The sequence below is a fragment of the Tupaia chinensis genome, unplaced genomic scaffold, assembly GCF_000334495.1.
Source record: "Tupaia chinensis unplaced genomic scaffold, TupChi_1.0 Scaffold000066_1, whole genome shotgun sequence".
Classification (NCBI taxonomy): domain Eukaryota; kingdom Metazoa; phylum Chordata; class Mammalia; order Scandentia; family Tupaiidae; genus Tupaia; species Tupaia belangeri.
Genome location: NW_006159525.1, coordinates 2,846,273 through 2,916,068, shown reverse-complemented (window position 1 = coordinate 2,916,068; position 69,796 = coordinate 2,846,273). Strand labels below are relative to the sequence as shown.

The 69,796-nt window shown below is 48.3% G+C and overlaps 3 protein-coding genes and 1 pseudogene across 8 annotated transcripts; 3 read left to right on the top strand and 1 right to left on the bottom strand.

Moving 5' to 3' along the window:
* Positions 1-9,295: 9,295 nt before the first annotated feature.
* Positions 9,296-13,567, top strand: LOC102469793 (prefoldin subunit 5 pseudogene; annotated as a pseudogene).
* Positions 13,568-16,170: 2,603 nt separating this feature from the next.
* MIMS2 (mitochondrial inner membrane scaffold 2) lies at positions 16,171-33,184 on the top strand. Its single transcript, XM_006141892.3, has 4 exons — positions 16,171-16,344; positions 27,286-27,461; positions 27,602-27,782; positions 31,586-33,184. The coding sequence occupies exons 1-4, from the start codon at positions 16,171-16,173 to the stop codon at positions 31,637-31,639; spliced, it is 585 nt and encodes a 194-aa protein (XP_006141954.2). The 3' UTR covers positions 31,640-33,184.
* AURKA (aurora kinase A) lies at positions 30,507-48,510 on the bottom strand. 4 transcript variants are annotated; one of them, XM_027766340.1, is made up of 11 exons: positions 48,479-48,510; positions 46,377-46,423; positions 44,670-44,949; positions 43,949-44,003; positions 42,938-43,129; positions 41,296-41,434; positions 36,954-37,102; positions 33,722-33,896; positions 33,504-33,586; positions 33,206-33,361; positions 30,507-31,192 (listed from the first exon to the last, which is right to left on the bottom strand). In XM_027766340.1, the coding sequence occupies exons 2-10, from the start codon at positions 46,416-46,418 to the stop codon at positions 33,262-33,264; spliced, it is 1,215 nt and encodes a 404-aa protein (XP_027622141.1). In that variant the 5' UTR covers positions 46,419-46,423; positions 48,479-48,510; the 3' UTR covers positions 30,507-31,192; positions 33,206-33,261. The 4 variants fall into 4 exon arrangements, with proteins under 4 accessions (XP_027622141.1, XP_027622142.1, XP_027622138.1 ...); XM_027766341.1 differs by lacking the exon at positions 48,479-48,510 and adding an exon at positions 48,109-48,215 and having other exon boundaries at positions 33,206-33,290; positions 33,433-33,586; XM_027766337.1 differs by lacking the exon at positions 48,479-48,510 and adding an exon at positions 48,109-48,215.
* Positions 48,302-60,337, top strand: CSTF1 (cleavage stimulation factor subunit 1). Of its 3 annotated transcripts, none has more exons than XM_006141891.3 (6): positions 48,302-48,493; positions 50,548-50,742; positions 52,569-52,846; positions 53,227-53,424; positions 54,802-55,192; positions 59,540-60,337. In XM_006141891.3, the coding sequence occupies exons 2-6, from the start codon at positions 50,574-50,576 to the stop codon at positions 59,797-59,799; spliced, it is 1,296 nt and encodes a 431-aa protein (XP_006141953.1). In that variant the 5' UTR covers positions 48,302-48,493; positions 50,548-50,573; the 3' UTR covers positions 59,800-60,337. The 3 variants fall into 3 exon arrangements, with proteins under 3 accessions (XP_006141953.1, XP_006141952.1, XP_027622136.1); XM_006141890.3 differs by lacking the exon at positions 48,302-48,493 and adding an exon at positions 48,596-48,667; XM_027766335.1 differs by lacking the exon at positions 48,302-48,493 and adding an exon at positions 48,634-48,703.
* The last annotated feature ends 9,459 nt before the right edge of the window (positions 60,338-69,796 follow it).

Below are 69,796 nucleotides of genomic sequence, written 5' to 3'. Positions count from 1 at the left end.
CCAAGGGACCAGCAAATGGCATAATGGTTACATTGCTGGACTCCCATGTAGTCAACAACAGTTCAAGTCCCAGGCCCGGAGGCTTCAAACTCATGCCAGGCATGCATGCCCAAAATCCCAAGAGGAGAATGGAAGAGAAGGGACTGCAGTATGGCCACCCCTCCTGGGGGGTGATTTCTCACTTTTCTGTCTTTCTGTGTCTCTCTGCCGAGTGCACATATCCTATAGCAAAAATCTCTCTTAAAAAAAAAAAAAAAATCAAAGCCAGGTATCCATATAGTCTAGGCCACAGGTTAATATTTCACTGAGACGTTTTTTAATTGGCAGGGGCCACGTGTTCTTACCAGAGAGAAAGAGGGCAAGAGAAAACACCCCAAGTGGGGTGTGCTCACAACACGACACTTTCTCTTCTCTTCCTCTACCGCACCAGGGTTAGGTATGCATGCACATGGCATTCTTTTCAAGCTACCAAGACTGGGATTCAAACCAAAATCAAAACATGGGAGCTAACTCCCTCCATGCAGTGCCTAACCACTAGGCTTTCAGCCAGCCCTTCCACTGAGACATTTAAGCCTAGACATTAACAGAGAGGAGCCTTTCTAGAATCTTCTTGGACCACACTGCCTCCCCTACTCTACCGCACTGCAGACAGTCACCTAAGGGACCGGGTCAAACTCAACAGTCCAAGGTCCCATCCCCAGAGAATCTGAACCAACAGCTTGAGTCTGGACCTGGGAAAATGCTTTTAAAGATGCCCTTCTCCCTCCCCTGCCCATATAATCCTGATAGAGGTGGGCCTGGGTCCTTATCCAGAAAAAAAAGCTATTCTAAAGGCTGGAGTCGCCTCTCATCCGTCCATTAGTTCAACTGGGAAATGACAAGGGCACTGGAAGCATTTAAGAGCACGAACGAGCAACTTGTGGCACTGAAAGCACTGAGGGGCACAACCGAGCCGACCGGCCTCCTCTGTGTCTGGATGTGGGGACTGCACGCTGAGCTCTATTGTGTGATTTGGTCCAACCACAATCCTTCCCGGCCTCTCATAAAGACCCCCCAGGGAAGAACTCAGAGAAAAATCCACCTGAACGCAGCAATGGCCACGCCTACCTCCCTTCAGCTTTTTATTTTCCATTCTAATTTTACAAATCCGTAGGAATTACATGTTTCATTACGCTGCAGTTTTAGGACCAAGACTGTTCTTAATGGCTTTTTCAAGACTCACAGACAATGTGGGGAGAACAGCTTGGCAATCTTGAAGAGCTCGTTCCTTCTGCTACCTTGCCTAGTGCTTCTGGGGGATACTGATTCAAATTGCTTATTTCCTAGCACTCGTCAATACTAGGTTTTTGTTTGTTTGTTTGTTTTGTGTGTGTGTACCATTATTTTGGGTTTTTTGTTTGGTTGGTTGGTTGGTTGGTTTTTTTGAGAGGTTTTTGCTATAGGGCACATGCACTCACCAGACAGACAGAGAGACAGAAAGCAAGAAATCACCCCCCTAGGGGAGATGGCCACGCCACAATCCCTTCTCCTCCATTCTCCTCTCAGGATCTTGGGCACGCACACACATGCACCTGACATTAGTTTAAGCCACCGGATCTGGGACTCGAACTGCGGTCAACTACATGGAAGTCCAGAGACATAGCCATTACGCCTGCTGTTGGTCCCAATATCCATTCTTTATGCACCAGCTCAAGTTAATACCACTCATCAATATGCAGAGATGCTACCGTGCTGCTGTCCCCCAGGCTGGCTGCAGCGGGTCAGGAGGGGGACTTTGCAGTGACTGAAGCATAAAGATTCTGTTTAAAACAGGAACTGAGATCAACCTGAACAAAGAAACCCACAGGTACAAACATGAAAGTCCACAGAAGAAAGCTCTTAGAAAGTAGTCAGAATAAGTCATTTTCTACACTGACATTCAGTGAGTATTTCAAAATGTACTGAGATTTCCATGTGCTGAGATCACTGTAAGCGGCAAACCAAGATTCATTTCTATTCCATAGACTTTATGCAAATTGGTGATCCTTGGGCCCCGTGTAGAGCTGAGCATCGAAACAAGGTAAACGGAGGCAAAATATGTAAAGGAAAAAGGAATTAATTTGGACCAGAGTTAATGGCTGCATCTGGCATTGCAGCCCAGATGAGTATAATTCAGGTAGCCCCAAACAAGCTCACCAAGGTCTTACAAACTCTGGATAGGTTTTAAAGGCAAAAACCACAATGGGGGTAGAGAGGCGGGGGTGGAGATCGTACCAGCCATTTGGGAGCGATTTTCCTTGGCAACGAGAATCAATAACAAGAGTGGTGTCAGTCCAAGGTTGGACACAGTCTCGGCCTCATCGATGCGGACGTCCTTGTAGAAGCAGTCCTTGTGTGTGGTTGAGGGGTCACTGTGCAGTGGCCTTTGGTTCTGGCAGAGTTCCTTAGGTTATCACTATGCTAGCATGAGAAAGCTATACGGCTTTTACATATGGCTTTCCCACTTGGTTTCATAAGGGCTGACATATCTTTCACAGAAAGGGTTGAAAATCTCTCACAGTGGGACCAGCAGTTGGCATAATGGCTAGACTCCCAGGTAGTCAGCTGCAGTTTGAGTCCCAGACCCTGTGGCTTAAACTCATGCAAGGCGTATGTGCGTGCGTGCCCAAGGTCCTGAGAGGAGAATGGAAGAGAAGGGATTGTGGCGTGGCCATCTCCCTGGGGGAGATTTCTCACTTTCTGTCTCTCTGTCTCTCTCTTTCTGGCGAGTGCATGTGGCCTATAGCAAAATTTAAAAAAATCTCTCACGGCACTCAGAAATGTTTGGTTTAATCTGTGGATTTTCCTTTCTAATTCATTATTAACATTTAAAAGTCAGAATATTTTGCATTCTTTAAATCCAGATATCCAGCTTGGATCAGTGAGCATTTTCTGCAAAATGAACATTTTCTCATGGTCCCTGGGGCTCTGTGATCTGGGCTGGGCTCATGGTCCCTGGGGCTCCGTGATCTGGGCTGGGCTCAGCCAGATGGTTTGCTGATGGGGGCTGGCTCAGCTGATCTCAGCTGGGCTTGTCCACGTACTTCCTGCCAGATCACAAGGGGGCTGACTTGTCTAGGATGTCCTCAGATGGGATGACTCTCTCTGCTCCACATAGCCTCATCCTCCAGGAGGCCGGCCTAGACTAGTCCACGAGGTGGTCACCATGCTAAGAACAAAAGCAGAAGTTGCAGAGCCTCTTGACGCCTGGACTCAGAACTCACACCATCACTTCCCCTGCATCCTGGCCAAAGTGAGCTATAGGCTGGCAGAGATATCAGGGGCAGAGAAACAGGCTCCACTCCAGGTGGGGGAGGGCTCATCCATGACCACACTTGCAACCTACCACACAGCTTATCTCCAGAAAGCAAAAGCTGTGGCCACTTTGGACACAAGTAGCCACGTGGCATTGATATGCTAGAGCTCAAAACAGCTGCCCCAAGCAGGTGTGAACCTTCCACACAAGGTGTACCCTTCACACTTCACTCATTTACACAAGCACGCAGCCGTGGCCACGGGAAATGTGCCATTCCTGACCCCAGAATGACCTCCCAGCCCAATATATCCCTGAGTCATGCCTAACCAAAAGCCAACTGCTGTACAGTGCCCGGAATCACCGTCACCTCTCGGGAAAGCTCTCCTGTTCCCTTGCCCTGTTTCCGGTGGAAGGATGTGCAGGCAAAGGGAAGGATGGAGAGGAATCATTTAATAATCTGAAAATTTAGGAAAGGAGCGACTGGAGAACCAGACAGCCTTGGGTTCCATCTCGGTTCCACTTGATTCCACTCCTGGTCTCCCTGTGCCTCAGGTCCCTCATCTGTGACGCAGTACCTGCTCTGTTTGCATACTCCCCTGAAGGTGTTATGCTAATTAACGTATACATGCTGCCTAAGTGTGGACCCAGTTTGATGTAACAAAAAAATTTTAGGAAAAAGAAAACACCCGGAAGAGTGGTATTCGTTATTTCCCCGTTTGTCTCTATAGCACCTGAACCTGATCAGTTTAGGGAAGGCTTCCTGCAAAAACTAATTCATGGTGCATGCAAAAGTGGTTAGTGGATGGGTCCAGAGACTCCACTGCCCCGTGCAGTCCGCATTTGCACGGTGACTCTCCCGGAAACCTCAGCCTCCGGCAGCAACTCTCCTTTGGCGATCCATACATTGGGAGGGCCTGCAGCGCCATCTGCTGGGCAAAGACTCCCAGCCCAAGGTCATCCGGTGCCTGGGCCTGTTCCTCACTGGGATCACAGCCACAGGCATCATGGAGCTGGAAACCCAGGAGCCCGGGTTCCCTAACGCCCATTTCTGGGGCTAAGCCCTGAGCCCAAAGCAGCCTTGGACCCAGGTCACTGTAATGCACCAGCACGCAACTCTTGGCCTCAAAGCGCACCCAGGATGCGGATGGAAATTACTTCATTTAGCAGGCATTGCCAGGAAAAAAACTGTTTTGGAGCCTGCTACGGTCAGGAAGCCTCCCACATCTGATAGGGCCCAGGGGCTCCCCATCCTTCCTAAGTTTCAATTCCCTCATCTGCAAAGTGAAAACAATGATAATGACAACCCCATGGCTGCAAATGTGACTATTCACAGGGAGAATGAGCCTGGCAGGACAGCCCGGTAACGGGCAGCTATTAATACTAGGCCTGGACCTCCTCTGCATGATAGCAGCAGAATGGCAATCAGAATAGCTGGTAGTTCCCATCCGCTCAGCAGCTCCGCAGCGCTGTTACACGGAGCAGCTACGCCGAGCTGGGCCACACTCTGTGCTCAGCGTCTGCGGCTCCAAGAGCCGTCGGTGTGTGAAACATTTCTAAATCTCCGTATTCCCAGAAAGTGACTAACACTGCTGTCCCAACTCACTGTCAGGGAAGTAAACAGATCTAGTACCTTGTCCAAGGGCAACTAGCAGCAAGCAGGTAGCAGGACCAGAATTCGAATGCCAGCGGCCCACATCTGGAAGTAACCCAATTTTCCGCCTGGACGGAGAATGGCAGGCTGAATCTCTCCCCACTTTCCACCTTTGTTTTCTTGGTAATCTATTAAAAAGAAGAAATTAAACAGATCAAATAGCTTTGGTTAGCAGGTGGCCCTGGGCCTTTGTCCCCGTCCTATAGAGAGAAAGCAAAGGAGCTGAGTAAGCCTAACAGTTTGGAATCACCTGCTTCCCACGCCCTGCAGCCAGTCCATGGCCGGAGGAGCTGGGAGCCAGTGTTCAGCTCCTGGGTGAGGCCCAATCACTGGGGGCAGGCAGGAGACTGGCGCAGACGGGCACTCCCTGTCATCTGAGAACCGTCACATTAAAATGTCCCTGAAAATTGGTCCACAAAGTTGAGTTCTCCTTGACAGCAGAGAACTGTGCCCACTGCCCACCAGTGTCACCAGAGCCGGGACAGCATCAGGCAGATGAGACACTCTCAGTAGACACTCAGCGACTGAACTAATGAGAAAATGACTATAAACCCTTACTCTCCCATGAGAATCAGACTCATGTATGATCCACGTTATCAGTGTATTTAATGACAGCTAACAGCACTACAGCCTGCTCTGAGCCCCCGTTAGTCTCAGGGCTTTACATCTGTTAAGACACCCCATTCTCACAACAGCGTCGCGGACCTGGCGTTCCCATCCCCTTCCTACACGTGAGGAAACTGAGGCGCAGGTTAAATAACCCGCCCAGGGTCACACGAGTGTGTGGAGCAGCTCAAGTCCGAGCCTCAGCTTCTCTCCGCGTTCACACCTCCCGCCTCCACAGGAGTGCCGACCTGGCCATCAAATAAGAAAAGGGGTGGGCCAAGCCCAGCTTCCAAGTGGCAGGGATACAGCGCAGAGGGTCAGGGAGATCAGGCTGCTGTGTGTTCCCCACGTGGACAGGTGTTCTGATAGGATGGTGGGCAGACAGGCGAATGAAGAGCACACCTCCTAATCCCATTTGTGGGGTGGGGAGATCAAACTCCATAGAAACACCCTGGGGACGCGCACAGAGAGCGCTGACTCCACTGCTGCCTGCTGTGGCCCTGGCTCCCTGGCTCCCTGCCTCCCTGCCTCCCTGCTCTGCTCTCAGCAGGTGGAACTCTTCAGGGAGAGTTCCACCCACCAGAATGCCCTGCCTGACGTCACGCCTGTCGCTCTCCTGCCCCTCAGTCTATTCCTCATGACATTCGCTGCCATCTGACAATCACAGTATATATGAGTGTGTCTAATGCCTGTCTGTAAGGGCATGCACTAACTACAAAAGAAAAAAAAAAGAATTGTCCCTGGTGCAGAAAGGAAAAGACCCCCTCCTGTTCTTAGAGCATCTCCCTCGTCACTGTAAATTCTGCCTCTGACCTTCGGGATGTACGTAAATCTCTCTAAAGGCTAAACTTCTGCCAGTTTTTCTTGCCAGGATTATCTTTCTTAAGAGTCTAAGAGCCTTCTTTTTGAAATGACACCACCAAGGAAGAGGGTCCCCTATGTCTAGTCCAGTGAGAATTAAGTTTAGATGACTAGGGGTTGGACAGGGGCACAGCAGCGACGCAGCACTCTGCAATGCCGGCCCCTGAGCGCTCGCCCCAAGGTCTCTGTGCACACTGCCTGTGCCCAGCTGGCAAAAAGAGGTTTTTTCCTTATGTCACGTGCACTCACCGGAGAGAGAGAGATGCAGTGAGAGGGAAAGTGAGAAATCACCCCCCAGGGGCCATGCAGCAATCCCTGCCCTTCGATTCTCCTCCTAGGATCTTGAGCACACATGCATGATTTTCAAGCCACTGGGTCCAGGACTCGAACCCTGGGCAGTCACGTGGGAGTCCAGCGATGTAACCACCACACCGTCTGCTGGTCCCAAAATAAACTTTTTAAAAAATTTTTAGTAACTAGCTCCAAGTTACAATGAAAGGCTCTCGTCATTCAAACACAAATGGCCGCCCCAACTACCGGGTGTGTTCAAGACAAACTGTGTGTGACAAATTGTGCCTTCAGGTCCTCCTACTTGAGTCTCTCATCGCTGAGCCTGTGGCTGTGCGGAAGGATGAGCGGTCTGTCTGTCTTCGCAGCCTCCTGACATTTTGCCAGGGCTGTGCATCGCACCAGGACTTAATGTTCATTCGGCAGTAAAACTGTTTTCTTTCCCTTCTACTTTTGTGGAAGTGTCCTCTGGCTTGGCAGGGGGCTCTGTTTTAAGTATATTGTCCAGCCACTCTTCTCCTGTGGGGCAGAAGCTAAGAAGGGACCGTTCCCCTTTCTCATTCATGGAAGCGCCCGGCCTGATGCCTGGCACTGAGCAGGTCCCCAAATTACGCTGCTGAGTAAACTAACCAATTTACTGCCCTTGTGATTTGACTTTCATGTTGTACAATGAGCAAGTCTTACTTATTATAATTTAAAAATCAACTGAGCTTTTTAAAGTGCCATGACTGCTAATAGAACGGGCACTGGTTTGCTTTACAAAAATTGATTTTATTTCCTATGAATCCCTGAGCTGCTCAGAAACGAGCCCATCTACCTTAAACCGTTATTAGTAACTACTTCAGACACTGTCATTAGTGGCCATTCAGACATCATACAAAATATACATGGCCTGAGACCTCAGGGTGCAGTTGACCCAGGCCTGTCTGTCTCCACGGCCCACGTTCTCAGCCACAGTATCCAAAGTGATAGAGGAGAGCAGGGACCCAAGTCAGCTCAAGTTCTAGTAGAGACAGAGCTCCCTGCACTGGGAGAAAAGGGTCACTCTGAAACAGTGGTGGCAGCCACCACTGGTGACATTCTCCACACCAGCTGACAGGTGGGGTCAGTCCTGGGAATGAAGGAACTCCAGGGGTCCTCGTGTGTGTGTCATCCGGGCACTAAGCCCTGCCTGCTCTTCTCTGACCCCTGTGCCTACGGGGAGCGCCGTGCACTAACGCTCCAGAGCCTGGAGACAGCCTGTGAGCCCGCCCTACGTCTCCTCATCTGAGCGAGGCTCAGAGCAGTGCATAACTTACCCGAGGCTGCACAAGTAGCAGGTGGACGAGAAACTAGAGTGAGACTGACCCGAGAGCTGCTAGCGCAGCACACGTCCCACCTACAGTGAGTGCTCTATCAGTTACCAACTACCCCGAAACCTTGCAGCTTAAAAACATTTACCCCCTCTGTTTCTGTGATCAGGAATCCGGGCGTGGCTTAGCTGGGAGCCATGGCTCAGGCACTCTCTCGGGCTTCAGTTGTGGTGTGGCCAGGACTGCGGTCATCCCAAGGCTCGAGTCGAGGGTCGGGTGCTCTGCTTCCCAGTCCACTCGTGGCTGTTGTGGCCTTGGGTGCTCCTAGACTGTGGACCAGAGGCTCCCCTCTGCCCCTTGCCACCTGCGCCTCTCCATGGGGTGACTGACTACCCTCAGAGCGAGCGGGCAAGGGACCCCGAGAGGGCACCCCGACCACAGCCAAGCCTTTCTGCTTGTGTTCTAGCCACAGAAGGGGCATCTCACCACTTGGGCAGTATCTTGTTAGAAGCAAGGCTCTGGGTCCAGCCCACACTCAAGAGCAGGGGATTACACAGAGGTGTGAACAGTGGGGTGTGGTCCCGTGACATCTTAGAGGTTCCTGCTATGAGGACCACACTGGGGACTGGATCCGGCATCAGCTTTGCATGGGATGAGGACTGCCAGTCCCCGCAGAATACCTCTGAGAGAGAAATCAGCTCCAAGTCCACCCAAAGCCAGCCTCCCCTCCTTCCGGGTCCCGATTCTCAAACGCTTTTCCCCCTGCGGTTTCTGTGACCTCCGCTAAGACAGCGCAGCAGCACACGCCGCCTTCGCTCACTTCGTCTGCGACACGGAGCCGACCTCTGGCGGCGCGGCGCTCTCCCACTGCCGTGCGAGTGTGGCTCTCACTGGGTCGCTGTCACCTCATGACTAGACCAGCGGAGGACTTAAAGAGGGAGCCTAGAAATCACATTTCACTGTTAATTTCAAATAGGCGCGAGCTGAAGCGCGAGGCTGTCACGATGCTTGTTTTCCTATGCTTCTTTTGCCGCTCGCCTCTCAGGGGCTCTCTTTCTACATGCACTTCCTACTCCGAATTTGTTTTGGTAGTGCTATTTTTTCCTCACTTCATCTCCTTTAAAAAAAAAAAAAAAAGTTGATTTCATGAGAGGGACACTGAGAGAGAGAGAAAGAGAAAGAGAAGCGCCCCCGACTGGTCCTCACACCACCATCCTCCCCGCCCCGCATGGAATCGGAGTAAAGCCACTTCCCAGGGAGCCCCAGCTGCGACCTCGGGCAAACTGCTCTCCTCTCAGAGCCCTGACTCCTCCACACGTGAGGATGACGCCCACTGCCCCCGGAGTCCTCGGCGGACTAATATGGAACAGCTTAGAACCTTGCCTACGAAGGTGTGCAATGATTATATGGAACTCATAAATTATACTAAATACTTTTTAAAAGAAAAAACAGTGACCAACAGTTGGCGTATGGCTATGTCGCTGGACTCCCATGTAGTCGACTGTCGTTTGAGTCCCAGACCCGGTGGCTTAAACTCACGCCGGGCACGTGTGCATACGTGCCCAAGATCCCGAGAGGAGAATGGAGGAGAAGGGATTGAGGTGTGGCCATTCCCCAGGGGGGTGATTTCTCGCTTTCTGTCTCTCTGTCTCTCTCTGTCTTTCTGTCAAACGCACATGCCCTATAGCAAAAACCTCTCAAAAACAAACAAACAAAAAAACAAAGAAAAGAAAAGAAAAAGCAACCTTGCCTGCCATAGAGTAGCTACTCGTAAGGGATTGTTACTATCCTCATCATAATGACTTGTTGAATCTGGAAAAGTGTGACCCAGGAGAACTTCCTGGAGAACGGATTATCAGGAACAGAAGAAAATTAGTTCCCTAACCCCGTAACAAGCAGTGCCAGATCCCGCCACCCAGTCCCAACCAACAGGCTCCGCCTGGTGCTTTCATCTTCACTAGCGCCCAGCAAAGGGGCCATGGCCCATGTTGGCTTCACGTCACTCTCTCGTGAGTCACACTCAAAGTCATGCCCCAGGTTGGTGTGCTGGAATGTGTGGTCATTTCACAGCAGAAGCTAGGGCTCTCAGGAGTTGTGCCTGTGGGATGGGTTGGAAGGCCCCAGGCTTCCAGACCCCATGGATCCAGATGAAAGCGCGTAATAGGAAGATTACGTTGCTTAATCTGAAGCAGAGACCCTCAGCAGCCCCAACTGCAACCCCAGCCCCAAAGCCCCCTCTAAGAGTTGTCACGGGCCTCTCCTATAGTCAGGACTCGCTCTCCCAGCCAGGCACCTTGTGTGCACTGCCAAGAGCCCCAGGAATTCTCAAACACCCTCCTCCTAGCATTGCTCTGTCCTGATGCCAAACCCATCCTCGCCGATCTGTGATAAGCCCTGACAATGTGCTTTTTTTCTTTTTAGAATTATATTATTTAACATTACTTATTTATTTTAATTTGACCAGAGAGGGACAGAATAAGAGAGAGAGAAAGTGAGAAAGCAGGTCCCCAAGTCTGGGACTCAAACAGCAGTCGGTCACATGAGGGTCCAGCACTTAACCACTCTGCCACCTCCCAGCCCGTGACATGCTATTAATAGCTCCTGACTTCGTAGCTGAACTTACAGCAGTCATGTCAGTCATTGTTTAACAACCCTACAAGCTAAGAGAGAGGTGCTCACCCCACTCAACAGACAAGAAAACTGAGAACATACCTGTTTTCCAAAGTCACTGTCCAAAGCTGCTTCCTTCTTTCCATAGGACGACTCCCACCCCCACATCCCTCTGTAATGAATTCTGACACAGGGACCTGTTTCTAGTGCCATGATGTGCTGGAGAGTAAGCCCCACTGAGCCACACCCGTGACAGTGACCCATATAGTCCCTCCCCAGAATACAGGCAGAACCTGCGACTTGCTTCCAGACGACTGGGTGTGGCAAAGATTACAGGATGGCATGCCCATGGTGACACTGTCTTGTTTAAGACTCCATCTTAGGGGAACCGGCAGTTAGCGTAATGGCTATGTCGCTGGACTCCCATGTAGTCGACCGCGGTTCGTGTCCCGGACCCGGTGGCTTAAAACTCACGCCGGGCGCGTGTGCGTGCGTGCCCAAGATCCCGAGAGGAGAATGGAGGAGAAGGGATTGCGGCATGACCATCCCCCCTGGGGGGTGATTTCTCACTTTCTGTCTCTATGTCTCTCTCTGTCTGTCTGGTGAGCACACACACCCTGCAGTGAAAATCTCTCAAAAAAAAAAAAAAAGACTCCATCTTAGCAGACAGGGAGGAAAGGAAAGAGAAGGAGAAAGGGAAGGTGAGGGAAAAGAGGGAGGGTGAAGAAAGGGAGAGGGAGAAAGAGAGAGAAGATATTAATGCAAAGACTCCTGCTGGCCTTCAAGAGCCGACAGCCACGCTGAGCAAAGCCCATGGGGGCCCATGACAGAGAACTGTCAGACCCTCCAGGGCCTCCAAGGACTCCAGCTGACAGCCAGTGAGAAGCTCAGGCCTTCGCTTTTATAAGTACGGGAAGATAAACCTTGCCAACAGCTTGCAGGAGCTTGGAGCTTCATCCTTCCCAGTTGAATCTCTGATGAGACCACAGCCCAGCCAGCCCAGGAAGATCCTAAACAGAAGTCCTGGGTAAGCCATGCTGAGACTCCTACCGAAACTATGGGATAATAAATGTGTATGTTTAAAGCTCAAAATCTTTCAAGGCAGTTGGGAAAACTAACACAACTCTTGGGGCCAGCAGGTGGCGTGGTGGTTAAGGATGCTGGACTCCCACATGGCTGACCACAGTTCGAGTCCTGGACCTGGTGGCTTCCTTTCTGGGTCCCCTCCCCATCCCTCTCTGGTCAAATTAAAAATGAATAAATAAACAAAGTTAAATAAAACAATTACTTAAAAAAAGAAAGAAAACTAATACAGCTCTCAATATTATTCGCATGGCTGTCTCTGATGTCAGACGCTCAAACTGAAGCAGCAGAAGCAGCAGCAGCAGCCCATCTCACACCCCCTCCCTGCTAAAGCCACCACCTGGGAGTGAGGGCAGAGAGCTGCTCTCACGCTTGGCAGGTTCTATGGGGTGCAACTTTGCCATTTCTTCGAATGCACAAATACCCGTATACCCTCACTAAGCAGTTCCACTTCGGGGAATCGACCAGACAGGTATGCCTCGGCAGAGGACATGACAAAACTAACAGGCGATTCATTGCAGCTCGGTTTGTGAGTGTAAAGACTGAAAATAGACTGACGACAGCAGGGGACTGGCTGCATACATTACAGTATTCTAGAAAACACTGAAGTGCTAAACAACTTTTTTAAAGGATAAGGAAGGTGTTCATGTACAGATATAGAAAAAGCTAAAATACATTCGAAGCAAAAAATGCAAGGCACAAAACACTGTCAATACTATGCTCCATTTGGATAATAGGAATGGAAACCTTTGTAGGAACCCACCTGCACCCATGTAAAACTGGGGAATTGGGAATGGAATGAGAAGGAATTTAATTTTTTGGCCATAGGGTACATGCGCTCACCAAAGAGTAGAGAGACAGTGAGAAGTCACCCCCACTACCAGAGGTGATGGCCATGCCACAATCCCTTCTCATCCATTCTCCTCTTGGGATTTTGGGAATGTGTACACACACATCCGGAGAGAGTTTCAAGCTGCCTGGTCCAGGACTTGAACCACTGTAGACCATGTGGGAGTCCAGTGCCTTGACTACTATGCTGCCTGCTGGCCCAGGAAAGAAACTTTTCACTGTATACTCCACAGTTAGTTTGGAAGTCCAAGACCTCTACAGAGACAGGCAAAGACTCACCCCAGGTATCCAGGGAAGTGTGTCCCCAGCCTTGCCCACTCTGCTCTGAACTCCGGCTCCAGTGGGGGAGCTAGAGGGTGAACCAATGTGCACACGTTTCCAGCCCTGCCCACCCACTCCAGGCTTGGACCCCAGCCCTTTCTGTACCTTTGAACATCTGAACCAATTCCTCCCCAGAACGGCGCAGTCTATTAACATCTCGGAGCTGAACCTCCCACAACTAGAAACTCTCAAGAACCAGCTGGACCAGGGAGTGGAGTTCTCATCCATGTCCACGGCCCAGCTCAAGGTGGGACAGACTAAGGACACAGAAGCCAAGGACTATCTGAACGTACCGAGCAAGAGCAAGAAGGGGCAAGAATTCCTCGTCCCATTGACGAGTTCTGTGTACGTCACCAGGAACTCACAGGGCGAGGAACACATGCTCATCACCGCAGGAATCGGGCACTATGTAAAGAAGATGGCTGAAGATGGCAAGGCCTTCTTCAGGAGGAAGACAGACTCACGGAGCAAATGGAGGAAATCCAGCCAGCTCTGGACGAGGAGAGCGCTGAGAATAGGCACCATGGAAATGACGAGCGGGAAGACAGAGTCTGGCAGCCCTGGGCCGCTCCGGCGACCGCCAAGGCTGAGTCTGCTGAGAAGTGGGGGAGAGGGACCCCGCTCAGGAGCCTGGAACTGCACAGGTGTGACTTCCTGGTGTCAGAGGAAAGAAGGGGCTTCTGTTTAACGCTAATAAATACGCCTGCTGGGGGAATAAAAGCTGAGCCATGAGAATACATTATGTATTCATCAAAATGAAGAAAATCAAAATGAATAGACCGCCTACATGAGCTACCACTCCAGAGAGACAAAGAGAACTGAGACAATAGGAAAACGGGAGGGACATGTCTCGGGTTCAGACAGGCAGCAGCTTGAATACAATTTGTAAAAAGGAAGAAAGATTTCTCATCACTTTTAGAAGAAAAAGAAGAAAAAAAACACTGAAAGTCGATCATTACAGTATTATAGCTACTGTCAAATTTACAGGGAAAAATGAAAATGTGTTTTTCTTCTGTTGTAATACGCACACAGTAGGAATTGCAAACTCGGTTGCCTGTGAAGCCAGGACAGGAAACCTAAACAAAGAAGGCTGGTGACGAGAAAACGTGGGACCTGTGAGGACCTCGGGTCAGGTCAGCCCAGCCCTTGGGTGACACAGAGGTTCCGGTAAGTCTCCTCTGTGACACCAGCACTCACATGAATGCCCTGTCTCTGTACCAGGCACTGGGAGAGGCTCTTTCCAAAGACAGTGTCGGAGTTTGCCCCAACAATCCATTTTACAGATTAAAAGACTGCAGCTCAGAAAGGTTGAGTCACAAGCCCCAGATCAAGCAGCTGGACTGCACCCCATCCTGCAGACCACAATAAACACGTTCAAATGCTCACACGTGCAAGATGATTTATTTCCATGCCTGGTTGAGCTGAAAAACATGTTGAGGGCTTTTTTTTTTTTTTTTTCAGATTTTTTTTGCCATAGGTGCATGCGCTGACCAGAGAGAGACAGAGAAAGAGGGAAAGTGAGAAATCACTCCCCCGCGGGGGGATGCCACACTGCAATCCCTTCTCTGTTTTCTCTCAGAATTTTGGCATACACACTCATGCTCCCAGCATGTTTGTCAAGCCCCCAGGTCCAGAACTTGAACCATGGAGTCGGCCATGTGAGATCCAGTGCCTTAATCACTATGCCATCTGCTGGCCCTTGAGGTCTTTTAAAAACAGTTTCTTTGGGGTATAATTTATACAGCATAACTTTCACCCATTTTAAGTGTACATTCTGGTTATTTTTTTTTAAAGAAATTTTTGCTATAAGGCATGTGTCCTTGCCAGAGAGACAGAGACAGAAAGTGAGAAATCACCCCCCGGGGGGGACAGCCATACCACAATCCCTTCTCCATCCTCCTCCCAGGATTTTGGACACACACACACCCAGCGTGCGTTTTAAGCCTCCAGGTCCAGGACTCGAACAGCAGTCGACTACACCGGAGTCCAGCAATGTAATCATTATGCCACCTGCTGGTTAATGGCATAGCAGAGCTACATCCTCACCATCTGTGTTTAGGGTCCTTCCCTCACGCCTTTCGCTGTCCATCCCAGCTGCCACGCTCCGCCCCAGATAACCCCTCATCTGTTCTGGGTCTCCAGTTTTGTCTGTGCTGGACATTTTGTGTGAATGAAATCCTACCATATGCGGCTTTTGTGCCTGGATGTTTTCACTAAGCACAAGGCTCTGAGAGTCACCCGTGTTACTTGTGCATGGGAACTTTCTTCCTCCTGTGGCCTTGGTGGTCCCTGACTGGAGGGCTGTGCATTCAGTCAGGGGTGACTGGGTAGGGCCAGCCTCTCCCGGCACGGACATTGGCTTGCTCCCAATGTGTGTGTGTGTTTTTCACTAAGATGAACGGACTTGCTGAGAATATCGGTGTCTTCACATTTAGCCCTGAGATGAGAATGAGTCTGTTTTCTCCGGAGCAGCTCGAGTGGTGGAGCTGCTAAGCTACACGTTAGTGCGCGCTTCACCGTTTTTCCTTTTTGCTATGCGGCACATGCGCTAGCCAGACAGTGAGAAAGAGCCCCCTGCTGGCGCCATGTTTAACTTTTTAAGAAATTGCCGAAGTATTCCAGAGTGTGCACCGCTTCACAGTCACAGAAATGATGTACAAGGGACATTTATAGGACTTTTAACCAAACATGCGTTAGTATGTCCCTTCCCTTACTTTCCTTTACGTATCTATCTATACATTTCTCGGGTTTCACCCATTTCTCTAGGAGGAAAGCTCACGGGCTGAGGCGCTAGACCACAGAATAAAACACCTCGTCACCTACACCAAGTGGTTAGTTTGGAAGGCCAAGACCCCTACAAAGACCGGCGAAGACTCACCTGGAAGGGGAGAAAAAGCGGGTCGCGCCAGGAGGGGCGGGGCCGCAGGCACACGCCTCTGGCCCCGCCCACCCGCGCCGGGCCCGGACCCCAGCCCCGCCCACCCCACCCGGGCCCCCGCTTCGGTGGGCGGGATTACCAGGCGGAGCCGAGGGGAAGGGGCGTGGATTTGGGCCCGCCCCCTCGGCGGTTGGCTTGGACTCGGGCCCCGCCCACTCGCTGATTCAAGGGCGGGGCTGGTGGGCGGGGCCTAGGGACGCGCGCACACGCGGCCCGGCCCCGCCTACTCCGAGGTTAGCTCGGCCTCTGGCACCGCCCCCCGCGCGCGGGCGGCGGCTAAAGGGGCGGAACCGGCGGGCGGAGCCGGAGGGACGCGCGCGGTTCCAGCTCCGCCCACGCTGCTCTGGCCTCTGCTCCTCCAGTCTCCTGTGCGGACCCGAGCGCCTCGTCACGCACCATGGCGGGGCAGCTGGGGCGGCTCGGGCCTGGGGGGCGGACCGGGCCTCGCGCCACCTGGCTCCTGGGCGCCGCTGCCCCCTGCGCCCCACCGCCCCTGGCCCTGGCCCTGCTCCGGCCCAGGCCAGACCCCCGGCTGCTGCGCACCGCCCACGGCAACTGCCGTGGCCGCCAGGTAAGCTCCTCGTTCCCACCCTGATTCCGGGGAGAGCACCCCATACACGGTCCCGGAGAGCCGTACCAGGGCGGGCCTTCGCCGCAAGGACAGCTTTGCACTTGCAGCTGCTCGAGACCGAGGACCTCCGGGATCCCGAGGCTCCAAATTCCTACAAGCCCAGGAAGCGATCCTCCAGTTGACAACTGGAGAAACTGAGGCTCAGGGAGGTACGGTGCTCTGACCAAGGTCACACGGTTTATGGTGGAGCCCAAGTTGTCCAGAGCGTCGCCAGGACCATGGTGTAGGCGAGAGAAATGGAGTTGGGGCCCGGACTTGGGAACTTGATCTTCAGTTTCATTCCCTTTTGTTGTCACCTGCTGGGATGAGGAGAAACCCTCCCGGGTACCGCTGAATCTGACACCTCCCAAGGCACACTGCTGCTCACTGGAAGAGCAAGCTTCTTTGGCAAGCTCTACTGCGGATTGTTTATGATGTTTCATTCTGGTTGTCTTCCATGGGTGCAAGTGAAAACGCGTTTCCTTTCAGAACAGTTAACATAACTATCAAGGGGGGGTGTTGTTTTCTTTTTTTTTTTTAAGTTTTTGCTAGAGGGTGCCTGTGGTTGCTAGAGAGAGAGAGAAGGAAAGGGAGGAATTGCCCTCCAGGGGGGATGGCCGCTCTGCAGTCCCTTTTCCTCCCTCTCTTGAGATTTTGGGCACTCACGTTCACATGCTTGTCGTGTTTTTCAAGCAGCTGGGTCAGGACCTCAAACCACCAAGTGGCCATGTGGGGTCCGGCTGCCTTAAACTCCACACCATTGTCTGGTCCCGGTTTTTTGTTTTTATTTTTGTTTTAAGTGGGTCTCTTTAAAGAAAAGCAGTAGCAAGTAGCGGAGTCTGCAGATGTGGGTGTGACAAGCTGGGACCCGAAAACAGCATAGCCATGTGAGCACCCCCAACCATGGAGTCCCCTTGCCTGGGTGTAGATCCACCCCTCCGTTCACCAGCCTGTGGCCTCAGATGCAGCACCAAGGCCTCTGAACCTGTTTGCTGAGCTTTCAGAGGGCTAAAAATAGCACTTCCGGTTAGAGTTTGGGGGATAGCTCCAGGAGCTGACGTGGGTGCCCAGGGTGCCATGTCTCCAGTCAGTGCTTCCGAGTCTGTGGTTCGGCAAGTGGCAGAACAGGAGCTGACCCGTGCCCTTACCATGCCTCCCACACAGATGAACACGTTCCCTCCTTGCACTCTCTCCCATGGGCAAGTGGCATGTACAAGAGGGGGTGGGGTCTTAAAAAATGCATGTTATGGAAAACTATGCATGGATTTCAAACCTTTTGTAGCACCAAAACAAACTCATACTTGAATTGCATCTTTGTGTGAGCTTTTCAAAGTCCCTTGTAGGTCCTGTTGGCAAATTCCAAACATAGTTTGGGGTCCTCATGAGTCTAGAACTCTGCATACGCCAGGCTGCCTCCTAGTGATTCTTCATGGCTCAACTCAGCTGCCCCTTCCCCCAGGAGGCCTTCCCTGACCACTATGATGCCTTAGATCCTTCCACTGTGCCCCCTACCCTAGCCCCATGGCTGTGGATCTTCCCTGCACTTACTGAAATTCTCTACTGACGTGCCTGTCCTGTCAGCCTTGACCCTAGCCCAGGCCCTGGACTGGCAGGAGTGTGTGTCAAGTATGACGCGTGGTCTCAGCCTTCCTGGGTTCCTGTCTGTGCTCACCAGCTGTGACCTTGATCAAATCCTCTCACTGTGCTGTGTGGTTGGTTTCCTCATCTGTGAGATGAAATGTTAATCATCCAAACTGTGTGGATTATGAGTGCAAAGGGACGTAGTGTTCTTACCTGGTTTCTGGAACCCCCTAAACTAGGGTTAGCAACTGTTAGACGCACAGTAAAATTAGACAGTCACGGGGGCCCGGGCCTATGAGCTGACCTCGTTTCTTTTGCGCTCTGATAAACAGGCGGAATCCAGGTAGGCTCAGAATCTCCCAGGAGGTTAGTACAGAAGATACTCACCCCCCTGAGAAGACTCTTCCCGGGCAGGGCCTGGGAGCAAGTGGAGGGAGACCCACCTGTGGCCAGAGCCCAGCACCTTGCCTGCCTGCAGGAGCACGGTGCCCAGCCAGGGTCTCCAGATGTGCAAGGCAGTGCATTAAGTTCCTGAGACACACCCACCTCTGTCTTCAGGGCCCTCACCGCAGTGGGGAGGGGGAGGTGAAACACTCACTGTGACTCAGGTCATGTAGCCAGCCTGCCTACACCACTCGCCACTACCAGGAGGGACGGGTCTCTCAAACAGTGTCCTCTCTCCACCACTTTGGGTGCAAATGCTGCCTTTGCAGGAAGACCTCGGATGACCTGTTTAAGTCTGTAGTCTCCCTAGCACCCTCTTCTATTTGGTGTTTCTCCATGACACTGCTCACCTCTGCTAGCCCTGACTGGCTCTTACTTTTCTGCTTATTGTCCCTGTCCTCCCATATGACCATAGGCCCCTCGGGTAGCAGGGTGGTTACTTTTGTCCAGTCTCCATCCCCTATGTGGAACAGAGCCTGGTAAAGTTGTTAAGAGCGTGGGACTAAGGGGACCAGCAGTTAGCATAATGGCTGTGTCGCTGGACTCCCATGTAGTCGACCGCGGTTTGAGTCCTGGACCCGGTGGCTTAAACTCATGCCGGACGCGTGTGCGTGCATGCCCAAGATCCCGAGAGGAGAATGGAGGAGAAGGGATTGCGGCGTGGCCATCCCCCCAGGGCATTATTTCTTGCTTTCTGTCTCTCTGTCTCTGTCTTTCTGGAGAGCACACACGCCTTGTAGCAAAAACCTCTCCAAAAAAAAATCAAACAAAAAGAGCATGGGGCTGGCAGGTGGCGTGGTTGGCGCTAGACTCTCACATGGCTCATCTCAGCCTGAGTCCTGGACCTGGTGGCCTGCTTTCTCAATTTCCCTTTCTCTCTATATCTCGCTGATCAAATTAAAAAATAATAATAACAGGGAACTAGTAGTTAGCATAATGGCTATATCACTGGATTCCCACGTAGTCGACCGCCGTTCGCATCCCGGACCCGGTGGCTTAAAACTCATGCCGGGCACATGTGCGTGCGTGCCGAAGATCCTAAGCAAGTGGAGGAGAAGGGATTGCGGCGTGGCCATTCCCCCTGGGGGGTGATTTCTCACTTTCTGTCTCTATGTCTCTCTCTGTCTGGCAAGCGCACGCGCCCTATAGCGAAAACCTCTCCAAAAAATAATAATAATAACAAATAAAATAAATAATCTTTAAATATATAGACATATGAAGAGCAAAGGCCTTGAATCAGGTCAACAGCTTTGGTCCCAGCTCTGACGGCTAGTCCCTGTGTGATCCTCAGAGAGGAAATCAACCTTTCTGGGCTTTGAGGATCCCCTTCTGTTAAGTGAGGGCAGTGGAGCCCACCTTGCAGCGCTGTGAAGATGTTATGCATTATGTTTTCCAGAACTTAGAAGGTGCATGGTACAAAGTAACAGCACATTGTTTCATATTGGTGTTTACCAAGTGGGTGAAAACAGGTGCGCTCCAGACAATGTGACGATGCAGGGTTCAGGTCCCTGGCTCCTTCCGACCTTCCTGCACTGCTCTCTTTGGACTTTAATAAGTACTGGGAAGGGCACAGGAGCATCACACACTCACACAGACGTGTGAGAGCACAGCACCTGCGAGTGTACACTGCCGTCACGTGCATCCGGCGGTACCTCACACATCATCGGTGTGGAAGGCAGATTTCTGTTTCTCAGAGAAATCAGCATTTCCCATTGCTTGCCAGTCACGCCCTCACAAATTCCTTTGTTTTAGCTTCTTTATTCTCCTCCAGTGTTAGGAGGAGACCTGCCTGGCTCTTCGTGCCTAAAAATGTTCCTTCCCACCAGGATGAAGGAGGAAACTGCCCACGCACCTTGGTGTCCTCTGGAATGCCGGGCAGTAACTGAGCTGCCCGCTCCAGGACGCGACCCGTCATGTCTGAGTGTTCTGTCCCCGCCATGGTCACACAGTAGCTCAAGTCTAGCTGCCTTTCATTTTTCTTTTCAAGCCTAAAGACCTTTTGCCAAAAGAAGGGACATAAAGGAAAGGGCCCAGCGGAGTCAGGGGGCGTGGAGTGTGGTCGGCCAAGTGTGAAGGTGGGAGGTCGCAGAAGCTGTCTGCGTCATCAGCCTCAGGACAGCGTCTGGCAGGGTCTGTGGACTGTCATCGTATCAGCACTTGCCAGCCTGCGAGGGTTCATTTCTGTTTCATGCATTCAAAGCAGCACACAGAAGTCACAGCTAAACCTTGTTCGTCCCCAACCATGTGGCCTTAACCCTTCGTTCCCTGGGACTCAAGCAGCCTTCAGTGAAACTGAGATTTACTTTCAGCGCTTCTGGGTGGGATTGGGTTTTTGTTCATCCCAGTACCAACGACAGTTTGGGAACAAAGGAGATGCTGTTTTATTTGAGGAAAAGTGGTCAAGAAGACATCCTAACGAACAGACCTGAGTTTTGTACAGACTTGCCCAGAGGAGAGGCGAGCGTGTGGCTGCTGGTGGTAACTGAACCTCATGGGGGATTCTGGGTGAGTTTTAATCCAAGGCTGAATTCTGACCCTTCCTCCCCAGACCTGGAACCTGGGCCTGCGCAAGGGTGAGCCCCTCGGGGACAAGCGCAGGGGCTGCCTCCGTGGCCTCCTTATCACCCACTGCGGCTTATCTCCCCAGCACAGGCTGCCGGTCGGTCCTGCTCTGATGCTCATCAGCACGACCCGCTGAGAGGGCGTCAGGGACAGCAGCTGCAGGACAACGGTCTCAAGAGGGAGTGAAGTGTGTGCTCACAACTTACCCAGCAAAGCACATTTTAAAATTTGTACTTGGGGGACCAGCAGTTAGCGTAATGGCTATGTCGCTGAACTCCCACGTAGCCGACCACAGTTCAAGTCCTGGACCCAGTGGCTTAAACTCACACCAGGCACGTGTGCATGTGTGCCCAAGATCCCAAGAGCAGAATGGAGGAGAAGGGATTGTGGCGTGGCCATCTCCCCTGGGGGGTGATTTCTCGCTTTCTATCTCTGTCTCTCTAAAGAGCGCATGCACCCTATAGTAAACACCTCTCCAAAAAAAAAAAAAAAAGAAAGAATTTGTACTTGGAATCTGAGTAGAATCAAATTCTGCTTTATAAAAAGGGATGAGGGGAGGGATACATACCACCCACATCACGAGTGGTCCTGAGAACTTGGTGCTGAGTGGAAGAAGGCAGATGCAGATGTGGGTACCTCCGGTGACATGAACTGTTCGGAGGGGCACATCTAGGGACGAGGAGGATTGGCGTTCCTCCCCCCAGCGAGGGCGGACACGGGGCGTAGGGAGTAGCCACCACTGGGGGGGAGAATGCACCGAAGGTGGATGGTGATGAGGGTCGGCCAGCTGTGAGCTGTGCAAACCACTGAGCCACGTACAACAGTGAGCCCTACAGCTGGTAAGCGGCGTGTCAATACATTGCAGTCGCCAAGATGGGTGGCCCCTTTCTGGAAGGGGGAAGAAACACGAAGAGCAGTTAGTCTGAACCAGGGCCTGCTCCAGAGGACACAGCGAGGGAGAGGTGGACCCGTCCCTGTCCCCGTCCCCGTCCCCATGGAGTCTATGTTCTCAGTGACTGCATAAGGGTGGCGGTGAAGGGGAACATCTGTGTGTTTTTTCCAGACACTTAAAAACACGTAGAGAAGGGACGGGCTATGAAATCAAACACCGGGTCACGGGGTCCAGAGACTATGTTCTGATGGTCAGTAAGGCTTAAGAGTTCATGAAAGGTTTGAGACCCCAACGCCCTCAGGATCGAGTGTTATTTCTTTTCTTTTCTTTTGCAGAGGGTTTTTTTGTTTTGTTTGTTTGTTTTTGCTACAGGGCATGTGCACTTGCCAGAAAGACAGAGACAGAGAGACAGAAAGCAAGAAATCACCCCCCAGGGGGGATGGCCACGCCACAGCCCCTTCTCCCCCATTCTCATTTCGGGATCTTGGGCACACCCGCCTGGCGTGCGTTAAGCCACCACGTCCGGGACTCGAACCACCGTCAACTACAAGCGAGTCCAGTGACATACCCATTACACCAACTGCTGGTCCCAGGGATTGAGTGTTATTTCATAAGACCCCTCATGAGCCCGTGACACGGAGTTCTCTGTCGCTCCCATTTTGACAGTGGGAGGCAGGTGCAGAGCTGACTGGCTGCCGGGACTGGGGACTGGGCTGGTCACTGCCAGACCACACGGCCTCGGTAATCTCCACAGGTGCCTTCTTGTCCTGCAGTGACGATTCCTAAAGGAAGACACTTTTCCAGAACTTCCAGACTCTGGAGGGGGAGGAGGGAAATCTGTCACCAGCCTCCAGCAATAGCTCGCCTGTCCTGGGAGCCCTGAGCTGGCCCTGTCCCCACCAGAAGGCCCTGCCAAGAGCTCTGGTCCTTTCTGATCAGCAAGCCCCGCCCACCTTTCAGCTGCTGAGGCAGTCCGGCAGATGGGAGTGCGCCGGACAGATGGTGGGGCCCACAGACCCTTCCAGGGAGGCCGATGGCCTTGACAGCCCCTGCCACCACCCACCTTTGACACCTGGCCCGACCATTCAGTGATGCCACAGTCGCCTTTCATCCAGACCCTTCCTCCCCAGACCTGGAACCTGGGCCTGCGCAAGGGTGAGCCCCTCGGGGACAAGCGCAGGGGCTGCCTCCGTGGCCTCCTTATCACCCACTGCGGCTTATCTCCCCAGCACAGGCTGCCGGTCGGTCCTGCTCTGATGCTCATCAGCACGACCCGCTGAGAGGGCGTCAGGGACAGCAGCTGCAGGACAACGGTCTCAAGAGGGAGTGAAGTGTGTGCTCACAACTTACCCAGCAAAGCACATTTTAAAATTTGTACTTGGGGGACCAGCAGTTAGCGTAATGGCTATGTCGCTGAACTCCCACGTAGCCGACCACAGTTCAAGTCCTGGACCCAGTGGCTTAAACTCACACCAGGCACGTGTGCATGTGTGCCCAAGATCCCAAGAGCAGAATGGAGGAGAAGGGATTGTGGCGTGGCCATCTCCCCTGGGGGGTGATTTCTCGCTTTCTATCTCTGTCTCTCTAAAGAGCGCATGCACCCTATAGTAAACACCTCTCCAAAAAAAAAAAAAAAGAAAGAATTTGTACTTGGAATCTGAGTAGAATCAAATTCTGCTTTATAAAAAGGGATGAGGGGAGGGATACATACCACCCACATCACGAGTGGTCCTGAGAACTTGGTGCTGAGTGGAAGAAGGCAGATGCAGATGTGGGTACCTCCGGTGACATGAACTGTTCGGAGGGGCACATCTAGGGACGAGGAGGATTGGCGTTCCTCCCCCCAGCGAGGGCGGACACGGGGCGTAGGGAGTAGCCACCACTGGGGGGGAGAATGCACCGAAGGTGGATGGTGATGAGGGTCGGCCAGCTGTGAGCTGTGCAAACCACTGAGCCACGTACAACAGTGAGCCCTACAGCTGGTAAGCGGCGTGTCAATACATTGCAGTCGCCAAGATGGGTGGCCCCTTTCTGGAAGGGGGAAGAAACACGAAGAGCAGTTAGTCTGAACCAGGGCCTGCTCCAGAGGACACAGCGAGGGAGAGGTGGACCCGTCCCTGTCCCCGTCCCCGTCCCCATGGAGTCTATGTTCTCAGTGACTGCATAAGGGTGGCGGTGAAGGGGAACATCTGTGTGTTTTTTCCAGACACTTAAAAACACGTAGAGAAGGGACGGGCTATGAAATCAAACACCGGGTCACGGGGTCCAGAGACTATGTTCTGATGGTCAGTAAGGCTTAAGAGTTCATGAAAGGTTTGAGACCCCAACGCCCTCAGGATCGAGTGTTATTTCTTTTCTTTTCTTTTGCAGAGGGTTTTTTTGTTTTGTTTGTTTGTTTTTGCTACAGGGCATGTGCACTTGCCAGAAAGACAGAGACAGAGAGACAGAAAGCAAGAAATCACCCCCCAGGGGGGATGGCCACGCCACAGCCCCTTCTCCCCCATTCTCATTTCGGGATCTTGGGCACACCCGCCTGGCGTGCGTTAAGCCACCACGTCCGGGACTCGAACCACCGTCAACTACAAGCGAGTCCAGTGACATACCCATTACACCAACTGCTGGTCCCAGGGATTGAGTGTTATTTCATAAGACCCCTCATGAGCCCGTGACACGGAGTTCTCTGTCGCTCCCATTTTGACAGTGGGAGGCAGGTGCAGAGCTGACTGGCTGCCGGGACTGGGGACTGGGCTGGTCACTGCCAGACCACACGGCCTCGGTAATCTCCACAGGTGCCTTCTTGTCCTGCAGTGACGATTCCTAAAGGAAGACACTTTTCCAGAACTTCCAGACTCTGGAGGGGGAGGAGGGAAATCTGTCACCAGCCTCCAGCAATAGCTCGCCTGTCCTGGGAGCCCTGAGCTGGCCCTGTCCCCACCAGAAGGCCCTGCCAAGAGCTCTGGTCCTTTCTGATCAGCAAGCCCCGCCCACCTTTCAGCTGCTGAGGCAGTCCGGCAGATGGGAGTGCGCCGGACAGATGGTGGGGCCCACAGACCCTTCCAGGGAGGCCGATGGCCTTGACAGCCCCTGCCACCACCCACCTTTGACACCTGGCCCGACCATTCAGTGATGCCACAGTCGCCTTTCAGCCAGCCCAGCTGTCTCAGCCGAGGGCCCTTCTCTTTACAGCCTCTCTCTAGCAAAAGGCCTTTAGCAAACAAAGAGAAATGAAAAGGCAGCCATACTCAGCCACTGTGAGACGGGTGGGCACCAAACACTCGGGCACCACAGCCATGTCCTGGTTTAACAAGGGCAGCCCAGAAGGCCTCTTTGAGATGATGTTTGAGAAATGCCTGCAGGTGGCAGTGGAGGGTGGGCAGCTGCAGCTGGGGGGCAGAGGAGGGCCTCCCGGAGGAGGTGACTTTTGTGTTTCCATCTGAGATTTGGGAAATGGGGGGGATCCACACACAAACTGCAGGCAGGAGAGGGGCAGCCTGGAGACTATGCCCAGAGGCTGGACAGGTGAGCAGGGCCTGCCGGGAACCCTGGCTGCTGGCCGTAGAATCACCCGGGGAACTGCTGGCAATCCCCAGTGTGGAGGCCTTACCCCAGACCTAGAAGGTCAGAGGCTTGGCACCCCGGCAGAAGTACCAATGGAACAGCTCTCTGGGCCCGCCTCAGTGGCGTTGCAGTGGTGCTGAGGCCATCCGGAAGTCCTCGGTTTTCAGCACGCATCTCCCTGTGCGTGTGTGTGCCCACGGTGCTGGCTGGCCCAGGCTAGCTGGATCACAGGGTTTCGGTACCCTGTCGGGCGCCTTTCTCCCTCGTGGAAGAAACACGTAACTTTTTATAAGAAAAGCTCTCTAGACACTTGCCACTCGATGTGATGCACACCCCACAGCAATTGGGACCTGTGTGCAGTGTGCAATGCAGCATCTCGGCATCGCCCCGGACACGCTCAGCCAGAACCCCTGCTCCGTGCAGGCTCCACAGCAAGCGGGGCAGCCAGGGGCGGGGGGTGCCTCGTGGTGCCGTGGGGCTGCCGGGTGGGGCTGCCGCTCTGTGCGGGACTGCCTGGCCCCTGTATTATTTGGTTCCCATTCTGGGGAGTCCCGACTCTGTCCTGGGGATCCTGGGCTATCCTGGTCCTTCCTTCTGCTTTGAAACACACCCACAGGAGGCACAGACCGGACCACCGGGAAGAAGTGAAGCCATCCAGCCGCAGAGCTGTAACCAGCCTGCCTGGGGCCAGGTGCGCACCACCTGCCGGGAACTCTGAGGACTGGGCTAAAGAAACCTTTCTATTAGTATGGAAGGAGATGGAGACGGGGTTTTTGGTTTGGTTTTTTCCTGATCTGTGTGTTGGTTTCTGTTCCTGGCTGTGTAGGTACTCAGTAGACGTTAACAGATGCCCGTGCAGAGAATTTTCTGTACCAGCCCTGGTCAGTGTACTTTCTAGGCAGTGGTCCTCCCTCCCTCTGTTTCCGACCTCCCGTGTGATCTTGATTCCAGAAGGAGCTCTGACAGTGTTTGCCCCAGGCCGCTGTGCACACGCTGGCCTTTCCTGTGGCACACGGCACAGCTGTTACACGCTCAGGTCGTGGGCTCAGGTGGCCGAGGTTCCAAGCTCCGTGACTCTGGGTCAGTACTTGGAGCACGCCAAGCCATGCTGTTCCTGGGTGAAGTGCAGGAACAAAAGTATGTGCTCCAGAAGGTCGTGAAGAGGATGCGTGGAGACAGCAGGTAGAGAGGGAGCCGCAGGGCTGCGGGCTCAGAGACGGCACAGACGGGGTGTCACTGCACCCCTGAGCCAAGCACCCCAGTGTTCCCGTCACTGCTGCCGCTGAGCAGATGAGCGTGAACCTGGCGGCTGAAACAATGTCCGTTTGTTATCTTCCAGTTCTGGAGGTCAGGAGGCCGAAGTGGGTCCTACCGGACAAGAGTCCAGGTGTCCGCAGGACTGCTTCATTCTGGAGTCTCTAGGGCAGGGCCCCTTTCCTGTGCTTTCCAGTTTCTCGAGGCCACCTCATTCCTTGGCTCAGGGTTCCCTCCATGAGGAGCGGATCGGCTTCAGACCCCTGGCTCAGCTGGCACCGTGCCTCTTCTTTCCACTTAGACCCGTATGCATATTGGTCCCACCCAGCTAATCCAGGATAATTTCCCCACCTCAAGATTCCTAACTTCATCACCTGCGAGGTCCCTTGTACCTACAAGCAGCATGCTCACAGGTTCGGGGCTCTGGGCCCATCCTCCTGCCCACCACGCCTAGTTTCTGCCTTTTGTCGCACTCGGGGAGTAACTGGGCTGCATCCTCAGCTCACCAAGTAAGAAAGAAGATGGGGGTCAGACCCTGTGCAAGTGAAGGCAGCCACGCCCACCAGCCTCCCGCTCCAGCCCTCCTACTCCCCTCCCTGCTTTGCACACAGGACCCCGGCAAAACCGTGGGGACGGCGGGCAGCGGCGTCTGCAGCACAGAGGAGCAGAAGCCAAGCAAGTCCCAGCAGCTGAGAAAGGTGTTTCAAGAATACGGTGCTGTTGGGGTGTCACTGCACATTGGAATCTCATTAATCTCCTTGGGCATATTTTACATGGTTGTTTCAAGGTAAGATTTTGAATAGTAATATGTACCTGTTGTGTACTGTTCTGTGAGATGCCAGGTGACAGGAGCTTTTCTTCTTTCTGTGAAATGTCATCCCGTGCTGTAGTAATTGTGTTCTTTGTCTCCCCCACCCCTCCCCTCAGCGGTGTGGACATGTCCGCCATCCTGCTCAAACTCGGATTTAAAGAGTCGCTGGTACAGTCAAAGATGGCCGCAGGCACGAGCACCTTCGTGGTGGCCTATGCAATCCACAAGCTGTTCGCCCCCGTGAGGATCAGCATTACCTTAGTCTCCGTGCCACTGATTGTCCGGTATTTTCGGAAGGTGGGATTTTTTAAACCTCCAGCTGCAAAACCTTGATGAACTCTCCAGGTGTGGGCACCAAAAACCTGTTCCTTCTAAATTACACGATGTGGACTGGTTTTAGGGTTTAGGTTTGGGGGGAGGGCAGGGAGTATATTGCTTTGTTCTCATGGATAAATTTTATCTTTGCCAGCAAAAATCAGATTTTTGAATAACTAGTTTTTTGGGGGTATTTTTGCTATATAAATTTTGTTAATGCTATTCACTAGGGCTTATCTATATAACCTAAAATGTCAGCAAGACATCACAGTGAATGAGCATCTCGAAACAAAACAGCCTTCAGAACACTCCTCCTGGAAGATCACCAGGGAGGGGCCCTCAGCAAAAGCCCAAAAGGGTCCAGTGCTTGAGTTCTTACGAATCAGTGATTGATTTTAAGTTAATCGCTGGTTTTTAAATCTAGTTTTAAAAATTCTCTTTCCGCTGCTATTTGTTGTCAGCTACCTGCAGTTTAATATGCAATATTGGCAAAATAGCTGCCAGTACCGCAATTAATAAGGCAAGACGTAACCATATGTAATCATAATCGAAATGAGCAGCCACCACTTGACACTACTGCACCTGTTTAGGGGGGAGGGCGTATTCTGGGTGTGTTTCACTGCTCCCCAAACACCCTTGAGTCAGAACACTATGGGCTCAGGGGGTTTTACTGAAATTTCATTAGAGCAGGCCAGGGTAGCTTGCTTTTAGGTAAAAGGTGGAAACTCTGTCCAGTAGTATCGGCTCCTGAAACACCCACTCCACAGAGGGATCTGGGCACCACGCAATGAGAAGACCACCTTAGTTTTTCCTAGACAATCTCTGCTCAGTTCTCTCAAACTTCAGACATTCCAGAACTGCTAAAATGTTCACACTATACCACCATGTTTTGGTTCAAATTATGTTTAAAAGTATCTTTTAACCACTTCCTAAAAAGGAAATTAGTTGTCCTTACGGTAAAGGGCAGGCGCTGTGAAGTGATACGTGCGGGGGAGCGAGGGGGGACAGGCATGGCTAAGAGCCTGCCAGGCCAGCTCACCCAGCAAAGGGCATGTGTTGGAAGATGAGTTAAATAGACATTTAAGCGCACACACCCACAGAGATTCCTCAAGCGAGTCAGGAGCAGATGACTGGAGAAGGAATTCCATCCTGAGTTATTTGGCATTGTGGAAGACCCCTCAGGGCCGTGGCCGATACATGGTGACCTTACTCTGGGGATCCAGTTCAGCAGTCTGCACTGCCTCTCGGTGAAGGGAGTTGCATTTATCTGACTCCTGATTCCTGTCTTTAAAAGTGACTTCTGTGACAATCAGAAAATTAAAGGAACTAGTAACTGACCACATTGGTTTTACTGAGATCTGGCTGCTGACCATTCACCAGTTGGCCCATAGTTACCCACAGTCAGTCCATTAACGCACTCGACACTTGAAAGAATCTTAATGGAACAAGTTCTCTACTTGCAAAATCCTCAGTGAACCGTTGTTTCTTCTTAAAGCGAGTGGCCCATTGCCAGGCAGGCTCTACTGATTTAAAGAACCGCCTCTCCTGGATCTAATGCCAGGGCGTCTCCTCAGCCCAGGGAGGTGCCTGATACATGCTCAGTGACTCCTTGTGTGGGATGGACAGGGCATTTCCTTCTCTTGTATCTCCACAGTGGCCGTTGGCTTCGAGCCCCTAATCACCTTCTCTACCAACCTCCCATTCAGATCCCTGGTGAAGGCCCACGCAAAAAGTGCCGAGCCCGGGTCCTCCTGTGGGCTTCCGTCTCAGACCTCGTGTTAGGAATAATGGGAGTGGACCAGGACAAGCAATAAACTACCCCTACCAAATAGCCACATGGCTATTTTCTAAGCCCCAACCCCACTCCACTCCCGTGAGCAAACCTAAGAATAACTGGAGAGAATAAGGTGCAAGGATCAGGGAATTGTGTCGGTTCACCAGCAAGATGTACAGAATGCTTGTGTTTACATTTTTATGGAACTAGGGGAATAAAAGTAATCTATTTTTAAAGTGGAAGCCATTGTTCACCTGTATTTTTTTTTAATATGACAAAGTGAGCAGCTCAAATTGTGAAGCAAATAAACATCTGTGTAACGTGTGTGTACTCTCGTTCTGGTGAGCCGTACTTGCCGTGGATTATGGGATGCAGCCTGTGTGACTGGTGTGTTAATGCGCGACCACAATGAGCTGCTTCTTTGCTGGTGTGGGATGGTCTGGGCAAACGTCCCAAGCTTAGCTGGTATCACTGGTGAAGTTACTCACGTTAGCTGTAGCTGGGGTGGACGGACATGAAATCCCACTCTGGCAACGTCAACCTGGCTCAGTGCAAGACTGGGGACCAGGAGCACCAAACCACCGACCACTGTAGTTTAACTCCATCATGAGTCTTTTAAAGTTCAAAGACTTTTGTCACTTAGACCGGAAGTCTACGTTGGTCACTTCCTTACATGAAAACTTACCTGTGTAGTCTCTGGCACTGAACTGGTCATGGGAGCCACTTTGCAAGTTCGAAGGTCGGCACTTTGTACCTTCCCTTCATCACTGTCAAGTTCACAGTATCTTTGGTTACCTGACAGATGACTGCTGGCAGCTATAAACCAATACGTAGGTTTACCGGTGAGGCACACACTCAGCCTGCGACCAGAAGGCTAGACTGCTCCTCTCAAGGCCCTTGCTCACTTCTAGGCCAACGGCAAACAGGTGGAGAGAAGCACCCACGTACTCCAGGTAGATATATGTATTTATTCGTGTATTTAAAGTTTACACACATGCTGTAACTCCAATGTAAGAAAATCAGCTCAACATGTAGGAATGGCTGAGACCCACGTCTCTCCTGCATCCCAACAAGTCCGAGGTGGAGGTAGAGCACACGTTCCTATTTGACAAAGTCTCACACAGGAGTAGTTCAGGACTAGAAACCCAGGCAGGATTAACAGGCAGACACAGAGCATTCTTGAGGGGATGCCATGGAAGGACATATACAAGTCTATACAAAAATCTTTATTTTAACATTTAAAAGAATCACATTCATTTCAACAGCTTTGCCAGGCTTAGCCACCCAATAAGTTACACACACACCTGGGTACTTGGAAAGGTATTGCACAGCTCGTAAGTGATCAAGTTGGGGCACAGTGGTCACTTTCTCCACAATCAGACTCCAGGCTTGTCTCCAGCAATGTCCCCTTGCCTGGCACAGGCTGTGGAGGCAGCTACAGTCGGACCTGGCCTCCCCATCAAGACGCCAGTTTCCCTTCAGTGTCCTGTTCATCGACATGGAGCTCCAAGGAGGGAGGAAGAGGCACAGCCCGCCCAGTAAGACAAACCCCACTGCGAGGCGCGCTCTAGATGAAAGGCCCGTGGTCAACAGCAAAACGGATCTCGGTAGCGTGTTCCTGACAGATTACACAGCAGCCCTGGCTCCGGGATTCCTCCCAGGCATGATTCCTAATTAAGACTGTTTGCTGGTTGATTCTTTGCCTTTTTGGCAATTTGGTTTTGATGAATTGGCTGTGATCCAGGGGTGTTCGAGAACTTCTCTGAGAGTTGGCCTCTGGCTGGGATTGTGCCGTAAGAGTCTGGAAATGAGGTCTCTGGCTCCCTCCGTGACAAAATCAGGGAAGGTATACTCAACCTGGAGTAAGTAAGGGACAGAATGTCACAATGCATGGCTTAGACCAAAAGATTCAAATATTCAGATCTCGACCTAGTTTGGGCTGTGAGGAAAGAATTCTGACAGCATGCAGGGGCCCTTCCAGGCTCATCTTACCCTTGATATTCTCTTGTAGGTCTCCTGGTATGTGTTTGTCTCAAAAGGAGGCTTTCCAACCAGAAATTCATAGCAAAGGACTCCAAGACTCCAGAGATCCACCTTCTCATCATGCATCCGGCCTTCGATCATCTCAGGGGGCAGGTAGTCCAGGGTGCCACAGAGGGTGGTTCTCCTAAAAGTAAAGGCTCAGCTTGACACGCTTGTTTTCTGATTCAAGCAACTGCCAAAAATCACTGACAATTGCATTAGCACTGAGTGCTCCCAGGCCACTTCCTGTGTATGGAGCAGGTTCTAGTATACACCCCAACGCAGAGATAACAGAAGAGATTGAGGGAGTTGTATAAGGTCATACAGCTAGTAACCAAGTTTTACACCAAATCTGTCAAACTCCAGAACTCCCCTGAACTGTCTAGAATTGAAGCATCACAATTAATATATGAGTGCATATGTTCTCTGAACTCATGCAGAACTCTGTCAAAATGATAGGGATTTATTTTTATGAGGGGACTTCAAAAAGTTTGTGGAAATATTAAAGTATGAGTTTATTTTGGTGCAATTAATCCATGCATAGTTTTCTCATCCCATGAGATTTTTAAAGAGATATGCTAAGGAGCTTCAGAGCCAAGTAGCATCGAAGACAGGGAACTAGCCCAGCTTAGGTGATGCGCTGTATAACGTACGGACTGCAGAGCTGGAAGCCACACAACTGACCAGGGGCCCAGATCCCCAGGTTAGCCTGAAAATATACCAGGCACATGCACAGATGCCTGCAGTCCAACTGGAGGGCTAAGGACAGGGGACTGGCATCAGGAGACTGCTGGTGTGGTGCTCTTCCAGAAAAAAAGAAACTAGAAGTCGCCCACTGTGAAAGTACTAGGGTTTAGCTTACTGCTAAGTTTTGCCTTCTGATAGGTCATCGGTACAAGAGAGATACAGAAGTTTTGAAGGTGGCCTTTGAAATAGTCTTCCTAAAAACATTCCATCTGAATCTCACCTTTTCCAGCCTTTAGACCTAAATTCCAGCTCTTAGAGATACTGGGAATAAAGGTCCAAGATAAGCCACAGCGCGATCAGAAAAACTCATTTAAAATGTGTGTGTGGGAGGGCAAGGACTGTTCTACCCTAAGACCATCAAATATAACGTGGACTTTGGTGGGTGGGATGTGGTTCTAAAAACCAGCCAGAACATTTTGTGGGCAACGGGGCAAATCCGAACATGGCCTAAGCAGTGGCTATTAATGCTGTGAATTTCCATGGGAGCAGAAATGGCCGCAGTGGTACAGTCTCCCTGTTCCAGGAGAAGCACACTGTGGTCTTAGGGATGAAGCATCATGATGTTCACAGCTTATTTTCAAACATTCACCCAGAAAGTAGATGCAGCCAATAGGGCAAAATGCTGAGAAACACTGAACATGGGCACTTGGGAGGCAGGTGGCCCGCCAGCCCCAACTCAGTTTCTGTCCGATTAGATTCTTATCACAAAGATTGGCATAAGCTAGGCATGGCAGGCTGCAGGCCATGCAGGCCCCATTGCTTTGTACCAGTTCTCTGCCACTGTGACACTGGACACTGTGGCAGCACTGGGACCTCACCGCCAAGCCTAGTGCCTAGTGAGCACCCACGTTTATTCGAAGTCCTGACAGATTACACAGCAGCCCTGGCTCTGGGATTCCTCCCAGGCATGATTCCTAATTAAGACTGTTTGCTGGTTGATTCTTTGCCTTTTTGGCAATTTGGTTTTGATGAATTGGCTGTGATCCAGGGGTGTTCGAGAACTTCTCTGAGAGTTGGCCTCTGGCTGGGGTTGTGCCGTAAGAGTCTGGAAATGAGGGCCTTAAGACTGTTTGCTGGTTCATTCTTTGCCTTTTTGGCAATTTGGTTTTGATGAATTGGCTGTGATCCAGGGGTGTTCGAGAACTTCTCTGAGAGTTGGCCTCTGGCTGGGATTGTGCCGTAAGAGTCTGGAAATGAGGTCTCTGGCTCCCTCCGTGACAAAATCAGGGAAGGTATACTCAACCTGGAGTAAGTAAGGGACAGAATGTCACAATGCATGGCTTAGACCAAAAGATTCAAATATTCAGATCTCGACCTAGTTTGGGCTGTGAGGAAAGAATTCTGACAGCATGCAGGGGCCCTTCCAGGCTCATCTTACCCTTGATATTCTCTTGTAGGTCTCCTGGTATGTGTTTGTCTCAAAAGGAGGCTTTCCAACCAGAAATTCATAGCAAAGGACTCCAAGACTCCAGAGATCCACCTTCTCATCATGCATCCGGCATTCGATCATCTCAGGGGGCAGGTAGTCCAGGGTGCCACAGAGGGTGGTTCTCCTAAAAGTAAAGGCTCAGCTTGACACGCTTGTTTTCTGATTCAAGCAACTGCCAAAAATCACTGACAATTGCATTAGCACTGAGTGCTCCCAGGCCACTTCCTGTGTATGGAGCAGGTTCTAGTATACACCCCAACGCAGAGATAACAGAAGAGATTGAGGGAGTTGTATAAGGTCATACAGCTAGTAACCAAGTTTTACACCAAATCTGTCAAACTCCAGAACTCCCCTGAACTGTCTAGAATTGAAGCATCACAATTAATATATGAGTGCATATGTTCTCTGAACTCATGCAGAACTCTGTCAAAATGATAGGGATTTATTTTTATGAGGGGACTTCAAAAAGTTTGTGGAAATATTAAAGTATGAGTTTATTTTGGTGCAATTAATCCATGCATAGTTTTCTCATCCCATGAGATTTTTAAAGAGATATGCTAAGGAGCTTCAGAGCCAAGTAGCATCGAAGACAGGGAACTAGCCCAGCTTAGGTGATGCGCTGTATAACGTACGGACTGCAGAGCTGGAAGCCACACAACTGACCAGGGGCCCAGATCCCCAGGTTAGCCTGAAAATATACCAGGCACATGCACAGATGCCTGCAGTCCAACTGGAGGGCTAAGGACAGGGGACTGGCATCAGGAGACTGCTGGTGTGGTGCTCTTCCAGAAAAAAAGAAACTAGAAGTCGCCCACTGTGAAAGTACTAGGGTTTAGCTTACTGCTAAGTTTTGCCTTCTGATAGGTCATCGGTACAAGAGAGATACAGAAGTTTTGAAGGTGGCCTTTGAAATAGTCTTCCTAAAAACATTCCATCTGAATCTCACCTTTTCCAGCCTTTAGACCTAAATTCCAGCTCTTAGAGATACTGGGAATAAAGGTCCAAGATAAGCCACAGCGCGATCAGAAAAACTCATTTAAAATGTGTGTGTGGGAGGGCAAGGACTGTTCTACCCTAAGACCATCAAATATAACGTGGACTTTGGTGGGTGGGATGTGGTTCTAAAAACCAGCCAGAACATTTTGTGGGCAACGGGGCAAATCCGAACATGGCCTAAGCAGTGGCTATTAATGCTGTGAATTTCCATGGGAGCAGAAATGGCCGCAGTGGTACAGTCTCCCTGTTCCAGGAGAAGCACACTGTGGTCTTAGGGATGAAGCATCATGATGTTCACAGCTTATTTTCAAACATTCACCCAGAAAGTAGATGCAGCCAATAGGGCAAAATGCTGAGAAACACTGAACATGGGCACTTGGGAGGCAGGTGGCCCGCCAGCCCCAACTCAGTTTCTGTCCGATTAGATTCTTATCACAAAGATTGGCATAAGCTAGGCATGGCAGGCTGCAGGCCATGCAGGCCCCATTGCTTTGTACCAGTTCTCTGCCACTGTGACACTGGACACTGTGGCAGCACTGGGACCTCACCGCCAAGCCTAGTGCCTAGTGAGCACCCACGTTTATTCGAAGAAGTGTTACCTGGACTAAGGAGCTGCCTTTTCGGATACCTGACTGCTCATCACCCCCAAAACAAGGAGCCAGACTAAATCAGGGAGTTCCCAGATATGGAGACAATCACCAGGAAGCTGTCATGGTTAACATTTGGGATGTGAGGCCAAGTGACTGTCGACATTTACGAAAATGACCTCTTCGGAAAATGCCGCTTTTCTCTTGATGACACCACTGGATGGGTTAAGGTCCAGCTTAACCCTGCGACCCCAGGAAGACTACAGTCATCTAGTGTTGTCTCACTAAGTGACAACTAATGATACTCAAGTTTAAAAAGACTGCAACCACAGATTTGACCCATTTAGAAGTGACATTTAACAAAAACAAAAGGTTCCCTCCAACATGTTGTCTATTTTAGGCTACACAATTATTTGAGCTGGTTTTACTTTTAAAAATCATCTGGCTATAATTTTTTCCCCCACAAACCTGACAAACCTAATCAGTAGATTTATGCTTTAAAATGCCCCAAATTACAGGTATACCAAATTAAATTTAGAACAATAGAGACTATGTTAGCTTGTGTTTGGAAAGTTTGCCTAAGATTTAAATAGTTTCATTAGCTTGATATCTCTGATTCAGTTTGAAGAGTAGTCAGGAAAAGGGAACCAGTGGGTGGCATGGTGATTAAAGCGCTGGACACTTCCACATGGCCAACCACAGTTCAAGTCCCGGACCTGGTGGCTATTTTCTCACCTTCTCTCTCTCTGGTCAAATTAAAAATAAATCAGTGGGGACCAGCAGTTGGCGTAATGGCTAGGTCACTGGACTCCCCCATAGTCGACCGTGGTTAGAGTCCCAGACCCAGTGGCTTAAACTCATGCTGGGCACATGTGTGTACATGCCCAAGATCCCGAGAGGAGAAAGGACTACGGCGTGGAGAGGCGGAAGGACTGCCGGGTGGCCCTCCCCCGGGGGGGGGGGGTGATTTCTTGCTTTCTGTCTCTCTCTGTCTTTCTGGCGAGTACACGCACCCTATAACAAAAATCTCTCCAAAATAAATAAATAAATAAATAAAATGAATGAATAAATAAAATAAAAAATTATTTGAAAAAAAAAAAAATAGTAGTCAGGAAAGGACTCCTCCTACTCCCGACAAAAGCAGACCAGAAAATCTAACGACCACCTCAAAACTCTCCAGACCAATGCGGTCTCCAAAGTTCCCTGAAACGCTGTGAGCTCAACCCCAGATATCAGCGTACCCTGTCCCCCAAACTATCTCCCCCTCTCCTTGCCCAGGAAGCAGCTAGTCTCCATCTCCCAGTAAGAAGAGTGCCTTCTCTACACACCTGCATCGCACCTTGTCGTACACGTGTCAGATCTGACTATCCGCCCCCTCATCAGCCTTTACGGACAGAAGAGCTTTAACCCTAGGCCTAGAACATACACAGCCCAAATAGTTGCAGAATAAAATCACCTTACGATACTAGTTTATTGTCAGGCCTAAATTACTCCAAAGTATCTCTAGGCCAGAAATCTATGCTTACAAATTTATATTTTTAGCTCATCAGTCCCTGGGGCTTTTGCCAAACCAAACTTCTACCTCTGCTGTTACATACCTGGAGGATGGCGCGTGCACTGACCATCCAAAATCTGCGATCTTAAGTTCTCCTGTCGATCCCAGAAGCAGGTTCTCTGGTTTAATGTCTCTATGAATAACTCTCTTCGAATGACAGTAAGACAGGGCATTTGCCAACTCTGTGATATACTATTCAAAAAAAAAAAAAAAAGGCTGTTTTAGATCTTATAAAATACATGTTAACATCAGACATCTCTCCATAAAGGAAACCTAACATAGATTTTAAGATAATTTGCAGAAATGACGTACCAGTCCACAAAAAATGACTGAACCAACTTGTAGTGGTAAGTTATCTCTGTACTAATATGGCACTATGATGCTGAAAGACGCTGTAACTACACCCACACACGGCAACTTCCAGCCCCACAGCAGCGAATCCGATGATGCTAAAGAACTAGTACAAATTAGGGATTCCGGTGTGTTAACAATGCCTTTTTTAAAAAAAAATTAACAAAAAAAAATTTAAACCTTTAAAGTCGCAGCCGATTCCACTGTTAAACCAAGATCATCCAACAACAGAATGACTTCTTTGAAGCTAAATGTTTACTGCATGAATACCAGGAGAATTAGGGGCCAGACAATGGCATACCCATAAAGGATATAAAACAGTACATTCTGCAAGGCTGGCCATGTGAGAAGAGCCCAGGCTCCTGCCCAGAGACCTAGCTGAGTACATGAGGTGTGTGAGTGCCCATGACCTGGGACCGGCTGAGGCTCGGAGTAGATCCAGGCATCAAGACCCTGTTGGGGGTACTGTCTGTCTCTCTCACTCATGTTAGGGATAAATGAATAAGCTTTAAAAAAGAATCAGGAAAAAAGATCATCCTAAAGAATAAACAAATTAAAAGTGGTTACGCTGTTATATTAAACAGCATGTTAAATTTGGGGTAAACTAATTCATCATTCAGCAGTATACAAAATCAGTCCTGTTCATTTTTTTTTCCCCTCAAGTTAGTCGGTCTTGCCTTGAACTGGCGACCTTCCCATATGGGTCTGCTTTGTAGAACGTCACAGTTCTACCCTGCACCACCATCCAGCCCCTGCTTTGCTAATATTTTTGTTTTGTTGTTTCCTTAGCTAATATTTAAAATTCAAATAAAGCAGGTCTATTTCTACTGATGAGACGGGCAAACATTTAAGATTTGGTACAAAATAGGCAGGGACTTCAAAAAGGTCGTGGAAAAATAGAAGTATGAATTTATTTTTGTGTAAAAAGATTTTGACATCCACACCTAGTCTTAATACACACTTCCCATAAAGGATTTTTAGAATCCTTATAGTATATGGTCACCGCAGAGCCAAGACCAGAGGTTCAGTCACCAAAAATGGTGTGGTTATCATTTGATGAAAATAAAAACAGCAGCATTGCAAGGTCATTTAAATCAAGGCTGAAAAGAAAACTAGTGCACGCACTACCCAGAGGTCTCCACCAAGGCACAAAACGAGTTGGAGTAACCACCATGCAGTAAGCCCACCACCTAGCAACTAAACAGGAGGCAGCCCAAATGAAGACTCTTCACCATCTTAAGTTTATTTTCAAAAATAAAAAGGATCAGGACCAGCAGATAGCGTAATGGCTATGTTGCTCGACTTCCACACAGCTGACCGCAGTTCAAGTCCCAGACCCGGTGACTTAAACTCATACCGGGTGCATGTATATGTGTGCCCAAGATCCTGAGAGGAGAATGAGGGAGAAGGGATTGCGGCATGGCGATCCCCCCTGGGGGGTGATTTCTCGCTTTCTGTCTCTCTCTGTCTTTCTGGAGAGCGCACACACCCTAGGGCAAAAACCTCTCCAAAAAATAAAAATAATAAAAAGGATCATGAAAACCACTTTCATGAAAGAAAAAAACTACATGAACTTTATAAAGATTAAAACTGCCTGTCAAAGACAAACAGTAAGAGAATGAGAAGTCAAGCCACAGAATGGGGACACACACTGACAAAACGTGATAAAGGAACTGTGTCCTGAATATGCAAAGAAGTCTTAAAATTCAGTAAGAAACCAAAACACCCAATTAAAAAAAGGGCACCTCAAGATGATACACAGATGACAAATAAAGCTGCTACACGTGTCATTAGGAAAGTGACTTAAATCCCCAAAACTGACATCAACTGTGGGTGAGGATGAGGGGCCATTCACGGATTAGAATGCAAAGTGGTGCATCCATGTCACGTACAATGGCACACAAATGCTCCTAACAAAGCTAACCAAGTCTTAGCGCACAAGCCAGCTACTCCTAGCTCTGTCCAACTGATCTGTAAGTTACGTCTCCACAAAAGCCCACGTGCAAGTTGCCTGTAATCGCCAGAAGCAGCCAGGACGCTCCATAGTAGAGGAATGGGTAAACCGAGGTGCATACGCAGATGGAGCGTTATTCAGTGACAGACAGAAACGAGCTACCAAGCCCTCGGAGACACGGCTGAGTGCTAAACACACACTCCTAAGTGAAAGGAGCCAATCAAAGGCTGTGCGCAGTGAGGACTCCAATGGTATGATCGGCGAGAAAAGGCTGAACACAGGCAGAGGTGTGACCGACCCGCGGTTGCTGCCAGAGGCTGGGGCGGGACGCTGAGTACGGAAACACAGGAGCTTCTCCTTTTGAAGCAGTGACACTTACGTGCTGTAACGGTGGATACAGGACATTATCCACCTGTCAAAATCCGTAGAATCTCACAGCCCAAAAAGTAACTCTTAGGATGCAAATGTGAAAGAAACACAGCCGTGAAACGCCACGTCCCGTGTGGCTAACCCACATGGAAATGCTGTGGGTCCGAGTCTGGACCTCTTCAATACTCTGCACACATGCCCATGACCTGAGGCTGGCAAAGGCTGGCGGAGCATCACGGCATTAAGACTGTTGGGTTGTGATCTGTCTGTCACTTTTGCTCATGGAAGAAATAAACTTTAAAAAAAAAAAAAAAAGCCAAGGGGAAAAAAGAATGGCCCACGTGGTAACGGTTAGAGTCAAAGACACTGTTATCAACTTACGTTCTGCTTAACAGACAGTCGGATAAGGACACGGTTACCATGTGGACGTGGGTGTGAGTTAGTGGACACGCAGCCCCGACCCCGTCAGCGGGGAGTGAGACGTACTGATGCCCCGGCAGCATGAGCACACGCGGCACCCGGGCCCTGGGTTCTAATATCACTCTCCGATAAAAGGAACCAAGGCTCCTTGGACGGGGCAGGAAATACACAAAACGAGGCCTGAGCACCTTGGACTGAGATGAGGAGCGGCGGTGGGGGCGCTGGATGAGAACCGCAGCGACCGACACAGGAACCGTGTGAAGGAACTCCTGTGGTCACAGTGGAACGGTGTGAGGGGCAAAGCCAAGCAGAATCAGATAACAGCTCTTAGTATGAAAAACACCTGGGCCTATGTTTCTAAATACATGACTGGATAAATAAGGGAGCGAAGACGAGGCTCGGTACAGAAAGTGACAGGGAGACGCTCTGGCCACTCTCCACCCCTGTGCACGCCTTCTTCTGAGAGCATAGGGAGGGCCGAGGGAAGAGGATCCCGAGGTGGAGAAACCTCAAACACGTCTCTGGCGCGTGTTCAGCCTAACCCCTGCACAGAACATACCCCCAATGTGAGGAGGATCACCTCACCGGGGATCTTCCTCCCAAATGCCTGCAACCCCAACCTTGTCATGGGAAAAACTACGGGTAGACCCAGCCAGTAGTTCCACGTCGGCACAGTTCATCAGCTGTGGGGAAGGCCGCCGTAGTAACGCAAGATGTTAAGGGGAGGAATTAGGGGTGGGGGAGGAATTAGGGGTGGGGTACACGAGACTATCTCCCAATTTCTACGTAAATCCAAAACTATTGCCCCAAAATCATCACTTGAAAAGGGGAGAAGGCGTTGATGTGTGGTAAAATACGTCACTCTGCAAGGCAGACCCACACAGGGAGATCCCAGGTTCGCAGCGAGACCTCTGAGCACACAAAGCACACGTGCCCACGACCCAGGCTGGGGCTGGACTGTACATCAAGGCCCTGTTGGGGTGTGCACACACATGCGTGCATGCGTGCTCGCTCACTCTCTTAGAAGAAAAAAATAAAAACTAAAAAAACAGGGCAACTTTCCATACACATTTTCACAGAAAAACTGCAGCCGTGCCATTTCGCCTGGTCCCCGATTTTATCTGCGCCTTTAGTACCACTAAGCTATTTCGCTTTTTCCACTCCAGATATTTGCTCCTATTAGGCTACTCTCCCATAAGGCAAATCCCACTCCATTCTAATGAAAGTGTCACCGCTATGGAAAATGGGCAGAGGAAAACAGAATGAGTCTGGACGACAAATGAAAACTTACAGTCGCAGTTCTCTGCTCGTCAAACTTGGAGAGTTTCTGTAGTTCTCTATAGACTGTCCCGAGTGGTGCATATTCTAGAATCAGGTAAACTCTGGTGGCATCGTGGAAATAACCATAGAGCCTAAGGATGTTAGGATGCCTGCAAAAAGCATGAAGATATTAACACCTGTTTTGGAGCTGATGCAAGAATATGTGCTAACTGTCAGAACAAACCCCTTGTGTAAAAAACCATGGTGTTGCACAGAAAACCCCTCCCGACCTCACTTGAGAATTTGAAATTCGAAATGTATTCCTGGAAAAACACACACACCCACATACCACTGTAAGTGGATTTCCCAGTATGAGAGGGCCTTGGGTTCAATTAAGACTATTCCCTGCTTCCTTCACGCATCTTTATTTTTAGGAGAATAGTAATTTCTGCATATTGAAGACAAAAGGACATGGCATCCCCACACTGGTCTGATGCCCGGGTACCGGACAGATAAAGGCAGTGTGCTGTATGGGCAGGAGGCAAGTGCCCAACTGGGCCACGAGTGTGGGCTGCCAAGACAGAGCACACCAGGCAGATGTGGGTCCTTCCCAGCCTCAGCTGCTGTCAGCAGGTTAGGATGAGGGCCTGATGCCACCCAGTTCTAAGTATTAGCAGCTGACTCAGATTTTTTATTTTTTATTTATTTAATTTTTTTGGGAGAGGTTCTTGCTATAAGGCACGTGCGCTTGCCAAAAAGACAGAGAGAGACAGAAAGAAATCAACCCCCAGAGGGGATGGCCACACTGCAATCCCATCTCCTCCATTCTCCTCTCGGGATATTGGGCACACACACACACGCACCTGGCGTGAGTTTAAGCCACTGGATCCGGAACTCGAACCCCGGTCGACTACATGGGAGTCCAGAGATGTAGCCATTACACAATCTGCTGGTCCCCAATTCAAATTTGAAAGCCGCAGTAAGAAAAAAAAAACAACAGGAAAAATGAAAAAACCCACTGGCCACAGTCCACCTGCCCATGGCCAACTCCGAGGCTCTGTTCATCTCCAAAAGAGCCGACATTCATTCCTCGCAAAGATCTGCCCACCGAATTACTGCATTCACAGAACATTAATCTTCTGGTGGCTGCTTTTTTCCTTTTTAAGACCATAGCACTCAAATCTAAATCAACCTTTAGAAAATGCCAAATTTAATCACCCTTTCTGTTTCTTTGAAGCAGGCCCTCTGGAAAGAAATGTATACTCTTAACACCTTTAAGATCTCTCTGCACCAATCCCTCCCCCCTCCTGCCCAAGCTGGAATTAAATAGACTTTTTTTTATATAAGTTCTATAAATGCTAAAACATGTATAGTTTTGTAAAGCTAATACCATATACCACAAACAAGATAGAGAATAATCCCATCATCTCTAACAATTCCCGAATAGTTACATACTTTCTTTACCCTTAATGACATCCCTGAATGTGTTTTTTATCTTCTGTGAAAAAGACAAATGTAAATCAAGACACTGCGGCTTATTCTGAGGTGAAGCGCCCTTCCCTTATCTGTGTGCACATCTCTCCAAGCTCATTTTCATGTCAGTAAAGGAATGTAACAAGCTAAGAAGAAAATAAAATCTGCACCTTCCCCTTGAACGTGGCCCGCACACTCACCGAAGGTGGGACTGTATTTCCACCTCCCTCCGGAGCTGGTGCTCCACCCCGGCTTTCTCTAGCTGGGCCTTGAATAACACCTTCAGAGCCAGGATAAACTTGCTTTGTCTTTCTCTTGCCAAATAGACATTACCAAACTTTCCTTTACCGAGCGGACGGCCGATTTCAAAATCTTCCAAAGACCACTGTCTCCTAGGAAAGGTTTTAATTAAATATTTCAAAATGTGAAGGCAACAAATCTTTCCTAACACTGTATGAATAGTAATTGAATAATAACACATTCTACAAAACCCTGTGTTTGGAATTGTGCTTGTTACGTGCCCTCTGTAAGAACCGAGTCAGTGACCACGACCAAGCAGTCCCCACGTTAACCCCGACTTCCCAGCTGCCATCGGGCAAGGACCTTCAGAGCTGAAACGCTCAGTGGGAAAGTGGCCAAGGCTGTCCTCTGCTCAAGACAGTCCTATTGGCAACACTGAAGACCATAAAGGAGGACAAGCAACTGGAGGGGAGAGGCTATGAGACACCCCGAGGGCCTCCTCACACTGCCACCGCCACATCCATCCGTCCCCCAAAGTGGTAACTCTGGGGTAGAGAGCCACTCTGTGGGCAGACACTGAGCTGCTAATGCTGAGAGAAGCAGAGGGGACCCCACAGGCCAGTGTGGGCACGAAAAATCACTCCGACAGGCTGCTGAAAGCACAGATGTCTGGGGGCTTGTTCCTAGCTCCTCCTCCTCCATTCTAGAGCCCAGTTTGGACTGAGAGCAGATTTTTAGAAATGTCTGGGGAAGATGTAACAGTCAATGTTTAAGACAAAGCAAGAAATCACCCCCCAGGGGGGATGGCCACACCACGATCCCTTCTCTATTCTCCTCTCAGGATCTTGGGCACGCACACACAGGTGCCCAGAGTGAGTTTAAGCCACGGGGTCCAGGACTAAAACTGCAGTCAGCTACATGGGAGTTCAGCTACATAGTCATTACGTCAACTGCTGGTCCCAAAAGCTTACTTTTTTGAGTCTTCATTTTTCTGTTTCGATTCCAGTTCCTTTTCGGCATTATTTCCTATATGGAATAAATTGAAAACCTGTTTTTAGAATAATTATGAGTTAAAAAGCAGTGCAAGAGATGAATCAAAGAATGGTCACCAAAATATTAATATTACATTGAGAAGGACAAATCTGGGCCACCCCTAACCCACCCTCCTTCCCATCTTGCTCTGCTGGGTCCAGTGGTGCCGCTCTGCAGGCCACTCGATGCATCCAGAGTCAGCCTGTTAAAGCAAGCCAGTTCCTCCTCTGCTCAGACACCCTCCACAGCTTCCCGATACTGCCGCGGCCAGCAGTGCCCCAACCCGGCCTGCCTCAGTTCACTCATCCCCCAGATTTCCTCTCACCTGCCAGAGCTGTGAAGCTTTTCAGTCCTTCCAATGTACCTGCCACAAGCACCCTACGCCCGACCCACTGATACGTAATCAAACAGCCATGGGACTCGTGCTTAGTCTCCCCAGTTGCCAACTCTTCCAAGAAGGTGGGAGTTAGGTCTGCATACTCAGCATAGGCCAGGTCTGCAGTGGACTCTCACCTGGACACCATATCTTCTCTCCCCATCCTCAACAGATCAGATGTAAAAGCTACAGCACCCAGCAATAAACGCGAGCCGACACAGGTGCTTGTTCTAGCAACAATTAGAAAGAGTGCTTATCCAGTGAGTCTCAAGAAGCTCATTTACCAGGTTCTGATGGCTGGGGCTGCTCGCTCTTTGGTGTGTTGCTAGGTGGCTTGGAGACAGGATGGGGAACACTGGTTGCTGGTAATTGCTTCTGCTTTTGATTCAGATTCTGAACAGGTTTATGACTGGAGACCGGCTTCGGCCTAGGAACACGCTGGGAGGAGTTCGAAGGACACAGGACTCGCTGAGCCTGGCCGCTACTTGGAGGTAATGGATTCTGAGAAGGAAACTGCTGAGCCACCGGGACACGTTTTGGACCATCCCCAAGGGGTAGTGTAGCCTAGGTTGGGAGAAAAAAGAAGCTCAAGTCACTAATGACAGATGGAAGAGGAGGCACGGCTGTAATTAGCACTTCCAGAGCACTTGGTGTGTAGCAGAAGGAACAGAGTGACACCTCCTTCCCGGCCCAACTCCTCACCACTCTGTCATGCTCCAGTAACTAAACATTAACTAAAATTCCACCCAGTGAGGAAGACATTAACACTTAGAAGCTCATGACTTGAGAACATAAGCCTAAATTTATCTTCTAGCAAAAGCTACAATACAAAAACATCAAAATTCTAGTCCCACTGAAATTTCTTTGGTGATACAGATTCAGAAAGACTGAAAGAAATAACATTAAAATGTTCAACAGTGGTTATCTCCAAGTGAAGAACTCTTAAAAGTATAAATCTGGGCATGTACTAGAGTCTCCACAGGATGTTTATTAATATATTTTCATGCTGACTTTCATGAAAAATAACCCTGGAGTTAATTCTATGAAAGGATCTTTGTTATCAGAGATACTGACCCAGTGCTCTACAGACATCCATGAAATAGTGAGAGGTCTCTCTCTCTCTCTCTGGGGAAGGATTCCTGGATTCCAGCCAACCTCGACCTCCCTGAGCAACCCTCCTCAGGACCACACAGGCCCCATATATATGGAAGGAATGGTACTGGCTCACTTGCCCCCCCAGAGGGGCTCACGTTCTTTAAAGTCAAGACTCACGTGCTTTTCACCACCATGATCCCTGCATCTGACACACAACCTGGCTCAAAGTGGGTTCCTAGGAAACCCACTAAAAGGCAACTGGACACTCATTCCTGAGTTTACCATTCCCCAGGTTATGACCAGAACAAAGTATGCAAATAAATAACAATAGTTTCTGGCAAGGAAGAAAGTAAGGCAAGTCTCAGGCTCCTGTTTGGCATATTATCATTATTATCCTGCATACAATGGAGGATACACACGTCAATGGCTAACTACAAGACAAGGTAGAACAAACAACAGCTACAGTGAGGGAGTCGGCAAAATGTTACCGAATGCTGACAGAGGCAACCAATTCTTGTGTAGCAGCATGGAGGCACTGCTACAATCTAAAGCATACAGGAAAATATCCTCCATGTGAGGGGTTTTTTTAATGATTTTTTTTTTGAGGTTTTTTGCTATAGGGTGCATGTGCTCACCAGAAAGACAGATACAAGACCCCCCCCCCCCGGGGGGGGGGGGAGGGGAGATGGCCACACCGCAATCCCTTTTCCTCCATTCTCCTCTCGGGATCTTAGGCACGCATACACACATGCCTGCGTGAGTTTAAGCCACCGGATTCGGATCTCGAACCACAGTCAACTACATAGGAGTCCAGCGACATAGCCATCACACCAAACTGCTGGTCCCGATTTGAGTTTTACAATGTGACCGAGAAGATTGAGGATTATTCAATTTACCTTAATAGGTCCCAAAATGCAATTCTCTTTAGATCTGTCCATGATGCCTGGAAAGGAAAAAGAGAGCTTTAACTTAAACAAATGCACCTGCTTCAAAGTGTTGTTATGCTGGGCAGTTATAGCTCTCTAATGAAATGAAAAGGTCTCCACAACACCAAGAATCTATATTTTTATCTTTGCCCAAAGAAAACTGATAAGGGAAATATCTTCTCTCATCTGATATACATTTGATCTATCAGCACATCTTATAGGATCCTACTGGGAGATGCCTTCTCTCTCTGGAGAGCATATGCCTTTTGACAATTAAGGAAAAAAAGGAAAGGAACAAGGTGCACTGGGTTGGGCCAGCCCTGGAGCCCAGGGTCTAACGGAGCCAGGTCCCACACGGCCGACCGCTGATCGATTCCTGGCGGCATGAAAAACATGCCAGGACACGTGCACACATGCCCCAAATCCTGATGGGACAGAGAAATGGAGGCAAGGACTGCAGTGCCAAGATAATGCCTTCAGGGAGGGCTTTCTCTCTGACCAGCACAAGCATCCTCTGGCAAAAACAGAGCAAAGAGACAGTGGGTTAGTACAAACAATAGAAAGGAAATGTGTGTTTGTTAAGCAAATGCCAAATAGAAGACAGAGACCACATAGGCCTGAGGACACTTATTCCACATTCTTGTGACAGAAGGTTGTTCCAACTTAATATTTACTTTCTAGGGAAGGTGAGTAATAAAATGGAGGAAGAGTCTGATCGGGAAAACTGCTCATCAACCCATTCTGATCTACACCCAGATTCAAGAACCATGTGACCTTCACAGGATCTACTCTGTTCAAACCTAGCATTCTATTCTTCTGAGTAAAGAGCCGTTCAGTTAATAGCACAGTGGGGTCATGCTTTTTTCCCTCCTTCAGACCTGGGAATGTCAGAAGAGATGAAGGAGAAGGACACGGGACTGAGTATGTTACAGGAAAGTGTCCAGTGCAAGGACCAAGAATGGTTTAGGAGACCTGAGAACTCAAGGACAGTAGCTACATCTGCCTCTTAGGTTTGCTAGAAGGGAGACTCCGAAGCCCAACTCCAGATCTAACAAACCAGACGTTTTACCATCCCCAGGTGATAGGCATGTGCCAGTCTGCATTACTAGAATCACCTGGAAAGCTCGTTACACCAGAATCCTATCCCTAAGAGACTTCCGTGTGTTGAGTCTGCCGTAGGGATGTACCTTTAACAAGGCCTTTAAGTAATTCCAACGTAACTGCCCCAAGGTCTACGGTTTGAGAAGTACTAGCCCTGAAAGACCTCCGCCAGGAGGTCCTCCCCAGCCAGCCAGGACAAGGGCCTTCCCAGGCTCTTCGCAAGCCACACGACTGCCTGCTTCCCTTCGAAACACCCGCCGGAACTGCGAGTGATACCGGGTTAGGTCTGCCTCCCCACCCCCACTGGGACGTCAACTCCAAGACAGCAAAGACCGACCTCACGCCTTCTATCCAGGTGCTTGGCGAATACAAAACCCAGCGAAAAGGCGCTTTTTCCGCGCCGGTGCCACTCAACAGCCTCTTCCCCCTCCGGCTGTAACTTACAGGGCGCCTCCGTCCCCAGGAGGGTGCGGAGGTGCTGGGAGAGCGCAGGGGACCTGTCACTGCTCCCTCTCCCGGTCGGGTCCCGCCGCTTCACGAGCCAAGCCTCATTCCCACCCGCTCGCCCCCCGCACGGCGCCAGCGTCCTTGATCTACCCACCCGTTGGCTCCCGCCACAGACCCACAGCCGCAGAGTCCAGCCAAGAGCTCAGCCGTTAGGATTCAAAGCGTCTTCTTTTTAAATAGGAGTTAAACCCTCTGATCCGAAAGCTGATTGGCCCGAGCTACAGAAAAGCTGCCTTGTGATTGGCTCACAGCGAACGCGACGACTTGAGTCATGTTCCGAGGCGCACACTCGCACAGGCGCACTTGCGCCGCAGGACCCCGGAAGTAGGGCAGCCAACGGCCCATTAGACCCGTGGCTGTTCTAACCCCTGCGGTGCTGTCCGGGGTCGAACATTGGTCGGTGAGGCAACTCCTTGGCGTCAGGGTTGTCGCAAAGGAGATAAAATCGGAGGAGGTGAACAAACCTTTTGAACGTGCCAGTAAGTAAGATGGCGAGAAGGGCAAGCGAGAGGGGGAGCCATCGATAGCGCCGCGCTCGTCTTGGCGCCCTTACGCGTGCGCAGTGAACGTGCTCTCGGGGCGATCGATTGGGCAGGATTCGCGCCTCCATTTTTCTGGGAGAGAGCCGGGGACTGAAAGAGCCGGACCAGCGGGTACGGGGATCCGGGATACCGAGAGAGCCTGAGGCGGTCAGCTGGGTCCTTTAGACTAGGCCCACGGGAAGGGCGGGGCGGGAAGGGTTGGTGGCAAGAAAGGTGCCCATGCACCCGGAGTTCGTTTCCCAAGTTGCCAGACTGGGCCTGCACGCCCCCTCTTCCTCCAAGAACCTCGCTCCCACTCCGGCCCCATGCTTAGTTCGCCTCCGCATTGGGATGGTGGCGGCGAGTGCAATGAGAGGGAGCCGGTGTTCAGGTCCTGGTCTCCTTTACACCCCGCGTGTAACCCGTCCTGGATCGGATTCTTCCTGTTCTCTTGCCTCAGTGTCCGCACCTGCAAATTAGGGATGGTCATTAGTCTCTTCCTATCCAGGCCAAGTGAAAGGTCTTTGGCAGTTGAGAAATGAGGGCTCGATCACTTGCTTTTTCAAATCTCCTTCTATATCCGGTAACGAGCTGAGCAGGAGTAAAGAGACGGAATGGATTGGTGGTTAAGTTCTGGGCTGTGGAGTGGGCAATCCTGGCGGCCACGTTAACCTTGGAGATTAATTACTCAGCCACGCTTTACCTTGAGTGGGTGTCCTAATCTCTTGGAGCCCGTCTTATGACCCAGTATCATTTGGACAATCTTAGGTTTATAAATACACATTTGCCACTGGGTATACTTGAATTCATTGAATTATTTCATTCAATGAGATTATGGTTAATAATTCATTCAATGAGATTATGGTTAAAAGTAGTCTCCACAGCCTCCAACGTGTAAAAAGTGGTTAATAAGTACTAGTTCTTCTTATTAGCACCCATCAGTATCACACAGTGTGGAAGAATGCAGGGTCTGCGTGTTGCTTTTATTCTTTATTACTATCCCCTGACACTTGCGGCCTTCTGATCTCTGTCCAGATGTGCACATGCATATAGATTGCATATAGATAATAATTTTTAATGGACAGATTATCTAATTGTGTCTACCAATTGCAGTTCTTTTTATTTATTTATTTTTTTTTGCATAAAGCAGTCCTTCCGGTTTTTATGACACCCCCCCCCCATTTTTATCATTGTTTGGGCTTTATCTTATTTGGCAACATTTTACTATCATTACAATTACATCATTTGCCTTGAAACAGTTTTTAAGAATCAACATAATGAGGGCCAACCTGTGGCCTAGAGGTTAAGTAAACCAGATCCTACACTGCCAGCCACGGTTCAAATCCTGTCCCCTCAGTGCACATGTGTGCCCAGAATTCAGCCAGGACAGACAAATGGAAGAGAAGGGATTTTTTATATGACCACACCCAATTGGGGAGTGTGCTCCCTTTCCTGCCCTGTATCAAGGGCACATGTCCTCTGGCAAAAAAAGAAAAAGAAAGAAAAAAAGAAATCAACATAAGGGACATTAATAAACAACACACAGCTCAGCTGGTGGAAACCAAGTAATCCTGACAGTTGACAAGATAATGACTGTTTTTACCTGTTTAAACACCAGTCAGTGTTTCGCTAATAGAAGAAGTAAAAGGTCCTGGGATAGCAGGAAAGGATAAAAATCACAGGTCAGTAGTTTGGCAGAGACTACAAAAGTTGATAAGGTTATTCTGTAAGTATCGACCAATGTGACCTTAACAGTTTCTGTATGCCAGGCACTGTGCTCAGTGCTTTGTATGCGCCATCTTGTTTAACGCTGGTGATTTATTTAACAGCCAGGGAACCTGAGCCTAGGGAGTTGAGGTCACTGACCAGAAAGAATGCAGCCAGTAGAAGTGAGACCTAATCCTGGAAGATACGTCAGACCTGAGAGTCGAGTGCCGCTTCTGTGATCTACTGGTGATTTACCTCTTCCTTCAGTATCCATCTATTTCTTTTTTTAATTTATTTTTCTGCAGTTGGCAAGGAACCTAACTTCTCCAGGATGTACAGGACCAAGGTGGGCTTGAAGGACCGCCAGCAGCTCTACAAGCTGATCATCAGCCAGCTGCTCTACGACGGCTACATCAGCATCGCCAACGGCCTCATCAATGAAATCAAGCCTCAGTCTGTGTGCGCACCCTCGGAGCAGCTCCTGCATCTCATCAAGCTAGGTAGCTTACCAGCGCGGATTCGTAGTTCTGTGTGAGGTTTTGGATATTTTCACACAGCAGAATTTTTCACGATGATTTTTGTTTAGTTTTGGTGCCTAGTAAGTGCCACGACCAGTCCTGGGAATGGGAGGGGTAAGAGAATTCCAGATTGTGAGGACTGGTAACTACTTCTAGCCTCAGGGTTACTGTGCACATTATCTGGGGCACTGTGTTATCACGTGGTTGTCTTCCTTCAAGTCGCAACTTCCACATCATCTCAGAAACCTCAGAATGAAGCAATCCCGCTATCACAATGATCCCATTTCCTTCATAACAGAATCACTATCTGAAATTTCCTTTATCTTTTGCATTATTTCTCACACAGTCCTGCCACCCCCACCCCCCAAAAAAAAGAAAAACCCACAAGCTCAGTATAGATCAGGACCTTACCTTATTCGGAGATACATGCTGGTGCTACCTTGCTAATAGCACTCAATACGATACAGAACTAGCAGGACCAGTGGGTGGCATAATGGTTACGTCACTGGACTCCCACATAGTCAACTGGGGTTCGAGTCTCAAACTTGGCAGCTTAAAACTCACCAGGTGTGTGTGCATGTGTACCCAAGATCCTAAGAGGAGAATGGAGAGGGATTGTGGCCTGGCCGTTCCCACGGGGGTGGTGATGTCTCACTTTCTATCTCTCTGGCGAGCACACACGCCCCTATGGCAAAAATGTCTGTTAAAAAAAAATACTGAGTTAACAATGTGTTTTTGCCATTTGACTTGGCAATGCCAATGTGAGCATTTCTTCCAAAGAAATAAAATGGATAAGCGAATGCCCAACAATATGGAATTAGCTATACATTTTTGGATACTCATCAAATGTAACACTACAGCACAGTGGTGTTGTAGATAAATGTTGATTAGCCTGGACAGATTTTTATTTTGTATTATTAAACGAAAATTGTATGCATGAGAAAAGGCCCAGAAAAATTCATACCACAATATTGACAATAATTATCTCTGAGTAGTAAAATTTAAGGCCCTTTTTATTTTCTTGTCTATGCTAATAATCATATATATTTTTTTTACCCTTTGGAGAGGTTTTTGCTATAGGGCACGTGTGCTCACCAGACAGACAGAGACAGAAAACGAGAAATCATCCCCCGGGGGGATGGCTACGCCACATTCCCTTCTTTTCCATTCTCCTCTGGGGATCTTGGGCACGCACACACACACACCTGGTGCAAGTTGAAGCCACCAGATCCAGGACTCAGACTACAGTCAGCTACATGGGAGTTCAGCAACATAGCCATTACGCTAACTGCTGGTCCCCTAATAATTATAATCTTTATATAAAATGAGAGGTTAGTTTTAATTTAAAATGCATACTTTTGTCAACTTCTATCTATTTGAATATCAGCCTTTCACAGATGACTTACTGATGTTTAGGCTAACAGTTGCCTTAATGAGCTTCAGAGCTGCTACTAAATAGATCTAAGCCTTGAAAACAGTAAATTTTGAAAGGGGAAGAAATGAATTCACTAACTACAGAACACTTTTTAGTTTCTGTACTTGTGGTTAAAGTGGTACACACTGGAGGCGAGAACTTGGAGGGACAGCTGTCTATTGGAGCCTCACCTCCCATCAGCCCATGGTGCGTCGCAGCATGGTGAGCCTTGACTAGCACAGCAAGGAACTTAACTTGGTGAAGCACTAGGTGTCTTACAATTTCAAAAAATAATGAGGCAGTAGTGGCAAACATCTCTCAAGTTTGGATCTAAAATTTTGTCTTGTTCTTTTAAAAAAAAGTTGTTCATGTCCTCAATTTTGATTTCTTTCAGGAATGGAAAATGATGACACTGCAGTTCAGTATGCAATTGGTCGTTCAGATACAGTTGCCCCTGGCACAGGGATTGACCTGGAATTTGACGCAGATGTCCAGACTATGTCCCCAGAGGCATCTGAGTATGAAACATGTTATGTCACATCCCATAAAGGACCGTGCCGTGTAGCTACCTACAGTAGAGATGGGCAGCTAATAGCTACTGGATCTGCTGATGCTTCCATAAAGATACTCGACACAGAGAGAATGTTGGCCAAAAGTGCCATGCCAATAGAGGTGAGGGCCCCAGCAGCGTGTCTACTATTTGCCCTTTCTTTAGTGAGGGTCCTTTGTTCATGTCCTCAGTAAGAGAGATATACGGGCACTCCTAGCAGGATCCTCATGCCAAAACCGTCCTCAGCCAGGCTGGACCCCGGGCATATGCATGGCACGCACAGGGAAGCCTCAGGATGCAAACCCGGGACCTCCACATATGGGTCAAGCATTGCAGAGCATTGCTTTACCACTACACCTCCAGCAGGCCCCACTCTGCCTTTGGGTGTCCACTCTTGAAAGAACAAGAGTATGGGTTAAGTCAGGTTTCGTTCACCACCGCTGTGGGTTGTGTACTTTGATCAGGCTCTGTACCGTCAGCACGGCTTTTCTTGTTGGTCCAGGTCATGATGAATGAGACTGCACAGCAGAACATGGAAAACCACCCCGTGATTCGAACTCTCTATGACCATGTGGATGAAGTCACGTGTCTCGCTTTCCACCCAACAGAACAGATCCTGGCCTCTGGTTCAAGGGACTATACTCTTAAATTATTTGATTATTCCAAGCCATCCGCAAAAAGAGCCTTCAAGTACATTCAGGTAGGAAGATTTGGGAAGGAGCTTTATGTTTTCTTCTTAAAATACAGTGTGAGCTGTTGTGCGACTGTTCTCTTTTTTAAAGTGATCTCAGTAACCACACCGTAAAACAAGAACATAGCCGCCAGGGTGCATGCTGGGTGGCGTGAGGATAGGGTTTCCTGGACACGGGATTCATGTCCTGTCGTGTTCCCGGGCAGCACTGTTCCCTAGTCATAGTTCACGTGTCAGGGTTCAGAATCCCATATCTTTAAAGGTTGCAAATCCCTGTTAAAAACAAAACATAACTGGGCCAGTAGGTGGCATGAAGGTTGAAATGCTGGATTCCACATGACTGACTCCATGGTTTGAGTCCCAGGCTCAGCAGCTTGAAAATCACTCCAGGTGCATGTGAATGCATCCCCGAAATCCCAGGAGGAGACAAGAAGGGAATGTGGCATGGTCTTCCCCCTAGGGGGGGTGATTTCTCACTTCCCCTCTCTTTGGTGAGCACGCATGCCCTATAGCAAAATAATAATAATTACTAAAGTATACTTATAGATGTCAAAAAAACTATTCAGTTGAAGCTATTGAATGTTTACTGGAAAGGTAACATTTGGCACCCTATTTTGAATATGTATTGCAGAAAAATCTGACATTTTAGTAGTAACTTCCATCTTTGAATAATTACACTTTTTTATTTAATATTTACAGAAGCCAGTGTACATCGAAGTTGTGTTCCTCTTCATTCAGTAACTGTGAATGTGTCAGATTGGTAATGATCCATTCTGAGTTTATGTCTTATCCATTTGCAGATAATGAAGCTCACTCCTGTATTTGGGGAATAATTTAACCAATAAAAAGAGAGTTTTGTTCAAAAGTTACTTCCAGGGTGTAGAGAGGACTTAGCAGGCAGGAGCACATAAAGTTTATTGAATCCTCTCATTCATTCATCCATTCAGCAGATGGCATAATGGCTACGTCACTGTATTCCCATGTAGTCTACTGTGGTTAGAGTCTCGGACTCAGTGACTTAAACTCACGCCAGGCGTGTGTGCATACGTGCCCAAGATCCTGAGAGGAGAATGGAGGAGAAGGGATTGCAGCGTGGCCATTCCCCAACCCCAGGGGGTGTTTTCCTCACTTTCTGTCTGTCTCTCTCTCTCTCTCTTTCTGGCGAGACCACATGCCCTATAGCAAAAACCTCTCCAAAACAAAAACGAAAACAAAATAAAACAAAATTACTTCCAAATGTTCCATAAAGTGCTTGTATTTTTTCCGGTATCTCTAATATCTGATAACTGTTCTGTGAGCTCTTCGCATCAACCAGTTGTTTTCCACACGTCCTCTATGTAATAGTCCTCCCGTTGGTTACTTATGTTAACATTTCTGTCTCAACAGGAAGCAGAAATGTTACGCTCCATCTCTTTCCATCCTTCTGGAGACTTCATACTTGTTGGAACTCAGCACCCCACGCTTCGCCTCTATGACATCAACACCTTTCAGTGTTTTGTCTCTTGCAACCCTCAAGATCAACACACCGATGCTATATGTTCCGTTAGTTACAACCCTAGTGCCAATATGTATGTGACTGGTAGCAAGGACGGCTGCATCAAGTTGTGGGATGGTGTTTCAAACCGCTGCATCACGACTTTTGAGAAAGCACATGATGGTGCTGAAGTTTGTTCTGCAATATTTTCCAAAAACTCCAAATACATTCTCTCAAGTGGAAAAGACTCTGTGGCTAAACTTTGGGAAATATCAACAGGACGCACACTGGTCAGATACACGGGTATGTGGGAACTTAATGCTATATAACATTTCTCTGTAGCGTGTCATGGTTTCCAGAAGTATTTCAGATCTTCTGGGATACCATCAACCTATACGTTGAGCAAGGCAGATGTTACCCTTTCGTGCAAGAGGAAACAAAGGCTTAGAGTTAAATCATTTAGCCAGGTCTGCAGTTAGAGGTGGTAGAACCAGAGCTCGAACTCTGGTTTCCTCACTTTGCCTTTCTCAGTATGTTGCAGCATAGACTAGGTCTGGATCCCATGCAAGGAACACTTGAGAACCCGGTGGTCCATTTGTAGACAGAGGGCCTGTCCTACGAGAACATGAAAACAGTCCAGGGGGAAGATCTTGCTTGGTCCAGTCCAAGAGAGCAGAAGGAGGGTGCAAATTCTGAACCTGGGTGTAGAGAGGGCTTAGTACTAAGGCAGGAGCACATAAAGTTTATTGAATCCTCTCATTCATTCATTCATTCATAATGGATCTCTGGTAGCAGTGGTGCCTCTGTTTCTTTTTATAAGGAGATCTATTTAAATTTAAATTTTGCATTCGGTAACTGAGAATATGTCATAGACAGGTAATGTTCCATTCTAAGTTCATGTCGTATCCATTTCCAGGTGGTGAAGCTCACCTCTGTAGTTGGGGAATAATTTAACCCAAATTGTTTAGATTCATCCTGTTGCTACTAGGCAAGGTTCAGGTCTGGTTATTTGACAGCTTTGTTAAAATGCTGTGTCTCACTCTGCTGTCACTTGTAGCACCAAAGGCTGCTGTTCTGTAGAAAGCTCTCAAGAAACTTTCACTGATTTTTTTGTTGTGGGGTATGTTTGTATATAAACTGAAATTGCTATGAGCACAACTCAAAATTAACTCATGAGAAGACGCTATGGAAAGGGTCTTTGCGTGTGTGAGCAATTCAGAGAGTTGGAGCACGTGACACTTGTCCACTAGGGTGCAGCACAGCCTCGGGTTTGCCTCACTGCTTCCCTGTCGTCCTGGCTTCTGGGGAAGGTAGTAAAATACAACTAGCAGGTCTTGCAGAGTCGCTTTATCATAATCCTTGGTGACTTTGTTGAAACACTTTTATAATAAGCTATTTTGGAGAATGCCTCATTACTATTAAAGAGCTGTGTACTTATTCCAGAAAGAGATACAGGATGACCCAAGAGTGTGGAAGTGCCCCCAGTAGCAGTGCTGTTTTAGGGAGCACGCGGTTTGTCCCAGGAGTGTGGAAGTGCCCCCGTAGCAGTGCTGTTTTAGGGAGCACGCAGTTTGTCCCAGGAGTGTGGAAGTGCCCCCGTAGCAGTGCTGTTTTAGGGAGCACGCAGTTTGACCCAGGAGTGTGGACGTGCCCCCCGTAGCAGTGCTGTTTTAGGGAACACGCAGTTTGTCCCAGGAATGTGGAAGTGCCCCCGTAGCAGTGCTGTTTTAGGGAGCACGCAGTTTGTCCCAGGAGTGTGGAAGTGCCCCCGTAGCAGTGCTGTTTTAGGGAGCACGCAGTTTGTCCCAGGAGTGTGGAAGTGCCCCCGTAGCAGTGCTGTTTTAGGGAGCACGCAGTTTGTGGGCAGGTACACACCAGACTGTTGTCAAGAACGTTTCTACGAGAGGACTTCCAAACTTCTGTGGAAAATGGAATTAAAGTCCGAGTTTATTTTAGTGCAAATTGGTAAATCCACGTGTGGTTTTTTCATAAGACTCATTTTTTTTTTTTTTTGAGAGGTTTTCACTATAGGGCGCGTGCGCTCGCCAGACAGAGAGAGAGAGACAGAAAGCGAGAAATCACCCCCAGGGGGGATAGTCACGCCGCAATCCCTTCTCCTCCATTCTCCTCTCGGGATCCTGGGCACGCACGAACACGCACCCGACGTGAGTTTTAAGCCACCGGGTCCAGGACGTGAACCGCGGTCGACTGCGTGGGAGTCCAGCAACATAGCCATTACGCTAACTGCTGGTTCCCACCATTGGGCTTCTTGAAGACCATTTTGAAGGCCTGTTATGTCAGGGATGTTGAGAATGTTTTTTGATGATATACAATTGGTTGGCATGTTTTATTGGAGAGTTGCAGTTTGGTCTTTCCAAAAGGGATTATACTGAATTTATATTACAAATCCCCTCTTTCTGTTTTCCTAATGTACAGGTCAAGTCCCTATTATATCAGCACATTGAAATTTCTTTTTTTAGTTTTAATATTTAGTTAGAATTTCAAAGGGTCTTGAAGTAATGAAGGAAAAGAAAAATAATCAGGAAAACATCCCCCCCAAATTTTTTTAAATTATTTTATTTAACTTTACTTATTCATTTACTTATTTTTAATTTGACCAGAGAGGGACAGACAGAAAGAGAGAGCGAGAGAATGTGAGAAAGCAAGCCGCCAGGTCTGGGTTGAACCGCAGGCGGCCATGTTGGAGTTGACTGCCCTTAACCACACCACCTGCCAGCCCCAGTCACTGCCGCTTTTTCTTTTCTTTTTCTTTTTTTAAATAATTGTTTATTTTGTTTTATTTATTCATTCATTTTTAACTTGACCAGAGAGAGACAGAGGGTGAGAGTGAGAGAGAGAGGAAATGAGAAAGCAAGCCACCAGATTCAGGACTCGGACGCTGGTCAGCCATGTGGGAGTGTCCAGCGCCTTAACCACCATGCCACTTGCTGGTCCCCAACATCCAAAATTTTGATGATGGAGTTAGTTAAAAACTCTAAGCAATTAAAATGCTATGCCAAAAAGAAAAATATTCACACGTATATTCATACAAGGGGTCTTCAAAAAGCTCATGAAAAATGCACATTATGAAAAAACTTGGGAACCAGCAGTTAGCGTAATGGCTATGACACTGGACTCCCACCTAGTCGACCGTGGTTCGCGTCCCGGACCCGGTGGCTTAAAACTCACACCGGGCGCGTGTGCGTACGTGCCCAAGATCCCAAGAGGAGAATGGAGGAGAAAGGATTGCGGCGTGACCTTCCCCCCTAGGGGGTGATTTCTCATTTTCTATCTCTAATGTCTCTCTCTGTCTGTCTGGCGAGCGCATGTGCCCTATGACGAAAATCTCTCCAAAAAAAAAACTTGATGGCTTTAAAATTTGTTTGCACCAAAGTCGACTTATAGTTCATTTGCCCAAGGTCAGAGCTCTAATGAGTTCGGATCCCAGCTCACACAGTTGGTGTTAGCCATTGAGCTGTCTGCCCGTCACATAGCTGCACTGCATGCTGGGGGGTGTATAGTGTGCGGCACACACTGTGACCTCTGTGCTGCATAGGCGAGGGGCCACGCCCAGAGATTTGGAAAGGGTACCTGTCAGGGTGTCAACAGTGTCATGTCTTGGTGGTGAAATGGTCAGTTTCTGTTTTTCTTTTTATCCTTTTATGTAGTAGTTTATTCATAGTCATAAGAGGTTGAAGCCCTCTTTTGGAAAATGGATGTTTGTATTCTGTCTCAGTAACTCTATTCCAAGAAATTTAAGCCTAAGGAAATAATCCTTTCTGTACAAAGGGTGTTTATCACAGTATTACTCAGAATTGATCCAAACTAGCAGTGAAAGCACTGTTAAATGCAATGAGTAGTGGGGCTTCTAAACAGAGGATGCTTTGTAATACCGTGTAATAGCGAGTAATACCGTGGGCAAACATAGCCAACATCATTGGCTTAAAGTGTGATAGAAAAAGTCCATATAACGGAGTCAGTTTTTGAATGTGCTTTCATGCCTAGAAGTAGGTCCGAACATTAACAGGTGATTTTTTTTAATGGACTTTTTTAGAGTTTCCAAAACTAGAAAAACGGGTGTCAACAGTGTCATGTCTTGGTGGTGAAATGGTCAGTTTCTGTTTTTCTTTTTATCCTTTTATGTAGTAGTTTATTCATAGTCATAAGAGGTTGAAGCCCTCTTTTGGAAAATGGATGTTTGTATTCTGTCTCAGTAACTCTATTCCAAGAAATTTAAGCCTAAGGAAATAATCCTTTCTGTACAAAGGGTGTTTATCACAGTATTACTCAGAATTGATCCAAACTAGCAGTGAAAGCACTGTTAAATGCAATGAGTAGTGGGGCTTCTAAACAGGATGCTTTGTAATACCGTGTAATAGCGAGTAATACCGTGGGCAAACATAGCCAACATCATTGGCTTAAAGTGTGATAGAAAAAGTCCATATAACGGAGTCAGTTTTTGAATGTGCTTTCATGCCTAGAAGTAGGTCCGAACATTAACAGGTGATTTTTTTTAATGGACTTTTTTAGAGTTTCCAAAACTAGAAAAACATTGCTTTGCCAGTCTCACAGAGTTGGCTCTGTGTAGGATTAACCGCAGCACAAGTGCCTCCCGAGGGCCGGCCCTTACCTTCTTGGTTTCTTCAACAGGTGCAGGTCTGAGTGGACGGCAGGTGCATCGGACACAGGCCGTCTTCAACCACACGGAGGACTATGTGCTGCTGCCCGATGAGAGGACGATCAGTCTGTGCTGCTGGGACTCGCGGACGGCCGAGCGGAGGAACCTGCTGTCTCTGGGCCACAACAACATCGTGCGCTGCATAGTGCACTCGCCCACCAACCCCGGCTTCATGACCTGCAGCGACGACTTCCGGGCACGGTTCTGGTACCGGAGGTCCACCACTGACTGAGCCGCCTCGCCCAGAGGTCCTTTTCTCCAGGACCCGCCCTCCTGCCCCTGTGCCCTGTCACCAGCTCCGGTAGTCAGTCAGTACCATCGCTGGCAGGCGTGCTGCCCGCTCTGCTGCATCCCTCTCGGGTTTGTACAGATGGAGAATGTGGGCAAAGCTGGAGACGCAGGGCTGCGGATCTGCACTCACTGATGACTAGTGTGCTTCTCATCAGTTTGTAAATGCAGGACGTGCCGGTTCTTCTCCATCTCTCAAGGTTTGAAGAAGGCTAGAGTATTAAAGTGCTTTCTATTCTCAAGTGAACCTGTTCATGAGGAATTTTCACTCGGTCCTTCTGTCAACTTTCGTGCCCGTCCTGCTGTTCCCTCTTTGTGTATTTCCTTTCCAAGTACATGTCGATGGACGAGGAGGCATGCAGCCCTGAGAAGCTAGTTTTTGTGCCATATTGAAACCATTTTAGAGAACCTCTCAATTTTGTCCTGAAACAACATCATTCTGATAATAAAGCTCAGATCTGCAACTGTAGTGTTACACAGTTTCCCTTCAGTAAGACTTTTTTTGAGTTTTTTTCCTTTATTCTTTTTTTTCCCCTACGGGGCCAAGTGCACTTGCCAGAGAAAGAAAGAAAAAAATCAGTCCCAAGGGAGGATGGCCACACTGCACCCCCTTCTTTCCTCTTGGGGTTGGGCATGGACATGTGCACACATACCTGCCCCTGGGGTTGTGTATTCTGGGGTCTAGGACTGAACTTCCCATCAGCCATGTGGGATCCAGTCACCTTAACCTCCACACCACCTGCTGGCCCTCCTTCAAAGCAGTTAGTGATCAGCTTTTTCTAAAGATTGATAGAAGCCGTTATCTTTCCTATCACACCAACCTTTCAATACCTCCAGTGCTTAAAAAACTATTTCCGCTAAGATTATTGCAATGTGATGGGAAACATAATTGAAAAGGTAGCTTATCTAATCCGAAGTACGTGAGCTGGGCCAGCAGGTGGCACGGTGGTTAAAGCACTGGATTCCCACCAACTGCAGTTGGAGTTTCGGACCTGGCGGCTCACACACACACACTCACTCTCTCTCTCTCTCTCTCTCTCATCAAATTAAAGTAATGATAATAATAAAGTTAAATGAGGATTACTAAAAACAAAAGTAGATGAGCCACTGTTACTCACAGGTGTTGCTTGTCTTCACAAGCGATTACTGTCCTTAGGTACTTTCGTAGCACTTTACTTTAGCGAGAATCGGAACTTCTCTCCAGGGCTCGCAGTAACTGCATTCTGAGAAGATTTAGGCAGCTATCCAAATGATACAACTTTTCTTTTCTTGAAACTTTTTAGAAGATAGCAACATTCCTTTGGATTTAGCTTTCAATAGATCAAAGGTCTCAGAACTCCCTTTACACAAACAGACAGCTTTATATTTACCCAAGGAAAAAAATAAAAATCTCATGATCTAGGTAGCAGTACCTAGAAATATAATGTGGGATCACTTGATAAAGCAGTTAGTTACTTTTAATCCGCTTAACATTTTTATGTTATAAGAACTTATGAAAGTTACTGAGTAAAAATTATACTTCACTTATTATCCTTGAGTATCATATTAATTTCTTGGTCCGTAAAGCCATTTCAAGCATGCTTAAGGATCAAATCACATCATTGTAGCTCGGATTTCTAAAGAGTTGTAATTTTTTATCCACAGTGGGCGTGAATTTACAAGTTTACCTTTGGTCTTGGCTCTCTAATATTTGGACTTGGCCATCTGTGGGTGCTACTTTTGTAGGATTAAAAGAAACCTGTTGAGAGACCAGCAGATGGCGTAATGGTTAAAATGCTAGACTCCCACATGGTTGACTGCAGTTCAAGTTTTGGACCTGGCAGCTTCAAACTCATGCTGAGTGCATGTGCATGCATGCCCCAAATCCCAAGGAGAATGGAAGAGAAGGGATTTCAGCATGGCATTCGTCCCAGGGGGAGATTTCTCAATTTCTCACTTTCTGTCTCTCTTTCTCCAGTGAGCACACATGCCTTATAGCAAAAATCTCTCTCTTTAAAAAAAAAGGAAAAGAAACCTATTGAATGGGCAAAGATAGCAGTTTACCAAGAAAAAAAATTACTAACTCAAACTTTCCACTTTCTTTTTTAACTTCTTTTGCTTTTAATCTATAAAGTTGTAAAAACAGCTTTAACATTTCTGTAATTCTGCTCTAGCTCAGGTACTAAAGTGACACGTATTTCTGATACAGGTTCCACTTGGTCCTTTCAGTGTCGACGAATTAAAACAATCCCTGCTTTTTATAGTTTTTGAAGTAGTCAGCAATGGTTCTATAGTTTCAAGATTTATATTTACAAGATCAAGATAACTTACATGTGTTTCCCAAGATAGTTTGTTTTTGTTTTTGCTATAGAGCACATGCACTCACCAGAGGGAGAGAGAACATGAGAAATCACCCCCAGGTGAATGGCCAAGCTGTAGTCCCTCCTGAGATTTCGGGCATGCACACACATGCGCCTAGCGTGCTTCCCAGGTTGCTGGGTTCAGATTCAAACTGCAGTCAGCTGTGTGGGATCCAGCACTTCAACCACCATGCCACCTGCTGACCCATTTTTTTCCCCTTGTAATTAAATTCATATTAATATTTTGAGTCGATGTAAATACCAAGAATATTACATTCACTTTGTATACACAACTCATTGTACTACATAGCGCTCTGACATTTGAGTGATGGATAATATCCAGTTAGGTAAGAACTTAAATTTTCTGGGACCAGCAGTTGGCATAATGGCTATGTTGCTGGACTCCCATGTAGCCCACCACAGTTCAAGTCCCAGACCCAGCTTAAACTCATGCCGAGTGTGTGTGCGTGCGTGCCCAAGATCCTGAGTGGAGAATGGAGGAGATGGGATTGCGGTGTGGCCATCTCCCCTGGGGGATGATTTCTTGCTTTCTCTCTCTCTGTCTTTCTGGCTAGCACACATGCCCTATAGCAAAAACCTCTCCCAATAAAAAAATCTTAAAAAAAAATTAACTTATATTTTCTGTTACTTTTTTAAAGACTTGAGATTTCCAATATAAACTTTCTGTATGCAATGGTCATTTAAAGCTTGTTAATTTTTTGAATCTTGCCTTGAACATTGTCATATATTTTTCCTCTTTATTTATTTATTTATTTATTTTATTTATTCATTCATTCATTATTATTATTTTTAGCTTGACCAGAGAGAGACAGAGGGTGAGACTGAGAGAGAGAGGAAGTGAGAAAGCAAGCCACCAGATTCAGGACTTGAACCGTGGTCGGCCATATGGGAGTGTCCAGTGCCTTAACCACCACGCCACCTGCTGATCACCATGCCACCTGCTGATCCCTAATTTATTTATTTTACATACTTTCACTGAACATCACCACAGCATACCAAATGTGATTTTCCAGCCAGAATACACTGTAAAGTGGCTTAATCATACTTGTTATTGTCAACAAATAATTTTCCATTTCTTGTTTGTTTCTTTTTCCCCCCACCCATTTCTCACCCTCTGCCACTTCCCATCCTCCTCCCATCCTGTGTCTGGTATCTGTGGTTGCTTTCCATTCCTTTTTTTTTCCCCGCATTGTATTGCTTCAGAAAATATTTTAACTAATCTAAATGCTTTCAATAGTAAGTTCAGCTGATATATACATACCTGTGAACAAAAGTAGACTTTAGGCGGGGGCCAGCAGGTGGCGTGGTGGTTAAGTCACTGGATACTCCCACATGGCCGACCAGGGTTCAAGTCCTGAATCTGGTGGCTTGCTTTCTCACTTCCTCTCTCTCTCACTCTCACCCTCTGTCTCTCTCTGGTCAAATTAAAATATAAATGAATGAATAAGTAAAATAAAAGAAATAATTTTTTTAAAGTAGACTTTAGGCATAAAACTGGGTAGAATGAATATACTACAAAATAGCACCTAGCTGAGGCTATATAGCTTACTGTGGTTACTAAATAGGTATTTTTTAAATATATTTTTTAATTTCAAGAAAGGCAGTTTTAGCTTTAATAAATCAAAATCAAAAAATGTTAAGAGAAATTTGCCTAATACTGAAAGCCAGGAAACAGGTTAGGTTTCTGTTCAAATAGTAGGTACATGGACCTGTGCACAACTCAAAAGAAGACAAAACTCCTTAACACTGGAAAACAAAGCATAGATTGTCAGTGATGTTTTAGTCAAGAGTCATAACATTCTATTTCACCACTTCAAACTCATGTACTTTATCTTCTGTTGTGGTCTGATCTTTCCGTTCAACTCTGGACCATTAAGCTGGCCATTTTCTTAGCTGTTTTAGAACTCTTATTTCTGTGTGTTTGACTTTAGTTTCCCTGGGATAGCACTCCCTTCAGAACTTCATGGAGAGCTGATCTGGTGTTGGTAAATTCTTTCAGATTTTACCTGAGAATGTTCTTGTCTTCTCTTCCCATACGAAGGATAATCTTGCCAGATACAGAATTCTTGGTTGAAATGGTTTTTCACTTAACATTCTGAATGTATTTTCCCATTCTTTCCTTGTTCACATTGTTTCTGATGAAAGGTCCACTGTTAGCCTGATGGGATATCCTCGGTAGGTAACTTGACATTTCTCTCCTGCCAGTCTGAGTATCTTCTTTGTCTGTGGTTTTGGTCAATCTGGCTATAATGTGTCTTGGAGAAGATCTTCTTGGGTTGATCCTATTTGGGGTCCTTTGTATTTCTTGGGTCTGAAGCTTTGAATGCCTCTCTAGGTTTGGGAAGTTTTCTTCCAGGATTTCATGGAATACATTGTCAATGCCCTTATTAGTCTCTTCACCTTCTGGGATACCGATTATCCAGATGTTCGGATGTTTAATGGTATCTAGTATTTGTCATAAATTGTTCTCATTTTTTTGGACTATTATCTCAGTCTTCATGGTGAATTTTACTAGTCCAGCGATCTTGTCTTCTACATCTGAGATTCGATTTTCTGTATGATCTAGTCTGCTTTTAATACTTTCAAAGGAGGTTTTGACTTCCTGTATTATAGCCTTCATCTCCAGCAGTTCCATTTGATTCTTTTTATGGTGTGTATTTCCTCTTTCAGCTCTCTCAAAACTTCCTCATCTCCTGTAACTTACCAGCATTTTAACAGACATTTCTATGAGTTCCATTGTACTGTCTGTGGATGAAGACGAGTTATTCTTTTCCCTTGGGAGTGAGGTATTTTCTTGGTTTCCCATACTTCTTGTGCCCCTGCAGTGATTTCTAGTCATCTGATGGGTTATTCATTTCTTCCTAATTTCTAGAAGATCAAACTGAGCAAACAGGTGCACAGGAGGAGGTGGTCTGCAAACTCTGGCATTTTTTTTTTCCCTTTGTGATGCAGATTCAGTGGGAGTTGAGGAGTATGAGGACCCAAATAGTATTCGGATATTGGCAACTTTTCACTTAGACTTGTCTAGACACTCAGTGGGTAGAGGCTGAACAGAAAACAGGCTAAATTCTCAGCAGAACATCTTCATTGCCTTATCTCTGAAATCACTAGATCTCATCTCTCATGGCGGCGGACTCAGTCTTCTTCTGAACATTCTCAAAATTGAGCATTAGCTCTCAAATGGCGATCACAACTTTCACACTCTCTTCAGTGTTTGTAACTGAATCACCATTAATTCTCTGTACTCTTCTTCTCTCTATGAATATAAAGAACTGGGATATAATTCAGTTTCTTCGAATTCATAGAAAGCTAGGGACCAGCAGTTAGCATAATGGCTATGTCATTGAACTCCCATGTAGTCGACTGCAGTTCAAGTCCCAGACCCAGTGGCTTAAACTCACACTGGGCTCATGTGCATGTGTGCCCAAGATCCCAAGAGGAGAATGGAGGAAAAGGAATTGCAGCATGGCCATCCCCCCAGCGAATGATGTCTCACTTTCTGTGTCTGGCGAGCACACATGCCCTATAACAAAAACCTCTCAAAAAAAAAAAAAAAAATTCATAGAAAGCTATCATTTGATTTAAACTTTGGTTTTCCTGAGGCAGAGCAATGAGGGGGGAGTCCAGTCTCCACTATTACTGACTTGGTAAGGCAAGTCATTTCTCTTTTAGGGCACAGCCTCCTAGTCTGTGGTTAAGACTCAGTCAAAGCAGCCTTATCACTCTCTTAAACCTTTTTTTGAATGCATCATGATATAAGCTGAGTTGGGAAAGTGGGAAGACACTTGCTCTTAGGAGGGAGTTTCTGTTTCTGAAAATAAGAGTAGAAACCTGAGAGCCTTTTCAGTACCCATCTGGATAGAACTCACCTCTGATCTGTAAACAGCTAGCTAAACTGCCGAAAAAGTGATGGGGGCACAAATCAGAGGGTTCACAGAGCAGACGGTTATAGCAGGGACATTGGTCAGTTCTTTGTAGCCTAATGATTTACAAGAAGCCACAGCTCTGAGTCTCTAGGATAAGAACTTTGATCAAAGTCCAGAAAGTCTAGGACCCAAAAAGGCACACCCCCACAGGGGCTTGCAAGGACTAGATACACAACGTTAGTACAGAACAATTTTTTTAGTTTGCTATGGGGCATGCGCACTTGCTGGAGCGGATGGCTGGGAGGAGGTGATACATGACCCTCCAGGGAAGGTGGCCATGCCACAGTCCCTCCATTCTCTTGGATTTGGGGCACTCACATGCATACCTGGCATAATTCTCAACCTGCTGGGCCCGGAACTCAAACTGCAAAGTTGGCCATGTGGGCTCTGGCTACCTTCACCTACGTGCCACCTGCTGGCCCAGGAAACGGTCTTGTTTGAGAATTTAGTCCACAAAGTGTTCCTCGAGCCACGGACATTCACACCACCTGTGCTGCTCAGACAAAATCCAGCGGGGAACTAAAACCACCTCCGACTGATGGGAGCTGCCAGTGACTAAGCCTGCAGATTCCCTGTGGAAGAATAGCTAACCCCAGCCTTCAGATTCTCCCAGACAGCTCTGACATTAGCGTTCACGATGGAATGTCACCATGATGAGAATCGACAAAAACCAAGAGTCAGACTTGCAAAGACTAGAATGATCAGGTGCAGAAAGTAAGTTTGTAGAATATGTTTAAGGATAACTAGAATGGGACCAAAGATCAAGAGACTCAAAGTGGCAGAGTAGTTTGGTCTCAGAATAAAACCTGTAGCAAACTATACTAACTCAATTTTTCTATAGTTTTCATGCAAGAGGGTCTTCAAAAGTTTCATGGAAAAATTGTGTTTTATATGAAAAATTCCACAGACTTCATTTTTTTCTTTTTTTGTACCAGAATAAAATAATACTTTTGTGGGGTTTTTTGGTGTTTTTTTTTTTTTTTAAGGTTTTTGCCATGGGGTGAGTGAGAGACAGAGCAAGAAGGAAAGTGAGAAATCGCCTTCCGGTGGGGAGCCACACCGGAGCCCCTTGTCCTCCATTCTCTCAGGATTTGGGGCACACACACACGTACGCACTGCTGTGATTTTCCTCCTTCTAAAAATTTTTTTAAGGATTATTTTATTTAACTTGATTTATTTTCATCTGACCAGAGAGGGACAGATAGAGAGAGGAAATGAGAAAGCAAGCTGCCAGGTCTGGGACACGAACCGCAGTCAGCCATGTGGGAGTCCTGTGCCTTAACCACTGTACTGCCCTGCTGATCCCAAATAAACTGCTTTCCTTCCATTTCTGCCACCAACTTTCTCAGCCCCTGGTGCTTCTGCCTTTGGCCACTTTCTGGGGCTTCTGTCCTCTGGCCCCATGCTTCTGCAGTGTGTGTGTCCCTCTCACCAGGCCTTTGTCTCAGCCTCTTTGATTTCGTGCCTTGCCCCTTCTTACTCTGTGCGTTCCCCCATAGTGACCACGTGCTCATGGTGTCACTTCTGCCCTGGTTTTTCTTTTTTTTTTATTTCAAGAATTATTCAACTTTATTTATCTACATATTTATTTCAGTTTTACTAAAGAGGGACAGAGCGAGAGAGAGGTATAGTGAGAAAGCAAGCCGCCAGGCCTGGGACTCGAACCACAGTCGACCACGTGGGAGTCCAGCACCCTTAACCACCATGCTGCCTGCCAACCCTTCTGCCCTGGTTTTTCTTTTTCTGCCAGCGTTCAGCCTTTTCTTTCAGCCTTCTGTCCCCTCTGTACCCACAGTGTTTCCTTTGCATCTTTTTTTTTGTTTGTTTTTAATATTCTTTTTTTTTCTTTTTTGGAGAGATTTTTGCTATAATAGGATGTGTGCACTCACCAGACAGACAGAGACAGAGAGACAGAAAACGAAAAATCACCTCCCGGGGGGATGGCCACGCCATAATCCCTTCTCCATTCTCCTCTCAGGGTCTGGGACACGAACCGCAGTCAGCCATGTGGGAGTCCTGTGCCTTAACCACTGTACTGCCCTGCTGATCCCAAATAAACTGCTTTCCTTCCATTTCTGCCACCAACTTTCTCAGCCCCTGGTGCTTCTGCCTTTGGCCACTTTCTGGGGCTTCTGTCCTCTGGCCCCATGCTTCTGCAGTGTGTGTGTCCCTCTCACCAGGCCTTTGTCTCAGCCTCTTTGATTTCGTGCCTTGCCCCTTCTTACTCTGTGCGTTCCCCCATAGTGACCACGTGCTCATGGTGTCACTTCTGCCCTGGTTTTTCTTTTTTTTTTATTTCAAGAATTATTCAACTTTATTTATCTACATATTTATTTCAGTTTTACTAAAGAGGGACAGAGCGAGAGAGAGGTATAGTGAGAAAGCAAGCCGCCAGGCCTGGGACTCGAACCACAGTCGACCACGTGGGAGTCCAGCACCCTTAACCACCATGCTGCCTGCCAACCCTTCTGCCCTGGTTTTTCTTTTTCTGCCAGCGTTCAGCCTTTTCTTTCAGCCTTCTGTCCCCTCTGTACCCACAGTGTTTCCTTTGCATCTTTTTTTTTGTTTGTTTTTAATATTCTTTTTTTTTCTTTTTTGGAGAGATTTTTGCTATAATAGGATGTGTGCACTCACCAGACAGACAGAGACAGAGAGACAGAAAGCAAGAAATCACCCCCCAGGGGGGATGGTCACACCACAATCCCTTCTCCATTCTCCTCTCAGGATCTTGGGCACACACGCACATGCGCCCGGCGTGAGTTTTAAGCCACTGGGTCTGGGACGCAAACCACGGTTGACTACATGGGAGTCCAGCGACATAGCCATTACGCTAACTGCTGGTCCCTGTTTTTAATATTCTTGCTGTGATTCCTTTTTCCTCCCAACCTAGAGATCAAGATTCAGGTTTGAGGGCCAGCAGGTGGCATAGTGGTTAAGGCATTGGACTCCCACATGGCCAACTGCAGTTCGAGTCCTGGACCTGGCAGCTTGAAACACAGGCCGGGTACAAGGAGGAGAATGGAGGAGAAGGGATTGCGGCATGGCCATAACCCCCAGTGGGCAATTTCTCACTTCCCCTCCCACTGTCTCTCTCCTTTCCAGTGAGTGCACATACCCTGTAGAAAAACAAATCGAGTTTTAACCCTGAATCATCTACAAGAATCTTCAAAAAGTTCGTGGAAAATGTTACCAAAAACCTGTACATGGATTTCAGAACTTGACACCAGAATCGATTTGTCTCATTTTCCATACATGTTTTACCTCTTCATATAGTGGCTGCATTTGTTGGAAGTTTGTGGAGCCTACTTTGTTTTTGTCTTTTGATAACTTTTTCTATAGGGCATGTCGCTCATGGGAGAGACAGAAATGCTCTCGGGATCTTGGGCACATACGTACACCCGCACGGTGTGAGTTTTAAGCCTCCAGATCCAGAACTCGAACCACAGTCGCCTACATGGGAATCCAGTGATGTAACCATTACGCCTTCTGCTGGTCCCATGAAAGCCTACTTGACCAAGAAACTACTTTTTTTTTTTGGAGAGGTTTTTGCTATAGGGCATGTGCGCTCGCCAGACAGACAGAGACAGAGAGACAGAAAGCAAGAAATCACCCCCCAGGGGGGATGGTCACACCACAATCCCTTCTCCATTCTCCT

What these genes read in the sequence shown, in the direction of transcription:
- MIMS2 (XM_006141892.3), top strand. Translation starts at nt 16,171, where the DNA reads ATGGCGGGGCAGCTGGGGCGGCTCGGGCCTGGGGGGCGGACCGGGCCT. An exon ending in GCAACTGCCGTGGCCGCCAG is followed by an intron (nt 16,345 to 27,285) that starts GTAAGCTCCTCG and finishes CTTTGCACACAG; the next exon opens with GACCCCGGCAAAACCGTGGG. An exon ending in TTTTACATGGTTGTTTCAAG is followed by an intron (nt 27,462 to 27,601) that starts GTAAGATTTTGA and finishes CCCTCCCCTCAG; the next exon opens with CGGTGTGGACATGTCCGCCA.
- CSTF1 (XM_006141891.3), top strand. Translation starts at nt 50,574, where the DNA reads ATGTACAGGACCAAGGTGGGCTTGAAGGACCGCCAGCAGCTCTACAAG. An exon ending in AAAGTGCCATGCCAATAGAG is followed by an intron (nt 52,847 to 53,226) that starts GTGAGGGCCCCA and finishes TTGTTGGTCCAG; the next exon opens with GTCATGATGAATGAGACTGC. An exon ending in CACACTGGTCAGATACACGG is followed by an intron (nt 55,193 to 59,539) that starts GTATGTGGGAAC and finishes TTTCTTCAACAG; the next exon opens with GTGCAGGTCTGAGTGGACGG.
- AURKA (XM_027766340.1), bottom strand. Translation starts at nt 46,418, where the DNA reads ATGGACAGATCTAAAGAGAATTGCATTTTGGGACCTATTAAG. An exon ending in ACGAGCAGAGAACTGCGACT is followed by an intron (nt 37,103 to 41,295) that starts GTAAGTTTTCAT and finishes TTTTTTGAATAG; the next exon opens with TATATCACAGAGTTGGCAAA. An exon ending in CCTACAAGAGAATATCAAGG is followed by an intron (nt 33,587 to 33,721) that starts GTAAGATGAGCC and finishes TACTTACTCCAG; the next exon opens with GTTGAGTATACCTTCCCTGA.